At 37.5% G+C, this 72089-nt stretch overlaps 1 protein-coding gene across 1 annotated transcript; it reads left to right on the top strand.

Annotated features, from left to right (window-relative positions):
• The first annotated feature begins 8450 nt into the window (after nt 1-8450).
• On the top strand, nt 8451-50344 carry CAND1 (cullin associated and neddylation dissociated 1). The gene is made up of 15 exons (XM_049782731.1): nt 8451-8521; nt 24599-24742; nt 31298-31452; nt 33825-33948; nt 35822-36078; nt 36166-36271; nt 37699-37844; nt 40033-40325; nt 42453-42594; nt 42921-44414; nt 45072-45167; nt 47591-47760; nt 47865-48029; nt 48679-48786; nt 49507-50344. The coding sequence occupies exons 1-15, from the start codon at nt 8454-8456 to the stop codon at nt 49729-49731; spliced, it is 3693 nt and encodes a 1230-aa protein (XP_049638688.1). The 5' UTR covers nt 8451-8453; the 3' UTR covers nt 49732-50344.
• Nucleotides 50345-72089: the final 21745 nt, after the last annotated feature.

A 72089-nucleotide genomic window follows, 5' to 3' on the forward strand; every position in this document is an offset into this window, starting at 1 on the left:
TGAAGAACATTCATGTTGATAAAACGTCAAGTTATTTTTTTTGCGTTTGTTTTTGGATGGGGGCAGAGGCACACCCAGCAACACCCAGGGATTACTCCTGACAGGCTCTGAGGAATATATGAGTGCTAGGGTTTGAACCCGGGATTGCCATGTGCAAGGAAAATGTCTTACCCTCTGTGCTATTACTCAGCCCCCAAAACTTTTAAGTTTTATAATGAAACATTGTAAGGCACAACTGAGAAAATAAATTGCTGCAGATATTCAAATTAATTTTACATTTATGTAAATTTTACATTATGTATTTAAAATGGAGATTATATTTTGAAATCATTAAAATATGAAGAGGTAAGAAATATAGTATGGGGTGATCTTATAACTGATACTTGAACAGAGACCCAAGGATGTGAGAAGACACCAAAGATGGTGAGTAGCTTGATGGCCCTCTCAAGCTGGACTGAGTGTGCCATGCCCTTCACCGGAACATCGGTGCACATGGCCCTCTTTCTGAACAGCTTCATGTTGTTCTGGTCCATCTATCTGCATTTCTCACTCTGGACTGTATCTCCCAGGCTCTCTGGACTATATGTCCCAGGTTCTCTCTCTCACATGAACCAAGAGGGAAAGGGTGCATCCCAGTGGTGATGAGTTCTCAATCTAAAGGCCTTCCCAGGGCTGATAATTTATCACTCAGAGTCAGAAAACATCTCAACCAGAGAAGCTCCCACACTGAAAGCCCTGAGTCAGGTGGACAAGCCAGGGTGGCAACCCAAGTCCAGGGCACTGTCAAATGATTCAATGTCTGGAAAGATTATGGATTTATCAGCAGAAATGACAAAAAAAGAGGATTTCTTTATTCACTGGACAGCTACTAAGAGAAGTAATCCCAAAAATTTACTGAGTAGAGTTGGAGATGGGGAGACTGTTGCGTTTTATGTCAAGAGAAAGGAGTCCAAAAGCTACTAATATATCCAGAACTGGTGGAGCACCAGTGAAAAATAGCCAATATGCTCCCAATTAACATAGGTTCTGTCAATTCACTCTCCACACCAGCCTCGCTCAATAGCCCCACCACCCATGATGGCAGAGGCCCTCTCAAGCAGGACAAAAGGAGCAGTAGAGAAGAGAGCTGAAGACTCTGAGCAAAGTTCCAGATATTGATGCCCACTGCCTTTCTTCTACCAAAGGTACTTTGTGCTAGGAACTCATCCCTAAGTTTATGAAGGCTGTCTCTTTCAATGGGGACCAATAGAAGGAGATAAGAAGGTCTCCCCACCTAGATTCTGGCCCAGGTATCAAAGGCCTTTCTGTCCCAAGGCTGCTGTCGCAGAACCTACTTTCAGAATCTCCTGTACCTGGGTCACATGCAAAAAAAGTATGATCTTGGGGCCGGGTAGGTGGCGCTGGAGGTAAGGTGTCTGCCTTGCAAGCGCTAGCCAAGGAAGGACCGCGGTTCGATCCCCCGGCGTCCCATATGGTCCCCCCAAGCCAGGGGCGATTTCTGAGCACATAGCCAGGAGTAACCCCTGAGCGTCAAACGGGTGTGGCCCAAAAACAACAAAAAAAAAAGTATGATCTTAATAGCTATTCCTTTGTAGTCCCACTGCAAATAGATTAATTATGTATCCAACTGTAATGGTTTAATGTTAGTTTGCACAGTTCCAGGAAAATGCATAATGTTGTTAGATTTTTAATAGTTCTCAGTGATCCTAGTGAATGTTTCCCAATTACTGTGATTGCTTGATTGTGTTTAGCCACTTATTCTCAAATTATGTCTGCAAAAATGTACTAATGTCTTTGTCCACAGAAATCTATGGAAAAGGAACTTGGATACTATAGACTCTTATTACAGTGCTCATTATAAGAATGTTTTAGCAAACTTATTTTCAAGCTGTATACATATACATATGTATAATGAAATAATCTAATGGTTTTGTTTAGAGAAGTTTATGAAAAAAATTGGATGCTCTAGACTTGTATTACAGTGCTCAGTTTAAGTATGTTTAAGAACTTGTTTTCAAATTAAGTATATCTGCAGAAAGATTCTAATGTTTATGTTCAGAGAAGTCTATGAAAATATTTTGTGATATGTATAAGACAAAGATATTGAAAAAGATGATTGTTTTGAAAATGGTGCATGTAGAATCTAACCCATGATGCTTTTAACAGCCAAGTCTAACACCACTAGCTAGCAGTGGTTTCTAGGAAATTGGAAAATTTCCTCACCACCTTATTTACTGCTAAAGACATTTTTTCTTTATATTTTCTCAACTTTTACTGTGCCTATGCAAATTAACAGTCATTCTGGGGTTCCCATCTGTTGGGCAGAACAACAGAACAAAACTTATGTAGTCCTTCTCAAAATTATTTTTATTTATTTATTCATTAATTTTGTTTTTGGGGCCACACCCATTGATGTTCAGGGGTTACTCCTGGCTATGTACTCAGAAATCACTCCTGGCTTGGGGGAAAATATGGGACTCCAGGAGATAGAACCGTGATCCATCCTAGGTCAGCTGTGTGCAAGGCAAATGCTCTACTGCTGCACCACCACTCAGGCCCTTCAAAAAAAAACTTTTTTTTTTGGTCTTTGGTTTTTGGGTCACACCCTGCGGTGCTCAGGGGCTACTCCTGGCTGTCTGCTCAGAAATAGCTCCTGGCAGGCATGAAGGACCATATGGGACACCGGGATTCGAACCAACCACCTTTGGTCCTGGATCTCTGCTTGCAAGGCAAACGCCACTGTGCTATCTCTCCGGGCCCTTCAAAATTATTTTTTAACAAAAAGTGTGAATTATTAGATCACACCCTGCTTTTACCCAAAACAAAGGCATTTTCCACAACTTCCTCTTTCCTTTTCACCTATCCCTTTGATATGTAAATGTATACCTAGAGTAACTTGATATATGCACTTTTGTCCCTCATTCGACCCACCCCATCCTTGTTTGTAAATGAAGAGGTTTCAGTTTGGCTTGGCACACAGAAAGGGACCACTAGGTGAGAAGCCGACTCTATAATTCTCTAACTGGCTTTTTATTAATTCTTTATGGCTACCTGCTTCGGACTCATTCACCTGGGGTTGGAAATATGGTGCATGGGGTTATTTTACAGCAATAAAATATAAAACTGACTTTCTAAATAATGTGAAATTCTTAAAGCCAGAGAGATAGTATAGTGAGCAGGGCACTTACTTTGCATGCAACCAAAGTTTGACTCCCAGCACTCAATATGGTCCCTTGAGCCCACCAGGAGTGATCCTGGAGAGCAGAGGTGGGAGTAATTACAGTATGATTTACCAAGTTGTTCAAATATAGTATTTCTGGCATTAAATGTTTAAGCACAAATCCCACCACCAGTGTGGTCTTACCCTCACCAGTATTCTTATCTCCCACCCACCACCATAGCCTGCCTCCATGCAGGTACAAATTTACTTCATATTCTTGTTACAACACAGAGGTAAATGGAATTATTAAAACTTACATCAACACGAGTTAATTTAAAATGAGTTTTTTATATCTCCATGGTATTACTAAAGTCAGTATCTGCAGATTTACTGGACTGTGATTGGTGCTAGTTGTGTCTTCTGTGTTATTATTTGAGCTCACGGAGATTGGTAGATTGCTACGTAACTTTCCAATAACATTTTCTGTAACACTACAGGGCTGACATTACTATAAAATATTGAAGTGTAGAGAGGCCAGATATGACCAGGTAGGCCATATTTGTAAATCTAAACAAATTTGGAAGTTTGATAAAATTGAGAGCTGGATCGTTTCTTTTGGACTATGTAGCACTTAGCTATTGTAGTTAATGTAGAAAGGGAAATCTACATTCCCCCTGCTATTCCTTTCTGAGACTGCCACAAAGATATCAGCCAGGACCATACTACGTGTAAAGGATCTGAAACCACATTATTTTCTTTTAGAGCTTGGTGAAGGAGCCAGGTCATTTTTCTGCTGGGAAGATGGTAGCAAGACCTAACCATAACTCATTATAAAACTTTGATTACAGAACTCATTTAAGAACTTTGATTTCCAATCATCTAAATTGTGAAATAAGAATTTCTGTTGGTTTAATCACAGTTTGTGAATTTTATTATGGCAGCCTAACTAACTAAAAAAACTTTAAGTCCTCTGTAAAACATTTAAGCTAGAAATGATTAAAACCCTACCTACTAATATATCAAGAAGTGAGTCTATTATAAATATAATTTGGAAATCATTGTTTCATAAAAAAACTTTATTTTCCTAATTGTATGCTGAATGGGCAATAGTAATTAGGATGCATTTATTTGACATTCTTTGGGAGCAGGGGTATAGATTAACTTGTAGTGGAGTCTTTGCGTGACTAATGTTTCTTGAACTGTATTCATTTAGAAAAATTTGATAAAAGCTTTGGTATATTTGGATAGTGGGAGAAAAGTCAGGAAGAAAGGAATAGGAAAAGAACGTTTCTGAATGTCGAAATTCTTGAACTTTCCTTGGCAACAGAGAGAAACTGAATGTTTTAATAAGTGAGGAGAACACTATAAAAAGTGTTTTTGGAAAACTCTGCAGGCTATATAGAATGGAATGTAACACAGATAAGTAAAATTGCAGAACAATAGCAATAATAATTTTTATTAGATGCTTTCATGACTCATACTCAAGAAATGTCTTAAGTCTTATTAGGTTTCAGACAATGTGCTTGATACATAGAATTTCATGTACTTTTATAAGATTGCTGTTACGGATGAAATTGTCTCCCCAAAATTCATCAGTTAGAGCTGTATTTTCATATTCAATGCATCAATATCAGTAGATATTGCCATTAAAGAGGTAATCAAGTTAAATGGATGCAAGAGTCCTTCATTAAAAATATTTGTCCATCTTAACAATAAGGGAAAGTAATAGACAAAGAAATTTTGCCTGAGAGTTAAGGCAGCAAGAGAAACCAAGGCAGCCAAGGAACCAAAAAAAAATTTTTTTTCTAGCTGCCACCAGTGATTTTGAACTTGCAGTTTCTATAACTGTGAGAAAACAAATTCTGCCTTTAGGATACCCACCCAGACTATGATATATTGTTATGGCAACTCTGGAGAAAAAAATAATCAGACTCATTTTTTTTAAGAGAGAATCAGGGAGCCTAGACAAGATTCATTCTAGGTTGTCTGAAGATAAATATTATAGTTCAGTTGCAAACTGACATATAAAAGGATTTACACACAAAAAGGGAAAACAAACATATGAGCATCTTTATTGGATCAAGAAGACAGTGGGCCTGTCCAAGATTTTGTGTGTGTTGAGAAGTGGGGGGAGTCCACATCTTGCGATCCTCAGGAGTCACTCCTGACTTTACACTCAGGAATCACTTGTGCTCAGGAATGCTCAGGAATGCTTGGGAATGAACAAACATTGGCCGCATGAAGGAAAGTGCCCTTACCATTGTGCTCTCTCTGATACCTTTCCAATATATAAATATATATATATGTGTGTGTGTATGAATAAATATATATTATTTAATATATTAATATATTGTATATTTATATATAAACTTCTTTATATATAAATATATATAAATATATATTTATAAAATATATAAAAATATATATAAATATATCCATGTAGGATGCTGGAAATCAAACCAGGATGGCCACATGTAAGGTAAATGCCCTATTGCTCAGCCACATTTATAAGATTTTTAAGTCACTGGATGCACAGAAGAAAAATCACTAACTTTTTGGTGTGATGTGTATAAAGTACATTTTATGAAAAGATTGTGCGAAACATAGGGATTTAACTATGCTGAAGCATTCGGTGAACATAACTCACTGAGGTTAAACAAGGGAAGAAATCTGATACTACTGGAATGAAAGAGTATGAAATATATATAAATACACTTTGGGTAGATGATAAACACACAGGGTAGACAAAGAGAAGAGTTTAAGCAAGGATTGAGGCAAACTCATTATAATTTATTAAACTATTATTATTTTTAGCAGTTAATAGCTTTTAGACTATCTGCCATAAATGTTGAAGTTGACATGTGGAAGAAAGGGGCTATACAGTTTTTGTTTGCTTGTTTCCTCTTTTAAAGGAGGAAGCAACACTGAGATTGAATCTCCTTATCTTTTATGTGAATTGTGTGTGTGTGTTAAGTTTAGCTATTCTTTAATAAAATGGGCAGGCAAAAACATTTATCCTACCCTTGGCCCTGTAGTCTTAAGATCCATCATCTACAATACACAGAGTGGGAGTGCTCAGTCACTGAAGAGGAGGCAAGCAGCACAGAGTACCGAGAAAAGTAACTCCAAAGAACACAGGACTAATCCGCACTGAGCCTGCTCCTACAGCACTGGTCACACCCCGCAGACTTTCTCTGTATCAACAGATACAGCAAACGTATCTGTTGAGAAAATTTGAATTCATCACCTTAACAACAAGGGTGCTGTGATATTTTTATTTTTTAGAAGAAAAGAACTTTATGATAGTAGATTTCAACATTTTATTTTTATTTTATTTTATATTTTTTTGGTTTTTGGGCCACACTCAGTGCCGCTCAGGGGTTACTCCTGGCTATGCGCTCAGAAGTCGCTCCTGGCTTGGGGGACCATATGGGACACCAGGGGATTGAACCGCGGTCTGTCCTAGGCTAGCGCTGGCAAGGCAGACACCTTACCTCTAGCGCCACTGCCCGGCCCCAGATTTCAACATTTTAACATATAATCAAGTATTTCTATTTGGGGGGTGATTATTATCAAATAAAGTAAAAAAACAAACAAACAAACAAGATTAAGACTTCAAGAACATCGACTTATTTAAAATAAAAAAGATGAATAAATGCCTTTATAAACTCTAATGCAAAGCATGGTGATCAGTAGAGAAGAGGCACATAAAATTATCTGAGTAAAGAACTTTCTTGAAAACCATTTGGTCTGCCCTGCCTTAATTCAGAGAAGTATTATTCTGGGAAAAGAAAGATCCCAGGAGAGAGATTCACATTCTTAGCCATCCCTAGAAAAAAAGCTGCTATAATAACTTCTTGAACATTTGAGATTTCAGTATATTGGAGAAAGGTAATTGATTTCCTTTGCTATTTCAGAAACAAGGCGTGTACAGGTGCCTTTTCTATTTTTATATATATATATAAATTTTATATATGTAAACAACTCTTTATTAACATATATTTATATATAAATATTATATATTTATATCATATATAAACAAACTATTTATAATATAATATATTCATATCTTATATACTTATTGTATTATAAGCATATAATATATAATACAATCAATATATTAATATATATAATTATAACATATATTGATTATATATTGTTTATTATTATATCAATTTTATTTACATAAATAAATCTTTATTTAAGCAGCATGATCACAAACATATTTATAGTTGGGTTTCAGCCATAAACAGAATACCCCCCTTCCCCGATGCTGTGATTTTCATAAGCCACAGTGGCCTCCTCTTCGGACAGCAAATCCCAGCAGTCGGTCACTCATTTCCTAAGAGCCAACGAAGCAGCCGCTAGTTCCATCAGCCAATCAGCAGCCGAGCGAGTGGCGCCAGCGCGGAGCATTCTGGGGCTTGTAGTTTTTCTCAACGTAGCAACTTTCCCCTATGGCTCTTCCGGTCCCGTTAGGCCACGCGTCCGTCGATCGGAGAAGAAACACCCTTTAATAATAACGCTCCTGCAGACGTGCAAGCTAACCATCCCGTTGACTTTTCCACGAAGCTCCTTCAAGGATAGCCATCTTTCTTTTGTTTCTTTTATTTTTGTATTTTCAGTGCCTCGGAGAGAAAAAAACCGCCTGCCACTCTCCCGGCCGGCCTGTAAGAAAAACCGTCGCTTGGAAAAGTCTCGCGAGAATTCCTTTCTAGTCGCGCCTGGTCTCGGTCCGCCCGACCGGAAGAGGCGGGGCCCTGGAGGAGAAGATGGACATCCGAAGCAGCCAATAAAAGGGCGCGCGGTCACTAAGCGTCGCCGCGGCGTGCGCGCGTCGGGAGACGTCGGTGACCTCTGACCTCGCGTCGCGTCGCAGAGCGTCGCAGAGCGTCGCGCGTCCGCTCTAGCCGCGCCTGGGGCGAAGGAGGAGGCGGGTGTTGGCCCGTCGCCCTCCGTGCGGAGAGAGAGGGAGAGAGAGTGCGAGCAGGAGCTCCGGGCCGCCAGGAGCGCTTTCCCCGCGGCGCAGCGCAGCGCAGCGCCGTCGTGAGGGCGGCTCCGCGGTGCTCGCTGCTCAGGCCGCCGCCTCGTTGAGCCTCGCCGAGCGCGGGCCGGGCAGGCGGGCAGGCGGGCGGGCGGGCGGGCGGGGGAGGGGGACAGGCGGAGGCGGAGGAGGAGGCGGAGGAGGCCCAGCCCAGGCCGAGGACCAGGCCGAGGACCAGGCCCAGGCCCAGGCCCGGCGGCGGCGGCGGCGGCGGCGGAGGAGGAGCCGCTCCCACTTCGAGCGGCCAACATGGCGAGCGCCTCGTACCACATCTCCAACCTGCTGGAGAAGATGACGTCCAGCGACAAGGACTTCAGGTGAGGGCGGACGGACGGACGGACGGAGGGAGGGAGGGAGGCCCGGGCCCGCGCCCCGAGGCTGCAGAAAACACACACGCGCACACACACACACACACACACACACACACACACACACACACACCCCACTCCAAGCCCTGAGGACCCCTAAGAAAAACCATCCCTTTGCAAAAACTAAGTCACACACACACGGCCTTCCTGGACTCTACACACACACACACCCACACACACACCACTCCAAGCCCTGAGGACCCCCAAGAAAAACCATCCCTTTGCAAAAACTAAGACACACACACACACACACACACACGGCCTTCCTGGACTCTACACACACACACACACCACTCCAAGCCCTGAGGACCCCTAAGAAAAACCATCCTTTTGCAAAAACTAAGTCACACACACACACACACACACACACACACACACACACACACACACACACCCGCCCCCGCCTTCCACGGCCTCCCAGGACTCTCCCCACTCCGCGTCTCACAGTGCGGGAAGGGTTGGGCCACCCGGCTCCAGGAGAGGCTGGGCCTGCTCGCTCCTTCTCGCGGCCCTGTCTCTGTGTCTCTCCCCTCTCTCTCTGTCTCTGTCTCTCTCCCCTCTCTCTGTCTCTTATTTCTTTCTCTCTCTGTGTCTCTGTCTCACTCTCGCTCGCCTCCCCCCGCCCCCCATGCGGGACCCCAAGCAGGGTGGTGTGGCGGGAGGCCTCGGTGCTTCTTAGACCCGCGATCCCCTTTTTTTGGGGGTGGGGGAACCGCTTCGCCCATCCGAATGGAAAGTTTAGGGTGTGTGTGTGTTGCCGATGGGATTTCTTTCGCGGAAGGGGGTCCGAATTTGGACGGGGAGAAAGGAAGACGAGACACGCAGGCGGCTTGGCTTGGCTTGGCTTGGTCGATGCGGGGGGGGGGGGGGGTTTCCTTTCTTTTCCCGCCAGCAATCGCTCGGCTTTATTTATTTATTTATTTGTTTGTTTATTTATTTTCCACTGCCCTGGGAACCTCCCCCATCCCCCTTGCGGGTGCTGCTTGCAGGACTGGGTTTTTTTTTTTGGGGGGGGGATTATGTAGGGGGTGGCCCATGTCATGCTTGGTAGTTCCGAGCCCCCCCCCCTCTCTCCCACCCCACCCCCCGCCACGGACTCTTGTCCCACCCCACCCCCCAATCTCCCAAATCGCCCCCCCCCACCCTTCTTCCCTGCTCTTAGGGTGTTCCGAGCCAGTCTGTCTCTCTTCCCACACCAATCTCCCGAATCATCCCCCCCCCCAACCCTTCTCCCCTGCTCTTTTGGGGTGTTCCGAGCCAGTCTTTCTCTCCCCCCCCTCTCCCAAATCGTCCCCCCCTTCTTCCCTGCTCTTTTGGGGTGTCTCCTTTCCACCTTCCCGTCGCCAGGCTCGGTGCTAAGCGGACAAGCACACGCTCACCACCCACCCCCAATCCCCATTCCATTTGCGAAAGTGGCATCTTCGGAGATCTCTCGGTGATTGGGATTGTGCTGTGCAAGTTTTCAAGAAAAGAGCAAAAAAAAAAAAAAAAGGCTTTAACGACCAAAGTGACTTGACTACCTTAGAGCTTTTTGGCTCCTGGAGTGTGGATCATCACGCACTTCATCGTTCCCCAAAGCATGTCCGAACTCTCTCATGAAAAATGGATCAATCGTCCTGTTCCCAGTTAGAGCGAGGTGCTGGGCCCCCTGACCCCGATGTGGTTTTGCAAAAGTTAGGCCTGTGACTGACTGACTGCCTCGGAAACTTTTTAGAAGCCAGCTTGCTAATTGATCCAGATTTTCGTCTTGTACTGTTTTCTAATGCAGGGATTTTTTTTGGGGGGGGGGGTGTTGTTTTGGTCGTTTAGCTTAGTGTAGTTGAGGGCGGTAATCAAAGCTGGAGAAAGAAAAGTTTGAGAGTAAAATGATTTTAAGGAATTAGATTCATGGTTACTTGTTAATTCGCCTTGTCACTTGTCAGGTCAAGCCTTTGAAATTTAAGCAAACATTTGAATATGTTTGTATACACGCATCTATTAAACATTCAGCTCTGTAGAATGTCTGGAGTGACTTGTGTTTTTTTCGTTCTTTCTCCTTCCACCTCCTGTTTATGTTAATCTGGCTCATTCATGCTAAATTTTACATTGATTGTATGCTATTTAAATAAAGATAAGTTTACCTGTAGCGGTACACTCGCGTTCCACTAGTCAGACTTGGTACGGGTGTGGGATGTATGCAAAGAAAGTCGCGTGCTAATGATGCTGCTCTCTGATTACTGGCAAGCCGCTTTTCTTAAATTCCTTATATTTTCATGCTTGAGATTTTTTTAAAGAGAATAAAGAATGTTTTGGTTATATAGAAGAATACTAACTTGGCCTGGAATAAATCAAAGCATTGCTTTGAAGATGAATTATTCTGGAAGAGTAATGCTAATATAATTTTACGGTGTACATTGTAGAAGATGTTTAAGAGCAGCCCTGCCCTGTCTTCCAGTAATTTGACATTATTTCTGTATTATTTTTTAAGGTGTTGTGATGCGCTTTAGTCAGTTAACAAAGTTTTGGAACTAAAGCTGTGTGTGCCTATTCCATTATATTAGATTAATTGGAATAGCATTTGAAGTCAAGTATTTGAAGGTTTCTCTATGGTTTTTAGTATAAGAATTTGACTGCCGTATGTGTGTTTCGCTTTAAAGTGATACTCTGGGCAGTAAGGCATTTGCCTTGCATATGGCCAACCTGAGAGGGACCCAGGTTGGATCTGCGACGTCTCCTTTGGTTCCCTTCTCTTCCCACCCACCCACCCCTGGCTGCCATAAGAGATTTCTGAGTGCAGAGCGGTTACTTCAGAGTAACCTCTGAGCGCGGCTGGGTGTGACCCCAAAAACCAAAAATAAATAAATAAATAAATAAAAATGAAGAGATACTTTGATTTCTCAACATTTTTTAAACTATCAAAATTTGTGCTAAATTTTAAAAGAACTTGGTTCTAGAAGAATCTTTAAGATAAAGTGAATTAACGTTACAGAATATTAGCATGTAAGACATAAATTCTCATGGTAGAATCCAAAGAACTTTGTAAATCACAAGATGGGTATTTTAGACCCACTTGAGTGTGAAATGTGAGCTCCTGGACAGGCTACTTAATTTTAAGATGAGGAGGAAGAGGAGGGTGGAGAAGAGGAATTAGGAGGAAGGAAGGAGAAGGCTTTTGGGTCAGACCTTGAAGTGCTGATGAACCATAATAGGATACTGGAGAATGAACTTGGGTCTACTGCACGCAAGGCAAGCAAAGCATCTTACACATTGCACTTAATATTCTAAGTCCCAAAAATTAATACTCATTTTTAAGAGCTCTTTTTATGGGATGATTACCTTATAGGCCTGAGATTTCAAGTCTCTGGGTCACTATAGAGTCCATTGCTTGATGCAGAAATGGCAAGACATGTGTGTGTTCTTCAAAATTTCTGCTTTTTTTTTTTTTTTTTTTTAAAGAATCTTGTAAGACTTTTAAATCTTAACCATTTTATTGGGAAAGTACAAATTCTGGTTCAGTTTCCATGTTTTAATATTCGGTGTTCTTTGAAGGCTATTAGGATTTTAATACCAGTAGGCAGGCGATTCTGTAGATAAGAGAATGAGAGAAGTTCACTGTTCTTGAGTCCATGAATGTTCCATTACAAAAATGAATATTGAATATTTAATGGGTTGAGGTAAAGAAAGTTTGCTCTTACTGTCTGTTTTATCCACTAAATAAATATTGGTGCTTTGTAGATTTATTCTAATTAGACTTAAGACTAATAAAGCTAATTCTCACAGTCTGAGTTCAGTTGAAGAAAAAGACTTGTTAAGTACTTGCTTGAAGGCTCTGGTAGACAGTGGTAGTTCTAGGAATTTCATAAGCTGAGTTTTGAAGAGGGGGCAATTAAGTTCCAGTTTTCTCTAATTTAGGCTTATGGAATATTTTGTGCTAGAAGATACTTTTAAGTAATTTCCCGGGAAAGACAAGAAAATCTATTAAGATCCAGTGATTTACCCAGTAAATCTATATGTTCATTGTATGGATGGTTAGGATAATTTTGGGGTCCGGGGTTGGTAGTACAGCATTAGGCCATTTGTCTTGGGCTGGGCTGATCTGAGACAGACCCTGGTTCTATCCCTGTATCCCATATGGTCCCCCAAACCTGCCAAGAGTAATATAACTCTTGAGTGCTGCCCTGTGTGGGCCCAAAACAAAACAAAACAAGACAGTTTTTAAAAATTTGCTAAGAGGAGCTGTAGGGCATTGGTTAAGCTGATCCAGCACTGATGGTGGTTTGAATTCCGGTATCCCATATGGTCCCCTGTGCCAACCTGGAGCGAGTTCTGAGCTCAGAGCCAGGAGTAAAACCTGAGTGCCTCTGGGTGTGACACAAAAACAAAAACAGAAACAAAATTTGCTAAGAGCACTATGCATTTGTCAAGTCTTAATGTTAAGGCACAGCAGGACACTGACAAGAGCATGTTCACAGAGTGATGAGAAGAACTAGGTCTTGGAATCAAGATAGGGAAAAGAGATGCAAGTTTGAAAGCACACTATTAAAACTCCTTGGAGTAGGCAATCTTTGTTGCAACTAGGGGGTGACTTGAGAGTGGGGAATTTGCCTCACTGTACTGAATTCTTGTCTATCGCATTTTCCTGTTTTGTTCTTTTGCCCCAAGGGGCACCTGATGGTGGTCAGAGCTTACCACTTTTTGTGCTCAATTGGTGGTGCTTTTTAAAATAAGGATTTGAGGGAAGTTTTTTTTTTAATTATTTTTAACAAAGCCATTGTAAAATCTACCAATTAAAAATACATTTGTCTCTATATATCTTTAAATCTTTGTATTGGAGAATGTGCTAACTTAATGGTTTATGCTACCACTTAGATTTGTTTGGACACGGAAAGTATTTTACTCTTGTAAATTGTTTCAAGTACTAGTAAATAAAAATCAAAAATGTTAATGTAGTTGAAAGTGTTGTATGGATAATTACAGTAAAGAAACATGAAATGCCAGATAAAGTTACTCTTTGATTAAAGAGTGTTTAAAGAAAAGTAGACTTACATTAGAAGTAGATTATGGAGAAATAAAGTGGTTTCTGGGTAATTTTTGCAATGATTAGGCATTAAAAAGAATGACCTCATTGAAAATATCAGAAAAAAAGAAAAATGGCTAAAACTTTGTGAACAATATGAGTATACATTAAATATAGTTCTTTTTTCCTGATTCCATTTATATTATCATGTATATTGGTACACAGAACAAGGGTTCAAGAGAATTGTACTGAAAGGATGGTAGTCCTTTTCTCCACCGGCCTCTCAGGCATGAAATTACCTCATAACTTTTAAGGGAACAAGCGAGAAAAAAGATTGCAGTGGTGTATATGCACAGTTTTTGAAAGTTTTAAGGTTCACTGAGTGATGCTTTTGTACTATACGTTTTTCATACCTTGATTGATTCTGGGAAATAATACTCTTGTCAACAAGAGGACATTTTTTAAAAACCTTTTCAGTATAATTTTTTCAAAAGGTTCTAATTCAGTTTAGGCTTTCTAGCTAATTCTGTCTATGGTCAAATTTCTTCCTTTTTTTGGTCCTCGTTGCATCTGAAGCACGCATCTGAAACAGGTAGTTTTGCCTTCCTACCACTCAGTGAATCTATTATCCTAATAGTATTTTTTTTTTCAAATCTTAAATGTCCTTAGGATATTCCATATTCTAACTCTTTACGACATTTTAAAAAAATTTGGAATCTAAAGTTTTCTCTTAGAAGAGTTCACTGGTGAAGGATGGTCTACATCAGAGGTCTCAAACTCGCGGCCCGCACATTTTGTGGCCCGCGGCCGGCCTTCAAATATCGCAGTATTCGCGATTATTTGCTTACCGAATAAGCACAATAAAAATCGCATTAGTAAGAAAAAAATCGCATTAAACATTCGCATACCCCGAGCAGTTCCGTTTGGGGTATGCAAATGTTTAATACGTTTTTTTTTGAGATTTTTTTCTTACTAATGCGATTTTTTTTTATTGCGAATCCCTTATGCAGCCCTGCCTCACCCCGACTTTGCCTCCTGCGGCCCCCAGGTAAATTGAGTTTGAGGTGATTTTGTAACCAGGCTGCTTAAGTAAAGCAATTAATTTAAAAAAAAAATTTCCTCTTTGGTTTCCAATTTTCATCTTAAGATCAAGGATTTTCCCTCCACTCCCCTTCTTTGTCTTTTCTTCCCCTTATTTCTGACATGAAATCTCTTTCCTTTTCTGCTAAATTGGTTCTCATCAAGTTCATCAGCTTGATTTTGTATATATAGGTGAAATAATCCAATACTTGTCATTTTCCTTCCGACTTAGTTGAACTGCCTTGAGGTTCTTTAGTTTATGAGAAACTGAATTTATTTACCATACGAAAGTACACATCTTTTTTACTGAGCTAATCAGTAGGCACTTCAGTTGTTTCCACAATTTTACTGTGTAGATAATGATGTATTAAGCATTGCAGTGTAGAGAAAACTTTTTTTTTGGTTTTTGGGTCACACCCGGTGGTGCTCAGGGGTTACTCCTGGCTGTCTGCTCAGAAATAGCTCCTGGCAGGCACAGGGGACCATATGGGACACCGGGATTCGAACCAACCACCTTTGGTCCTGGATCGGCTGCTTGCAAGGCAAACACCACTGTGCTATCTCTCCGGGTCCAGTGTAGAAAACTCTTGATCAAGTAGATCCTTTCAAGTGGATTGCTGGATTATATTGTAATTCTTTAATGTCTAATGGAAACTCCTGTTGAGTTTTCCAAAATGTTTACAACAGTACTAACACTGAATGAGAGTTCCTCCATTGTTACTTGTTACTACTTGTTTTTTTTTAATTACCTTTTTAAAAATTCATAAACAATTGCAGTTCAACTAGATGTAGAGCGGGACAGGAGACTATGGAACTGAGAACAGTAGAGAGCTTATAGGGGCCAGAGGACATTCTGAGCATGTTGAGGGATGAGGCTCTCCTGATCTGCAGAAGGAGGAATGATCTGATGATTGTCCACAGTCAAAAATCACCTTGCCCACAGACTCACTGGATGGAACATCATTGTCTTTTTGATGGTCTTGCTGTTCCTGAACCCAAAAAGCTCCTTGGCCTCCAGCCATTCAGTCTTGGTGGTACAGAATGAAAACTGGGAAACTTTGGTATTGAGTCCAGCATTTGCCATGGACCAAAATGCCAACCTGTGTACCAAGATGAAGTTCTCATCATCAAACTTCATCCCATTGATGGGCTTGCCTTTTTTGGCGAGTGAAGTTCCCACCCAGGCTTATAAATCCTGGAATAATTCTGTGGAAAGAGGAAACCAAATTCTTTCTCACCAGTGCTCATGCATGAGTTTTTTTCTGCTGTTTTCCGTTGTCTGTGAACTGCTTAATTGAGATGTGGCCCAAGGGCACACCATTGACTACATTATCAGAAAACTTTGGGTTGAACATGGCTGCAGGACATGGGAAATCTGGTAGTGGTGGCAACTGCAAGGCTCTTATTAGTCTTTTTCATGCAACCCGCTCTTAACAGTTATCACCTTGTGGTCTTCATTTGCGTTTATCTCATGATTACTGATGACTGGTTTTTTTGTATGCCTACTGACCATCTGTCCTATTTGGAGAAATGTCTACTGGTTTTCTGTACATTTTGGGGGGGGTTGTTTTAAATTACTGAAGTTCTTTATATACTTTGACTTTTAATCTCTTATGCATTATATGCAGATTCTTTGTTGTCTTTATTATGTTATTTTGTCCCACACAAGCGTTTCAATTTAGTGTATTCCTGTTAGCTTATCTATTATTTATCTTGCTATTGAGATCATCTCCCAAAATATCTTAGTGTTGTGACATGAAATGTTTTATCTATTATTTTCTATATACTGTGGTTTAGGTCTTAAATGTTTTAATTGGTTCATTTAATTGGTTCTTACATTTAGTACAGTTAAAATTAAGTCTGGTATATATTGTTGGAAAGTAGTCCCAATTGCATTGTTTTGCTTGTGGCTCTCTAGTTTTCCCAGCATCACATATTATAGAAGAGACTATTTCTTTTACAATGTACAGTTCATACTCTTAGGTATATTTTTCTAATATTCTTAAAAATTGGTGCTTGAATTTTATTTCTGGACTTCCAATTCTGCTGATTATGTGTTTTGATTTTATCCCACTACCATATAGGATTAACAAGGACTTTGTAGTGTAGTAGTTTAATGTCTCAATTTTTCTTTTTCTTTTTTTTTTGACTTTTAATTATCTTTATTTAAACACCATGATTACAAATATGATTATAGTTGTATGATTACAGTCATGTAAAGAACACCCCCTTCACCAGTGCAACATTCCCACCACCAATTTCCCAGATCTCCCTCCTCCCCACACTTGTATTCGAAACAGGCTTTCTACTTCCCTCATTCATTCACATTGTTAGGATAGTTTTCAGTGTAGTCATCTCTCCAACTGCACTCATCACTCTATGTGATGAGCTTCATGTCATGAGCTGCACCTACCAGCTCTCATCTCTCTTGTCTCTGAGATACTATTATGTCTTTCATTTTTCTTAAAACCCATAGATGAGTGAAACAATTCTGTGTCTTTCTCTCTCCCTCTGACTTACTTCACTCAGCATAATAGATTCCATGTACATCCATGTATAGGAAAATTTCATGACTTCATCTCTCCTGACAGATGCATAGTATTCCATTGTGTATATGTACCACAGTTTCTTTAGCCACTCTTCTGTTGAAGGGCATCTTGGTTGTTTCCAGAGTCTGGCTATTGTAAATAGTGCTGCAGTGAATATAGGTGTAAGGAAGGGATTTTTGTATTGTATTTTTGTGTTCCTCGGGTATATTCCTAGGAGTGGTATAGCTGGATCGTATGGAAGCTCAATTTCCATTTTGTGAAGGAATCATTTGTGGATATTTTATGAGAATTTTTAGATAGACGTATCATGTTGCCTTCATGCTATCTGAAAATTTTTGCTGTTTGATAGCATAGCAGGGGTCTCAAACTCGTGGCCCATGGGCCGTTTGTGGCCCTCTGTACAACATTTTGTGGCCCTGCCCTAGAGGAATCTTTTTTTGTTTTGTTTTAGTTCAAGGCTTACTACTGACTTTATTTACTTTAATTTACTATTGTAAATAGCACTGCAATGAATATAGGTATAAGGAAGGGATTTTTGTATTGTATTTTTGTGTTCCTCGGGTATATTTCCAAGAGTGGTATAGGTGGATCATATGGAAGCTCATTCCAGTTTTTGGAGGAATCTCCATATCGCTTTCCAGAAAGGTTGGACTAGACAGCATTCCCACCAGCAGTGGATAAGAGTTACTTTCTCTCCACCTCCCTGCCACCACTACTTTTTCCATTTTTTTTTTTTTGTGTTTTGTTCGGATTACATCCTGTATTGCTCACTTCTGGAGGAGTTCTGAGAGAACCTTGTGTTAGGGATTGAACACATGCGAAGTACGAACAAAACTCTGGTCCTCCATTTTCCTTTTTTGCCATAGCTGTTAGAGGTTTCTTCTATAATGTCATCTCTTAATATCTTGTTTTGTGTCTTTAACAATGTCTTGGGTTTTTTTTTACACAAGTTTTCTATCTGCAGCTCTTACTTAGATTTTCTGTTGGAAATGTAGAATTGTTTCTAAAAACGGCTGTATTTATTTTACAGTACAGGCTGTTTCAGTCGTTATTTTGTATTTTCATTGCATATAATACTTCTATTCATGTTGAATTTTAAAGATCAGAGTGCTATATTCCTTCTAGTAAGGCAAACCAGGTTACTGCTACAGTCTATAACTGTCCTGTTTATAGCTATGTTTGTAGACTTTGGCATGGTTCCCAATAATGTTATCCCCAGAAAACCTATTGAATAAATGAATGAGATGATCCTGTAGGTTAAATCCACGTGGGACCCATAGGAGTCTAAAAATTGGCATCTTAATTTTCCCCTCTCCTACCATAACTCAGTCTTTTCATTCTTTCTTTGTCTTGTTGCATTACATTCTTCTCCAAATATCCTAACTAGAAAACCTTGAGATCACTTTTCCTTGTTTCTCATCTTGCAATTTGCTGGTGAATATTCTAAAATCGATCTCCTTGTCAGCTTTAAAAAAAATCCAGTCTAGTTTCTTCCACTAAAAACTTCTAAGTGCTAGAGTGTTATTTCAGTGGGTAGGGCACTTAACCTTGCAAGTGGCCAACCTGGATTTGGCTCCTGGCATCTCATGTGGTCGCGTGAGCACCTCTGGGTGTGACCCCCGAAATCATTAAAAAATTTTCATCCTAAATATAAAACTGATTTTTGCCTTTCTTGTTAATTCTATTGACAAAGACACTAAATTAGCTCCTTTCACCAAGGTAAGCTCATTAAAGTTATTCTTCCCCAATCCCTAATATTTTTATCTAATTTAATGGATATTTTATTTAGATTTGCTGTGAAAGTAAGGGTTTGCCTGTTGAAAACGACAAAATTCTGTCATTGAAAGGCGTAAATAATACAGGAGTCAGACTAAAGCAGAGAAAAGTAAAGAAGCAGCTGTCAATCAGTGGGAGGGGAGGGTCTTTGATACTTGGTGGCGTTGCTGAGTGGTTTACCTAAATTGGATGTTTTGTGAGGTTATAGTCCAAGTAAATACTATGCTTTAGCTATAAGCATCAGATAGTTTTGTAATCATAGTGAATGTTTAGGTTTGAGCCTCAGATCACTTTCTGAACTTAAAGAACTGCTTTGGGGTGGTAAGGGGTACAAAAACCTCAAAGGTTCTTGGGGTTTACTCCTAACTGCTCAGGGATTATACCTAGAGAGACTTGGGGAATCGTGCCAGGGATCAAGGTTTGGTTGGCCCCCTGAAAGGCAAGCATCTTACTTACCCTCTCCACTAACTCCTACTGAGTGTTTCTTGACTGTTTTTCCTTAACCAATTTTGTGCAAGGGCAGATGAAGTTGAGTGCAAATACAAGGCACTGGCTTCATTATTTCTGAGATTTTGTTGTTTAGGATAAGACCAGTGGCCTTTCCGTGTTGATGTCTGTAGTTGATCCAGGGTCATTAATCTGTTTTCTAAGAAGGGTGGCTGCATTATCCATCTGATGTGACAGTAGCTACTCTAAGACACAAGACAGTCCATTGCTTATGTTCTGTGGTGATCCTGCTACTTTACACACACACACACACTCTCTCTCTCTCTCTCTCTCTCTCTCTCTCTCTCTCTCTCCTCTCTCTCTCTCTCTCTCTCTCTCTCTCTCTCTCTCTCTCTCTCTCTCTCTCTCTCTCTCTCTCTCTCTCTCTCAACCCACCCCCCCCCCAGGACCCAAAGATATCTTTTCTACATTGTGCTTTAAAAAAAGTGAAGTCGAGCCAGAGAGATAGCATGGAAGTAAGGCCTTTGCCTTGCATGCAGAAGGACAGTGATTCAAATCCCGGCACCCCATGTGGTCCCCCGAGCCTGTCAGGAGCAATTTCTGAGCATAGAACTAGGAGTAACTAACCCCTGAGCGCTGCTGGGTGTGACCCAAAGACAAAACGAAACAAAAAAAAACAAACCCCCCCAAAAATGAAGTCCTTGCTCTTAATAAAAAGCATTTCTGAGGATTTCTGAGGCTCTAATAAAGTAACAGCAGTGCTTTTTATTTAACCTCTTATTTTTAGGATTATTGGGCCTGGGGGTTAAGTTCCAAGAGTCAGAGACCTATTTTAATCTTGTAAGTCTGAAATATCTATTTTCATTGTTGATATTGTTACATTATGGAGGAAATACAGTTAGACTCCCATGAAACTTTAAAAGAGCATCTTAGGACACTGGGAATGGGGCTCAAGTGATAGCATACATGTTGGATAGCTTTACTTCGGTTTTATAGCTTTGCTCTGGTTTTATACTTTTACCACATCCTTGTCGCTACTCAAAGCTGGGAGTGGCTCATGTTGCTACCCACCACCACATGTTTTTGTTCACAGATATTTACACAGTAACACTTTTATTTTCTGGAAGGCATAGCATATCCTTGCATGTAAGAAATACTAGATAGCACTTGCATATGCTTGAGTATAATTTTAATTAGTAGAGTTACCAAAAAGAAACACAAACCAGAACCAAAGCGAGTATAAAAGGCAAGGCACTTGCTTTTCGTCAACTGACCTGGGTTAGGTATCCGGCACCATATATGTTTTCCGGAGCCTTATCAGGAGTGATTATGGGCACAGATCATTGCTGGGCATGGTTCAGAAACAACAGAAAGAAGCATAAACACGTAAAAAAAATAAACCCGGCATAATTCTTTACAGTATGAGAGTTTTTGTGCTTTGTGTTTTTGTTTTGTTTTGCTCTGTAGCTAAAATGATAAAGTACTGAAGATTTTTTTGTCTTTTTCTCAAAAAAATCAGTGATATTTTTTTTTTAACAACCCACATTCAGTTTCTTTCTTTCTTTTATTTTTATTAGGAGAGGGTATTGAATGGCTTTGGAGGGGTGGGTGATGGTGGTTTGTGGCTGTTCCTTTGGTGTTCAGGATATTGTGTGCTAGGTGTCAGCCCAGGCAGCCTGCATACAAAGCATGAGCCCAGCCTTTGAGGCCATATCCCTGGTCCATTCTACTATTTCTATACTAATTCTAGCTTTTTTAATTTAGTCTCACTAAATGAAAATTCTATTTAAGTATTTCCACAGTGGGCCCGGAGAGATAGCACAGCGGCGTTTGCCTTGCAAGCAGCCGATCCAGGACCAAAGGTGGTTGTTTCGAATCCCGGTGTCCCATATGGTCCCCTGTGCCTGCCAGGAGCTATTTCTGAGCAGACAGCCAGGAGTAACCCCTGAGCACTGCTGGGTGTGGCCCAAAAACCAAAAAAAAAAAAATAAAATAAAAGTATTTCCACAGTGTGCCTGGAGAAATACTTTTGAAATGCATTTTTTGATCATAGTATTCATCTATCTACTAAATCTTTTAGTTGCCTTTTCATTGCTGTTAGAAACTAAAATTCTGTACAGACCTACAAGTCCCTTAATATTTTAGCTTTTGCCTCTGGGAGGGCTTAGTGGATCATATAGACCTTGGATAGGACACAGCCTCCTGTGTGCAAAATATATGCTTATTGGGTGTTGAGAAATGAGCAACCAAATGAGGAAGGAGGGTGTTAGAGAGTAACTTTGTAATCGTGTATTTTCTGTGATTTAATTTAAAAAATAGCTCAGTCTACTATGTTATATCTTTGGCTCTGCTCTTTAATTTCTTGATCCTTGTTTTTTATCCCATTTATCAACCCCTCCAATTGCTATCTGTGCTCCAGTTTTTACCTTGAAGCATAAGCCTTTTTGGTCTGGTCAGGTTACTTTGAACCAATGTGTTTTCTTTGTTCTACATTCTCTCACAGCATTATTCAGTTCGTAAAAAATTATTCACATATGTTTTTAAAAGTTAATATGCCTCTACTTAGCCTAGCAGGTTGTTTTAAGTTTCAAGGATGCTTTTGCTAGTTCTTATATTCCCAGTATCTACCACAAAGCATGTTACATAGTAACTGCTCACTAAATAGGGGGAAAGTACACAAATAAACCTTAAAATTGCAAACCAGCCTTTACCATGCAAATTATTGTTTGTTCTTGGTTAGGAATGGTTAGACCTACCATAACCCTGGCTGTTTGGTGTTCTGTTAAATGCCCTTTGTATTGTGGGGCTGGAGAGTTGGTGTATAGCAGATTTGGTGTTTGCCTGGCATGCAGTTGACCCCTGGAGTGATCCCTAAGCATTGCTGGATATGAACCCAAAAAGAAAGAAACAAAAAAAATGGTATGCATTTGTCCCTTTAACTGTTTTTTTTTCTTAGTCGGTTTAGATAAAAAGTTAGTAGAAAGGGACTCTCATTCCAGTACATAATTTAAAAAGTTAACAAAAAAAATTTTTTTTTGCCACACACCCTATGGTGCTTAGGGTTTACTCCTGGCTCTGTGCTCAGAAATTGCTCCTGGCAGGGTTGGGGGACTATATGGGATACCAGGAATTGAGTAAATAGCTTAACTACAAATGTGTGCATGTGTGTGGGAGAGAATGAGTGATAACGATCTTATGTAGTGATGGAAATGGACCAGTCACTTGCATGCTGGGTGCATACATGCATTACCTCCTGTATACTTTCTCCGGCAAGTAAATGTGAATTTCTTTTTTGTTGTTGTTGTTTTTGTTTGTTTGTTTTGTTGTTATTGTTGGTTTTAGGGGCCACACCAATATGCTCGGGCTACTCCTGGCCATGTGCTCAGAAATTGCTCCTGAGTTGGGGGACCATATGGAACCCTGGGGATCGAACCATCCTAGTTTAGTGAGGACAAGGCAAATGCCCTACCGCTTGCGTCACCACTCTGGCCCCTAAATGTGAATTTCTAAGTGCACATTTTTATATTAAATTGACAGAAGGAGGAAGTTATTCTTAGAACTTTTTTTTGTTGTTGTTCTTTGGGTCACACCCGGCAGCGATCAGGGGTTCCTCCTGGCTCTATGCTTAGAAATCGCTCCTGGCAGGCTCCAGGGACCACTGTCCTTCTGCATGCAAGACAAATGCCCTACCTCCATACTGTCTCTCTGGCCCCTTAGAACTTTTGTTTTAGGGTCACTACTGAAAACTATTATGCATTTTTATTGTTTTTCGGAATTAAAAAAAATGCTATCTTTTTTAATTTTGCTGATACTCTTTTCTCACAGCCCAAATTTCTTACTATTAGTCAGATCTTTGAAAGAAAATAGGCTTTCTTAAATTATAAACGCCAATAGTACAAGTAAAGGTTTATTTTCTTTCCTTTGCTCATAGTTTAACCTTTGTTGCATAATAGAAGGTAACTATAGATGATAAACAATGGGATGGCTTAATTTACCAGTAAAAATGTTTAGGAACATTAATTACATAACAAATTTTTATTTTGGAATTACCAGTTGTTTTACTTAAATTAGTCATTTTTACCTTTTTTCATTTGATGACTGGCACTTTAGGTCCTTGAAGGTCAATTGCGGTGGTTTATTTATTTTTTTATTTCAATGAATGGCTAAGATATCATAATGTTTTGTAAAAATGCCTCCTCCATTAGCTTACTTTTCAGTTGGGGGTCTCTTTGTGTATTTTACGTTTCAGAGCATGTATTTTACTAGTTATTGTAATCCTTAAAATTTTCTTAAAAGTGATGACTTCTAAATTAGCTTCTTTGCCAGTCCTCAGGTGCAGGTTATTTTCCTGTGCTGCAAGACTGCATAAGTTGCTACTTATTGCAGATCCAGTATGAAGATTAATTTGTACGTTTTATATAACAGAATTTTTACAGGTATGGTGAAGTATAGGCATATGAGGAGAAATTGAAGCCTGTATTTCCACATATTGTCCAGTCTTCATTTTTGCTGAGATTAAATAGTCAATCACTGTAGTTTTATTAGTGTTAAATCTTCCTTTGTGCTTGCTTTCAAGTAGAAGGCACTAGGTGAACCGACTTTTTTTAATCATCTGCTCATCTTGAAGATATACTTGATAGTGATGGATGTTGAAGGAGAGTTGAGAACTGGTTTTTGAGATTTTCCAGTTATCTTGTCATATATGATTCATTTCTGCACACAGTTTGACATAGGAAAGTATTCAGTATTCTTTTTGTTTGTTTGTTTGTTTGGGGGCCACACCCAGCAGCACTCAGGGGTGCTGTGCTCTGGCTCTGTGCTCAGAAATCACTCCAGGTAGGCCTGGGGACCAACTGGGTTGTCAAAGATCGAACCCAGGTTGGCTGCGTGCAAGGCAAATGTCCTACCCGCTGTGCTATTGCTCTGGCCCCATCAGTAAAGTAGTCTGAAAGTTAAAGCTTCTTAGATAAAACCCAAATCACATTCTGAGAAAAAAGAGTGGTCTGAGGGCTGTGATGAAATTAATTAGAATGAAAAAACACACAGTGTAGTCCTGTTAGTAAATTTGAAATTACAACTTCTCTGGGGAAGATAGGAGTTTATTAGGACACAGATGATATAACCCTGTAGATGAAAATCTTTTTACAATTTAAAAGTTAATTTTTAAATTTCTTACAGGTTTATGGCAACTAATGATTTGATGACAGAGTTGCAGAAAGATTCCATCAAATTGGATGATGACAGTGAAAGGAAGGTAGTGAAAATGATTTTGAAATTACTGGAAGATAAAAATGGAGAAGTACAAAATTTAGCTGTCAAATGGTAAGTTACTTTATATCTGCTCCAAATCGCATTCGTCTCATTACCGTTCTTCTTGTGTTACTACTTCTTCTGTTACTAGTGCCCTCTTGGTTAAAAGTCTTAGTGAATAATTGGTAATTATGTAGCTTTTTTACTGTCTAGTATTTTAAGAATTTGTAGATAAATGTTCTCTAATTTGGCTTGGTACATTGAGTACATTTTCTTATAGTTTGTATTTCGACCAAATGAAGTAATTCATGGTATTTTGATTTTTATAAAGTATATATGGGAAATTTGAGAATAGTGACTCACTTTTTTGACCATAGCACAGTTTTGGTGTTTTTTTTTTTTAAGTTATTCTAAAACCTAGATGGCGAACCTATGGCATGCGTGCCAGCGGTGGCACACGAAGGCTTTACAGCTGGCACGCGGAAAGGGGTCCACAATTTAGATATGCAGCGTGATGGGAGGCAAGTGTTCCGGTGTCTGCTTTGCAGCTCACCTGGCAACAGGGCCGGACAGGCCATTGGGAGGACCGGGCTTTATGCGGCAATTTGGGCACTCGGGCTCAAAGAGGTTAGCCATCACTGATCTAAAAGGTCCCCTTTGGGGGCTAGAGCAACAGTACAGTGGGTAGGACACTTGTCTTGCATGCAACTGACTAAGTTTGATCCCTGGCGTCCTATATGATTCCCTGACATTTGCTGGATATGGCCCTAAAACCAAAAACGACAAAAAAACAGAAAATCTTTTATCTGTCTTCTTTGTTCTAATTTGGTGATAAGTTTAAGAGTTAATGTAATACAACAAGAATACAGGGTAGCACATGTTAAAATGATATTTCATATACCAGTGGTAATCATAAAGAATCTTTGAACTTAAAATCCAGTTGTTTTGTCTGCTGTGTACTAGGAACGTCTTGTTACGCATTTGGTATTAACTGACTCTTTAAACTCTTTAATACTGGGTGCAGAATTTCAACCCTTGTATCTTCATCAAGTTTATTAACTATTGAATTTGTGTATACTAAATTGTAGAAATACTCAGTTTACATAGTAAGTTAGTATTGACTTTAGTTTCATAAAATTAAGTTAATGGAATTTTGTGTTGCTCAGCATCAAATATATTTGTTGTAAAGGCAAAAAAAAATAGATCCTAGACAAGCAGCGAAGTTTTATTTAATTGGGAAAACGTAAGTTGTATAAAATGAAACGGGTCTTCAAAATAAGTTATGAGAGATAGTGCAGGTGAATCTATTTTTATTTTAGCATTTTTCCTTTTAATAAACAAAATTAAGCTTTCTTAAAATCATACAGAACACTTACCAGCCTTTAGAAATGGTAATAAAGCAGTCTATTCAAATTGAGAGCAGAGAGTTACATAGATTTTAATAATTAGATATTTAATTACTTTTTTGGGGGGTGGGCATACCTTTTGGTGTTCAGGGCTTGCTCCCTGCTCTGCTCTTAAAGATCATTTTCAGGTTTTTCAGGGAGTCATGTGATGCTTCAGATCAAACTGGTTGGCTCTATGCAAGGCAACACCCCCTTTTTGTTGTACTATCTTTCTTTTTTCAGCTTGATAATCTTAAAGTTAATAGGTTGATCAAAAATTTCAGTAAAATAAGGAGTTCAGATATAAACAAAATATGTGTTCTAACTTGAAAGCTGTTTTTCCAGAGGGAAAATTCTAGTCTGGTAGGTTACTAAGAAGCTTTTATCAAGGGTTGAGTGCATGTTAGTGTGGTAGAAGGCCCAGGTAATCTTGAATACACATTGTCCCTTGAGCACCACTGGGAATGATCTCTGATTATCACCTTTAGTGTGACCTAATCCCAAATTGCGGACGAGAATTTACTATCCACAGGAAACTCAGGCCCCCAAATATTTCATGTTTTTGAAACCTCAAAGAAATAGATAATTTAAGTACAAATGGTTTCACTGTTCCAGAACATACAGTATCCATTCTTGCACTTAAAGCAAATACTAACAACAGTTCCTAAGGAAAAAAGACTTAATGAATTTTAAAGTTAGCTTCATTAAAGTGAATTCAAATACCTGTTACATATCGTGACTAGAGCAGTTCATTTTAAAAGTGAGAAAAACTGATTAGTGAAGTTCTACATTACCTATATACTCGAGTATAAGCCAAGTTTTTCCAGCACAAAATTTTGCCAAAGCCCCCAAACTCAGCTTCTACTCGGGTCATACAGTTTATTTGATTTGGTGCGCACACACACTAGTCGTCTTCTGCTGTCTGCAGAAGTGTTTCATCTCAGTCTGAGCTGAAGAGGTGGGAGGCTGAACTGAACTGTATGCCACAATATTCTGCGTTTTGTATGAGACCAATAGCAGTGGTAATGATATCAAAAATATGATTTGCTCATTTCTCATTTAAATTATGTAATGTTAAGCTATCCTTGAAAAAATGTGGTGGTTCCCCTTTTTTGGGGGGCCACACCCCATAACTCAGCTCAGAATTACTCCTATGTGGTCAGAAATTGCTCCTGGCTTGGGGAACCATATGGGAATCCGGAGATCAAACTCAGTCTGTCCTGGATTGGCCACGTGCAAGGCAAATACCCTACTGCTATGCTAATGCTCCGGCCCCAGTGGTTCCCAATTTTTAACTATATATTTCATTGACATGATTTTCTAATTTTTTGTGCTGCCCATAATTTAAGACATGCAGGCATTCACTTTACGTGCCTTGTTGATGTGGTTTTAAAGGTTCTCAATATTATAGGGATCGTCTTACTATTTATTATCTGCCTTATATCATGTAATTCTTTTCATGGTTCATGTCTCCTTTTATTCAACGTGCTTTCTTCTGCTCTAGTTTTTCCAACTTCTCATATGAAATGTTCTAGAAAAAAATATATCTTTTTAAAACTCAGCACCTAAAAATGTTTCATAGATGTAATCTATGAAATTTAACATTTAACCTGGGTCAACTATATGCAAGGCACACACTTTAGTTAGCATTTGTCCTATCTCTGGTCACTGAATTTGTTTGATCGTTTATTAAATATATTTGTTCTTTGTTTCTGTGAGTTCTTTACTTCACCAACTAAGATGGTAAGATTTTGGAGCAAGAGATATTTAAATGGTCTGTATGATTAAGCTGCTGTTTGTTATTCTGTATACATTTTGGGGGGGGGGGTTGGTTTTTGGGTCACACCCGGCAGCACTCGGGTTCCTCCTGGCTCTACGCTCAGAAATCGCTCCTGGCAGGCTCAGGGGACCATATGGGATGCCAGGATTCGAACCACTGTCCTTTCTGCATGCAAGGCAAACACCTTACCTCCATGCTATCTCTCTGATCTTATTCAGTATAATTTTTAATAAGGTGGCTCCTTAACAGATATTGGTCTACTAAATAATTCCTGTTTTCTGCTAAATTGTGAGAGAAGAGCACAAAGATAGAACCTTTTTTCCATTCTTAATCAGTGGACTGTATAACTCTCTTAAAACTGATATACTGATACAAAAGACAGATTGAAAATAATTTTGGGTGCATGGAATACTAATTTGCCTTTTTTCATTCAGTTACCTTTTTTTTTTTTTTTTTTGGCTTTTGGGCCACACCCAACGATGCTTAGGGGTTACTCCTGGATGTCTGCTCAGAAATAGCTCCTGGCAGGCACGGGGGACCATATGGGACACCGGGATTCGAACCAACCATCTTAGGTCCTGGATCGGCTGCTTGCAAGGCAAACACTGCTGTGCTATCTCTCCAGGCCCTCATTCAGTTACTTTTAAAGCTTCAAATTTTTAGTTAAGAAGAGTAGTAGGAGCAATAGCACACGGTAGGGCTTTTGCCTTGCATGAGGCTAGTCCAGGACCGGCCTTGGTTCAATTCCTGGATGTTCCATATGCTCCCCCAAGCCAGGAATGATTTCTGAGTGCAGAGCCAAGCCAGGAATAACCCCTGAGCGTTATAGGGTGTGGCCTAAAAAGCCAAAAAAAAAAAAAATAATAAGATTGTAGGAAAACTTCATAGCATTAGTGGTAGAGATGTTTTGGGACTTAACTTCATAACAGGGGAAATGAAAGTAGAGATAAAACAATTAGTGCTGCATTAAATTGAAAAAAATTTTGTTTTGTTTTTGGATCACACCCAGTGGTACTTACTGAAGGCTTCTTCTGTCTTTGCATTCAGGGTCACTTATGGCAAGGCTTATGGGGCTTGAGATTGAATATGTGTTGGGCCCATGCAGTACACCCTTCTTGCTGTACTAATTGCTCTAAACCAGTGGTCGGCAAGCCGTGACTCGCGAGCCACATGCGGCTCTTTCCACTTTTTAATGTGGCTCTTCTGTGTGCTGGGCGGCCCAGGAGTCAGGGCTCTGCTCCTAGCCTCTGTCAGTGCGCACCCTGTGTGCAGCCCCGGCAGCTGGCTCCACACAGCTCTGATCAGAACCAAGGCCAATGTTCACATTCGTGTTTGTTACTTTGTCAGTCATTGTCAGGATGTAATTTTCTCTGCATTGTAAGGCAAATTTTATGGAATTTAACGTTATCGATAAATAATATCTTTGTAAAGTTTTTGTTTTATTATTTGTGTTATTTGTATCCTCCCGACCTATGTGGATACTTGCATGCAGAATATTCTCAATAGAAACTTATTGAAACTAAAAACTGTACCATCCTACATATTTTTCGGTTTTAAAAATGTGGCTCTCAAAATAAATTTCAATCGTGGTTTTGGCGAGATTTGGCTCAGTTGAAAAAAGGGTTGCCCACCACTGCTCTAAACCTTCAGGTGAAACAAAAGGACAGTCTACTGAACTGAAGACAACATGTATTTCTACATCATATCTTATAAGAGGTTAATATATAAGGAAGTGGGCAGAAGATTTGAGTAGATATTAATCCAAAGAAGACATTCCACTGGTAGATTTAAGGGATAACAAAAGACAGAAACTTTACCATTTATCAGGACAATGCAAATTAAGCTAATGATGTGAAGTATCACCTCATACTTTTGATAATGGCTGAAATCAAAAGCAGCATAATGTATTGACAGCAGTGAATGAATAAAGAACCCTGCACTGTAGTGAATGTGAATTGTGTGGTCATTTTGGAAAATACATATGCTTCCTAAAGAAATTACAGTGGGTTTCTGTCTGAAGAATTAAAACATCAACATATGGGCTGGAGAAACAGTACAGGGATTAAGGAATTTGCCTATCATGCAATTTATCATGGATCAAACCCTAGCACTGTTCCTCTTAATATATACCACCCAGATTGGCACAAAAACTAGTATGAACACACACATTTTTCTTGATTCCAATATTTATGGCAGCACTTTTTACAGAATCAATAGAATTAGCCAATAATGGTTGGATAAAGGATGGAATTTTGATACTTGCTAAAATGGAAGATTCAGGGGAATTTATGGAGGAGAATATGAAGGAAAAGGACAAGTATTTTTCTATTTTACCTACACTTATGATAAAGGATAAAAATTAATAGACAAAATCACAAATCAGTGTGAGGTTATTGATGAAAAGATGGAGGAAGTAGCTTGGGAAGGGGAATCCAAAACCAAAAAAAACCTTGGAGCAATATATATTATTTATAGAAGAACACATGGTTCCTTCTTGCAAGAAGATTCTAAATTAGACTTTTTGGAGGAGTTGGGGAAAATGGGGTCATATCCAGTGATGCTCAGATCTTGCTCTTGGTAGTACATGGGAGACCATATATGATGCTGGGCTCTGAACTCAGGTCAGCTGTATGCAAGGCATATAAATACCTGCTGTGTTCTTTCCTTTTGGACCCCAAACAATACTGTTACGTGTATTTAAATCAGGGGTCTCAAACTCAATTTACCTGCGGGCCGAAGGAGGCAAAGTCGGGGTGATCCTTGAGTGCAAAGTCAGTAAACCTTGAACATTGGGGGTGTGTGACCCAAACAACTAAAACAAAACAAAACAATAAAAAATTCCTCTAGGGCAGGGCCACAAAATGTTGTACGGAGGGCCACAAACGGCCCGCGGGCCGCAAGTTTGAGACCCCTGATTTAAAGGGATTAAGTGCTGCTGCTAGAATGCTCTTTGTGTTTATTGATATTGTGATGGACATCAGTGGGGGAAAAAATAAAAATCAACTTCAAGGAACTTGGTAAAGATTTTTTGGACCAGAGAGATTATTTTAACAGGTAGGGCACGTGTCTTGTCTGGAGCTGACCTGGGGCCAATAACCAGTACCTGGTCAGAATAAAGCTGAGCACCACAGAGTGTGACCTAAATAACAACATTTCAGAAAAAATTTAATTTGGTATTCTGTACCTTGAAGACTTACCTACATCTTCTTGACTTTAGATGTGTGCTCTTAAGCTCTTTTTCTTTTGGAAAGAGCTTAGAGTATGTTTTTTAGAACATGTCCTTGCCTCTTTTTCTATTTCTCCTTGTATTTTTCTAATACATAAAACTACTTCACTAAAAAAAAATCTTATAAGCCTTCATTGATACTTTATGATACTGATACATAGTGTATTTGCTTTTTGTTGATAGTCATTAGGCAGAAAAATTAATGTACTAAATCTATTTTTTTCTCTATATTACAGCCTTGGCCCTTTAGTGAGTAAAGTGAAAGAATACCAAGTGGAGACAATTGTAGACACTCTCTGTACTAACATGCTTTCTGATAAAGAACAGCTTCGAGATATTTCAAGCATTGGTCTTAAAACAGTAATTGGAGAACTTCCTCCAGCTTCCAGTGGTAAGTGGAATTTTACCTATTTTTCCTTTTTCTCCTGCCAAGGAAAGTTCTGTTTATTCTTAAAATTCTTTGTAAACATACAAACAAATATAATTAAAATTTTTTGGGGGTGGGGGCATACCCATTTGACAATCAGGGGCTACTTCTGGCTATATGCTCAGAAGTAGCTCCTGGCTTGGGGGGACAATAGGGGACTCCGGGGGTATCGAACCGCAGTTTGTCCTAGGCTAGCGATTGCAAGGCAGACACCTTACCTCTAGCACCACTGCTCTGGCCCCATAATTCAATTTTTAATTTTACATTAGAGTTTTGTTCAGTTTTTAGGATGTAGTAGGAGCATGCAGGAGTCATTTTATGGCCCAAGATCATGTCTGGTACCAGCGTTTGAAATGTAGTCAGCTATGTGCAATACAAGCGCATTATCTCTGCTCTTTTTTTTTTTTTTTTTTGGTTTTTGGGTCACACCCGGCGGTGCTCAGGGGTTACTTCTGGCTGTCTGCTCAGAAATCGCTCCTGGCAGGCACGGGGGACCATATGGGACACCGGGATTCGAACCAACCATCTTTGGTCCAGGATCGGCTGCTTGCAAGGCAAACACCACTGTGCTATCTCTCCGGGCCCCACTCTTTCTTTTTTTTTGTTTTGTTTCGTTTTCTTTTGGGTCACACCCAGCAGCGCTCAGGTTACTTCTGGCTCTATGCTCAGAAATCGCTCCTGGCAGGCTTGGGGGACCATGTGGGGTGCCAGGATTCCAACCAGTGACCTGCATGCAAGGCAAACACCCTGCCTCCATGCTCTCTCCAGCCCCTGTTCTTTCTATCAAGAATATTATTTTTATTGACTCTTATCTTATAAATACCATTCTAAAGGTTTTCATGTAGGAATGAGTTTTTCTATTTTTATGTATTGTAACTGTAGAATAGAATTATGCAATGAGGAAAAACTAACCAGAATATGGATTACTTCCTATTCACTATTTTCAGTATTTTGCTTTGTATTAAGATTTATTATGCAAAATTTAATAGTTTAGACATCTTTAGAATAGTTAAATTCACTAGTATCTTTAATTAAGTCTGAGTTCCTTATAATTTGGGTAGTTTTAAAATGTTAAAGTTACAATTAATGAATATGTCAGTTAATTTTTTCCTTTGATAGAAATGCTTCGTCAGTGTAAGTTTTAGAATTGGTTTTGACTATCAAGCTATTGGCAAATTAGGTTAAAAGTTACTGTCTGATTAAATTAGTGTCTGATGTGCAAGGGGGAGTGAAATGATCTAATTTCGTTGAAAACTACAAGGCTACACATAACTTCTTTGCATATTTACTGCAGATTTTGTCAGATTATTTTATACAAAAATGAGATTATGGTCATTACACTATTGTCTTCACAAAATTGTGCTAGTGTTAAGTAGCTGCATACATACAGAGACATAAACACAGGGCTTAGCTTGTTATGACAGTGTTTGCTGAGGTCAAACGTTCCCGCCTTTATGGAACCTCATGCCCCCCCTGGAGGCCACACCCCACTATTTGGTCTAAGGCAAACGCCCTACTCCTGTGCTCTCTCTCCAGCCTCATCAGTTTCTTATCTCTCTTTTTCTTTGTCAATAACATGAGCTACATGGAAATAGTAGTAACTTTTGTTTGAATTTTCTGAGATATTTATTTTGTATGAAGAAATTAAGAAATTTGAATTAACTATCTTTTATAAAATGTTAACTAGTTAGAACTCAGAATGACTTTTTTTAATTTACTGAAAGGTAAAAGTCTAGACTACTAGTAAGTAGGGCTCAAGCATAGAAAATTTCCTTTTTGGGGTGGGATTTCACACCCAACAGTGCTCAGAAATTGCCCCTGGCAGGCTCAGGGGACCATATGGGATGCCTGGAATCAAACCACCATCAGATCTTGGCCACGTGCAACGCAAACACCCTACCGCTGTGCTATCTCTCTGGCCCCAAGCATAGAAAATTCTTACTGCTTCTTTTCATCTAGTTTTGTTGCATAAGCAACATGACTCCTAGCCTACTCTTTTTTTTGGTGTGCACGCCTGACTGCTCAGGGATTGCTCCTGATGGGATTTAGGGGATCATATATGTGTTGGGGTTTGAATCTAGATTAACCATGTGCAAGGCAAAAATGCCTACCCTATTGTATTATCTCTCCTAAATATTTTTATGTTACATAGCCCTTCTGTTATTTCTAATTTTTCTTATGTCTGGTAAATTATTTTACTGAAACAGTCATTTTGAAATACATGTTTTTCTAACATGAAGTTTGGAGTAGTTGAATACCTGTTAATAAACATGAACATAAAAGGTGAAACTCATCGTAATTACCATGAGATTATTACTGGTTTCTTATTCATGCAGGTTCTGCATTAGCTGCTAATGTATGTAAGAAGATTACTGGACGTCTTACCAGTGCAATAGCAAAGCAGGAAGATGTCTCTGTTCAGTTAGAAGCATTAGATATAATGGCTGATATGTTGAGCAGGTAAAAATACTTATTTTATTACATTCAGTGCAACTTTTTAATGTGTCTTTATTAGAAATTCTGCCAAGTACATTAAAAATTAGCTCCAAAACATTTTTAAATTATGGTTATTTTATAGCAGTATAAGATGAGGTGAGAAATGCAGAAATTGTAATTATCTCATAATACTGTTTGGCATCTTTAAGCAGTTTTGAAAAGTGTTAGATTTTTGAGTCAAGTATTTTATAGCATTTTACTCAGGAATACTCTTGTGATCTTCAGTATTTACCGTATTTTTCACTCTGTAAGACATACCTGATCATAAGACACACATAGTTTTTAGAAGTTCTCCTCTCCCGCACTCAGACTTGAGGTGCTCCAGGCAGCCTTCACTCCATAAGACACACTTTTGGCGGGGAAGTGTGTCTTACGGAATGAAAAACATAGTAGATATATGTTTAATATTAGCAAAGTTGCCAGTAAAATGATGCTTATAAAGTTCAGCTATACAGAAGAGAAAGTAGCTTGACTTTATACAATTTGATTTTTTCGTTTTCTTATATAAAAGTCAAACTTACAAAGATAGACCTAGGCAGTTTTTAAGAAAAATTGTCTTGTTTCCAATTGTCTTACTCTTCTTACTCAAATATATCACCATATGTATATATAGTTGTTATATATATTATGTTATATGTGTGTGTGTGTGTGTGTGTGTGTATATATATATATATATATATATATATGTTGTTGTTTTGGGACCACACCTAAAATACTAGTGACCTAGCTAAGTGCTTGGGGTTTCAATGACTTGCCAACGATCTAACTTAAGCCTTTTGGTTGCAGATCACATACTCTAGCCTACTCAAAACCATATCAGTGTTGGGATAAAACCAGGTTCCTGCATGCAATTATGTGCTTTAGCCTTTTGAGCTAATCTCAACTGTCATTTTATGCTATTATTATTTTACTTAAACTGTTAAATAACAAATTTGTCATGTAAAAGTGGTAAAAGTGAGGAGCTATTTTCCTAATACACAAAAAATTTACATTTTAGAAGGCACTACAAATGGTATAATTAGAAGGTCTTGTGGGGACAAAACATTAACTGGGAATATATTCTGCTTGTTTTTAGAGTAAAGATTTCATGAATGTTTGTTAAGGAAGGGATGGCGGCAGAATTTAGTTTTGAAGAATGTATGTATGTCAAGCATACAATATATATCAAAATAAGTAACCTTGATATTGGACAACATGTTTTAGTTTTCCAAAGCAAAGAGTGAATAAGAAAGTTGTAAGGATGCCATTCTTCTAGATTGGGATCATGTTGAAGAAATTAAAGCAATTATAATTTAATTTTATAAGTAGTGAAAATTTATTCGGATTTTTTGGTCACGTCTATAGCTCAATCGTAAGCACTGCAAATAGTTTGATTGACACAATTGAACTGCACAACTGAAATAACTTTGAAGATACAGTAGTTATTTCAGCAGGATGAATGAAATTTAATAGATGATTTGAAAAAAAGACACCATTGTAGGGAAGATAATATAAGATGTTGAGATTTCGAATGTTGTAATGTCCTAAGAGAAAAAATGTTAATAAAATATTTTAGGACTCTGGAAAGGAGAAAAACTGATGGGATCTTTCTTTCTAATATACTGGTAAGCCTATTGAGGGTACAAATTTCAGAATTGCATTCATTTAGCTCAGGTTTTCTTTTGCATTAATAAAAATGGTGGTAATTGGCTGTTTCCTTCTGTTTGAATTGTTGCTGATTAAATTTTGAAGTCAGGCTAGGAAGATAATACAGTGTGTTTTTGCATCTTGAATTCACTACTTGTTTCTCTCTTATTTTTTTTGCTTTGTTTTTGTGTTTTGTTTTGTGCATTTTAAGGCAAGGAGGACTTCTTGTTAATTTCCATCCTTCAATTCTGACCTGTCTACTCCCCCAATTGACCAGCCCTAGACTTGCAGTAAGGAAAAGAACCATTATTGCTCTTGGCCATCTGGTTATGAGCTGTGGAAATATAGTTTTTGTAGATCTTATTGAACATTTGTTGTCTGAGTTGTCTAAAAATGATTCTATGTCAACAACAAGAACCTACATACAATGCATTGCTGCTATTAGTAGACAAGCTGGCCATAGAATAGGTAAGAATTGTTTGAATGTTTTAATTTTTCTTTAATTAAAAAGTCAACCTGATAAACATGTTGTAAGAACCAATATGCTTTTCTTAGGTGAATACCTTGAGAAGATAATTCCTTTGGTGGTAAAATTTTGTAATGTAGATGACGATGAATTAAGAGAATACTGCATTCAGGCCTTTGAATCATTTGTTAGAAGGTAAGATTTTAGGAACTGTTTTACAAATTTAAATGTCCCTTAAGAATAGAATAATAATTAGCTTTAGATTATTAAGAGGAGAGGAGACATGGGTTACTTTACTGGTAACCAGATTAAGTTTTGGATTTTAGATGTGTAGTCATTCTTAGTAAGCAGTACCTGATAATGATACTTTGAAGTGTTTTAATGTTCCTTTTTTTGAATTTTCTTTAATAGACTTGGAGAAGGTATCTTGACAGGTCCACACTGTCAAGTACCTGGCCTATTCTATAGTGAATTTTATGTCTTCGGTGGTTGGGGGTCTATTGTTGTATTTGGGCAATGATTCTCAATTTGAAAAGCTTGATTCTTTTCGATTCTAACTACATTTTTGTATAAGAAGGTCTTACTGTGGCTGAGTAACTTTTTATTCATCTTTTGGTTCTAAGTGATAATAAAGTAGCAGTATTTTAAGATTTCAACAGGATTTGGGGCTGCAGTAATAAATAGTACAGTGAGTAGGAACTTGCCTTGTATATGGCCAACTCAGGTTTTAATAAGATTATAGTGCTTAATTTTGTCCCTTAATTGAGAAATAATTTTTACTGGGTATTTATAACTCCCTCGTAGTAATAGTGTTATTTCATTTTTATAAATATCGTGATGGTCGGGGGCTGGAGCAATAGCACAGTGGGGAGGGGTGTTTGACTTGCATGTGGCCAACCTGTTTTAATCCTGGCATCCCTGTGACCCTGAGCCAACCAGAAGTGATTTCTTAGAACAGAGCCAGGAGTAACCCAAGTGCCGCTGGGTGTACCTCCCCTAAAAGAAACCCCCCAAAAGAATTGTGACTTCTGATACATTAAAATTGATTGGAGGGGTTATTATTTGTTTAGTTTAAAGTTTTTGGACCATTTATAGCTCGGCTTTGGGGACCATGTGGGGTATCTGCTAACGTTTCTGGGTCAGCAAATTTATAAGACAAGCATCCTACTTGCTATACTGTCTCTTCAGCCTCCCAAAAGAATTCGTTTTTTAAGTCTTTAGCAATAGCAGATTGATTAAGTGTAATTTGAAAGATAAGTATTTAAAGTATGAAGTCAGTTGAAACAATTTTCGGGGCCAGAGAGATAGCACAGTGGTAAGGCATTTGCCTTGCACATGGCCAACACAAGACGGACTCGGGTTCAAATCCCGGCGTCCCATATGGTTCCCCGAGCCTACCAGGAGTGACTTCTGAGCACAGAGCCATGAGTAACCCCTGAGCCAGCGCTGCCAGATGTGACCCAAAAAACAAATATATATAAAAAGAGAAAGAAAAAAATTGTTAGTGAAAAAGTTGGGGAATCACTTTCTGATATTCATGTGAAAATCTGTTACACAAAATGTTGTAGATATTGACAAGGATACAAGTAACTGTTGAGTGCAATTGATGTTTTTGTCTTCAGATGTCCTAAGGAAGTGTATCCTCATGTTTCTACCATTATAAATATTTGTCTTAAATATCTTACCTATGATCCAAATTATAATTATGATGATGAAGATGAAGATGAAAATGCTATGGATGCAGATGGTGGAGATGATGATGACCAAGGTACTTCTTACTAAATAGAATTTAGTATGTTGAAGTATTTATTAAAACTTAATGTGAGTGAAAAGAATATAATAAAATGTCTCAGTTTAATTTTTTAATACAATGGGGGAGTGATTTATTTTGTTTTGTTGGTTTTTCTTTTACTTTTTTTTTTTTTTCTGGTACATAGACTATGCTCATGATTTACTCCTGGCAGGCTCCAAGTACAATATAAGGTGCTAGGGAGTGAGCCCGGATTAGGCTGCATTCCAGGCAGTGCTAGCCTTCTGTACTATTCCTCTAGCTTACTCTACCCATTGGTTTTTGTGTTTTGCTGTTTGGGCCATATCCAGTGATGTTCAGGAAATTCTCCTGGCACTTTACTCACGTATATTCCTGGCATGGCAAGGGAGGTGATATGAAATGGCCTGATATTACTGATATTGCTGAAACTTCTGTCTTTGCTGATACTTAGGAATGTGTTTTTTGCAGTGGGTGAAAGAGAGGAGGAGGGAGAGGAGAGAAACAAAGACAGGGCAACATTAAGTCTTAGGCTTGCAAGGAAGTTACTATTGTCACTGAACCCTCTCTGGGTCCTATTCTTGGATTCTTGTTGATCCCATTAGTGCCTTCACTTCAATATCAGTGTGCTGAAAACCTAAATTTTATCTTAAATTTTGTTCAGGAGGGACTGGAGTGATAGTGCAGTGGTACGGTATTTGCCTTGCACGTGGCTGACCCAAGACAGACCTGGGTTCGATTCCCGGCTTCCTACATGGTCCCCTAAGCCAGGAGTGATTTCTGAGCACGTAGCCAGAAGTAACCTCTGAGCATCACTGGGTGTGGCCAAAAAACAAAAAATAATTTTTGTTGTTGTTTAGGCATTGAGTTTGGTCATTAAGCAGACCAAGTACGGTTTCTTGCCTTCTATGGTCCTTGTTCCTCAGATTTTTATGTTTGACCATTTGATTTGCTGCTTAAGTATTTTAAAATACCTTCTTGAATGTCTTAAGATCTCTATATTTCCTGTATAATCCATTTCTTATAACCTCTTTCAGTCTCAAAAATAGCTTCATTATTTGTAATATTTTTTTGCACAAAATCTTTGAGTTACGCTTAATTGCTCTCATACCTCATTTAATCTTTCATCTCAAGACTTTTCTCTAATGCTCTTACTTTCCAGCATTTTAGATTTCATCGCTACACTTAATTCTTTCTGGCATGTAATTTCCCACCATGTATAATTAGAATGTAAGCTTCATGAAGGCAGAAATTTAATTATTTTCTTTGAGCACTTAATTTTGGTGCTGATTTTTTTGGATACAATAGTAACATATAATAATGAATCTTATATAGGTATATCTTTTTTAAAAAAAAAAGTGGTAGTATTTTCAAGAGTTCAATATTGATTTTTAGTATGCCAGTTCTTTATGTTGAATAACAAGCCAATCTATACAGCTAATGCCTGTTTCTACCATAGTTGTTATATAATTATACTTAGATCATTTTAGGCTGTCCTTAGAACTGCACAGATTTTTTTTGGCCATTCTCTTAACTTCATGTTACATAACTGATTGGTTTTGAAGGAAATAATATTTTTTAAATAATTTACAATCACAAAGGACAAGGGGCCAAAGATAAAGCCCAAAAGGGGGTGAGCAAATCCTAGAACCCATATTCAATTGCTGGCCATAAATACCAACCTGACCTCCAGTTAAAGCATGGCAGTGCTTGATCTTAAAGTTTTAATAATTACAGACAATAATTGAGAAAAAATGAACGGAGTGGTAATATACCTTGTATGCGGCCAACCCAGATTTGATTCAAAAAAGGGAAATAATTAAGAAAATGTTTGTTTGTGGTTTTTTTGGGGGGTGGGGGCTCACACCTGGCAGGCTCGGGACCATATGGGATGCTGGGATTCGAACCACCATCCTTCTGCATGCAAGGCTTTACCTCCATGCTATTTCTCCGGTCCCATGAGAAAATGTTTAACAAAAATATAATAACGGCAACTTTTCTTTTGAGGTTAATTTTTACACTTCCATAAGTAAATGCTGCATCTGTTTTAGTTCTTTTTAACTTCTCCATTACTGCATAATGTTAGTGAAAAGTTAATTTGTGGGTATTGACTCATTTTTACCAATGAACAAGCTTACATAAGAACAAGCTTATGGTTAACTGCATTCATATTAAAATTTCCCTTTAGGGAGTGATGATGAATACAGTGATGATGATGACATGAGTTGGAAAGTGAGACGTGCCGCCGCAAAATGTTTGGATGCAGTAGTTAGCACAAGGCATGAAATGCTTCCAGAATTTTACAAGACTGTCTCTCCTGCACTGATATCCAGATTTAAAGAGCGAGAAGAGAATGTGAAGGCAGATGTTTTTCATGCATACCTTTCTCTTTTGAAGCAAACTCGTCCTGTACAAAGTTGGCTCTGTGACCCTGATGCAATGGAACAGGGAGAAACACCTTTAACAATGCTTCAGAGTCAGGTCAGTTTAAACTAATGGTTTTGTTTATTTAACATTTAATATTGGAGGGACCAGAGCTGTAGCACAGTGGTGGGTGTTTGCCTTGCACATGGCCAACCCGGGATGGACCCAGGTTCCATTCCCAGGCATCCCACATGGTCCCCTGAGCCTGCCAGGAGTGATTTCTGAGCACAGAACTATGGCCCAAAAACCTAAATAAATAAATGGTTTTTTTAAATATATTTAAAAATTGGAGTGACATCGGTAGTATAGCAGATAGGTCTCTCATCGCTAGTATAGCAGGTAGGTCTCTTACCTTTCATGTAGCTGACTCAGATTCAATCCTTAGCATCCTGTATGGTTTTCCAAGCCCTTCAAGAGTGATTCTTGAGCACAGAGCCAGTAGTAAGCCTGATGAGCACTGCTGGGTGTGGCCCCCAAAATAATAGTAATTAAAAAGTAGTTTTGTAAATCACAAGCGTGTGTATGTTTGTGTGAGTTGTTTTAACTGGGATTTAAAGAATCTAATAGACAAAATTCTGTGGTGTTTGCATGGTAATTTCTTGTATTTTGATATTACTTGCAAATTATCCTGGTTTGAATTTTTTTAGTTTACTGAATAAACAAAGGAATTTTAAAACTCAATAATGTATGAAAACATTTAATGAAGTGCCTGCTTATTGTATAAATGCCAACTCTTGCTATTAACGAAGTACATAATGGTTCGCTATAGGACATCTTTTCTAAAATTCTAAATATTAGAGCTAGATAACTCCCATTTATTGAATATTTAGTACAAGCAAAGCATTTTCTTATGTTACAGATTTTCATATTAATCCATCTTGTAAGAGTATGTATTTCTCCTTTTTAAAAATAGATTACAATAGAAAATAAGTGGGTCAAAAAGAAAATGAAAGTGTCTAAGCCATTAACTTAGGAAATGTTACACACCTAAATGGTTCCCTTTGAAGGGTGCAAGCTTGTGCTGCTTGTGTCCTATGGGAATACTCAGCCTACTCCAGTTCTAGTGATGGATCTTATTTTTAAAATAATACATGTTTTAAAATTTAGTGGCCAGTTAATAAAAATGAATATTGAAGATTGCAGAAGGAAATGAAATAAAGCAGGCTGAAAATATAAGCAATTTAATATTAGAGTATATAGAGGTCAGGTAAAAATTACAGGTACTTCTGATGATAGTGTAGGGCAGTAGGAGGGTTTTGTTTAATTTTTTGTCATTTTTGTTGGTTAAGTATATGTGTTATTCTTACATCCAGAAGATTGACTGTTTTGTTAGTTGGATAAAAAAAGTCTAAGTAGGGAATTTAGGTTTTATTTGACCAATAAAACAATAAAACACTCTAATCAGACTCTAATCAGGTCTTTAAATTTTATTTTGTTACCTGTATCTGTTAATTCTGTAGCCACTCCTAGTGGTGCTGGGTTGTGTTTTGACAAGGAAGGGGGGTTTTGAATCAAATACAAGCCTTCTTAGGTAAATCATGCATTTAACCCAGGGTTCTCAAACTCAATTTACCTGCGGGCCTCAGGAGGTAAAGTTGGGGTGATCCTTGAGTGCAAAGTCAGTAGTAAGCCTTGAACATTGGGGGGTGTGACCCAAACAACTAACAAAACAAAACAAAACAAAAGATTCCTCTAGGATAGGGCCACAAAATGTAAGGAGGGCCGCGAGTTTGAGAGCCCTGATTAACCTATAGAACTATCTTTCTGTAGCAATGTACTTGAAATGAGGTTAATTTAATAGTAACAGCAAACTGCAAATGTTGTCAGCTTTAATAGTTGCTTTTTTGTGTGCCCTTTTTTTCTTATATGCTTATATGGGCTATTTTTGTTCAAATACTATTTTAAGTTTGCGCTTAAATTTTTGAGAATTTCTGTTTAGTAAATCTAGTAGATTTATGAAACAATCACAGAAAACTGTTTTTACTTATGAGTATCAAAAAGCATTTGTAAGAGAACATATGTATTAGATCCACAAATTTTGTATATGATATTCTTATTAGTAGGATTAGGAACTAAACCAAAAGTAATGATGTGTTCTTATTTTCTCATCCCCTGTAATTTTGCTAAGTGTACTTAAGGGAATACCAATAACTCAAACACTTAATGCATGTGTGATAATTATAGGTTCCCAACATTGTTAAAGCGCTGCACAAACAGATGAAAGAAAAAAGTGTGAAGACCCGTCAGTGTTGTTTTAACATGTTAACTGAACTAGTAAATGTGTTACCTGGGGCCCTGACGCAGCACATTCCTGTACTTGTACCAGGTATGAAAACAATACATTGATTTTGGGACTTGAAAGATTTTTTATTAGGATTTTGACAAACTTAAATGATTATTTACTTCAGAAGAAAAATGTGACAATTAGTACAAAGAACTGTTTTTATAGAATCATTTTGAAAAAGTTCAAGAAATTTGAAAATAAAGATTTTACTTTGGCTCTTATTATTTATCATAGATTGTGGAAATTTCTACTCTTTAGAAATGATAAGGAAAAAGGTGGAAACTTCAGCTGTAGGGATTAATTCATCTTTTATTTCATAAAAACATGCATATGATTGGGGTTATTTAATTTTTTTCTTGTTTTTTTAGGAATCATTTTCTCACTAAATGATAAATCCAGTTCATCGAATTTGAAGATTGATGCTTTATCGTGTTTGTATGTAATCCTCTGCAACCACTCTCCTCAAGTCTTCCATCCTCATGTTCAGGCTTTGGTCCCTCCAGTGGTGGCTTGTGTTGGAGACCCATTTTACAAGATCACATCTGAAGCACTTCTCGTTACTCAACAGCTTGTAAAAGTAATTCGTCCCTTAGATCAATCGTCCTCATTTGATGCTACTCCTTACATCAAAGATCTATTTACCTGTACCATTAAGAGACTAAAAGCAGCTGACATTGATCAGGAAGTCAAGGAAAGGGCTATTTCGTGTATGGGACAAATTATTTGCAACCTTGGAGACAATCTGGGTTCTGATTTACCTAATACTCTTCAGATTTTCTTGGAAAGGCTAAAGAATGAAATTACCCGCCTCACTACAGTAAAGGCATTGACACTGATTGCTGGGTCGCCTTTGAAGATAGATTTAAGGCCTGTCCTGGGAGAAGGAGTGCCTATCTTGGCTTCATTTCTCAGGAAAAACCAGAGAGCTTTGAAACTGGGTACACTTTCTGCCCTAGATATTTTAATTAAAAACTATAGTGACAGCTTGACAGCTGCCATGATTGATGCAGTTCTAGATGAGCTCCCTCCCCTTATCAGCGAAAGTGATATGCATGTTTCACAGATGGCCATCAGTTTTCTTACCACACTGGCAAAGGTTTATCCCTCTTCCCTTTCAAAGATAAGTGGATCTATTCTCAATGAACTTATTGGACTAGTGAGATCACCCTTATTGCAGGGTGGAGCTCTTAGTGCCATGCTAGACTTTTTCCAGGCTCTGGTTGTCACTGGAACAAATAATCTAGGATACATGGATTTATTGCGTATGCTGACAGGTCCTGTATATTCTCAAAGTACAGCTCTGACTCACAAGCAGTCTTACTATTCCATTGCCAAATGTGTAGCTGCCCTAACTCGAGCTTGCCCAAAAGAAGGACCAGCGGTAGTAGGTCAGTTTATCCAAGATGTCAAGAACTCAAGATCTACAGATTCCATTCGTCTCTTAGCTCTACTTTCTCTTGGAGAAGTAGGGCATCATATTGACTTAAGTGGGCAGCTGGAACTAAAATCTGTAATACTAGAAGCCTTCTCATCTCCTAGTGAGGAAGTCAAATCAGCTGCATCCTATGCATTAGGTAGCATTAGTGTGGGCAACCTACCTGAATATTTGCCATTTGTCTTGCAAGAAATAACCAGTCAACCGAAAAGGCAGTATCTTCTGCTTCATTCTTTGAAGGAAATTATTAGCTCTGCATCAGTGGTAGGCCTTAAACCATACGTTGAAAACATCTGGGCCTTGTTACTGAAGCACTGTGAGTGTGCAGAAGAAGGAACTAGAAATGTTGTTGCTGAATGTCTAGGCAAACTCACTCTAATTGATCCAGAAACTCTTCTTCCACGGCTTAAGGGGTATTTGATATCAGGTGGGTACTCTTTTTTTTTTTTATTTAGATAGATAATTTTGTTAGTTGATTACCTGAAAAGGTGTGGTTTAAAGTAGTTAAAACAGTATATCATGTTAATGCTATAGATTGAAACTATTGCTATGTTATATCTTCAGGAGTGACATTCGAAAAACATTTTGTTTAAAATGAAGAGTTTTAGTAAGATGAAGAGTTAAGTAAATATGTTCTAATATCTGGTGTTCATTTTAATAGCTTCTTTAGTGACATGTCTCATAAATCAATAAAACCTCAGCTTGCTGCTAAGATATTCATCTGTAATAAAATTAATGAGCTTAGGTTAAATTGAAGATAGTATAAGAGTTTTCACATTTAACAGAGCTAACCCCTTTGGTAATAACAAATTCATTCTTAGGGATTACTTTATTTTATAATAAAATTTGAAGATCTTACACACTATGAATTCGATCAAATTGTGAAGCCTGGATTTTCTAATTTTCTCACATGTCTCTGGGATTGTTTCATGTGGTAAATCATTTTTCATTCTGAGATCAATCAGAAATTTCTCTTGTGACTAAAGGAATTTTTAGGAATTTAAAACACTTATTACTTGAAATGGTTTGACAATGATAAAGCTGTCTGAATATTTCAACAGACTTACAATATATTTCTAATTAGGTTCATCATATGCCCGGAGCTCAGTGGTTACAGCTGTGAAGTTCACTATATCTGATCATCCACAACCTATTGATCCACTACTAAAAAATTGCATAGGTAAGTGGAAACAAAGATAGACTTACTGATAGATACTTCTGTGTAAAGTCACCTCATTTCAGTAACTTAATCACCACAAGAATTGAAATTATTCTAATCTAGTAGTTTCATTTGAAAAGTAGCTTAATAATGACTTAACTAAATTTTGTAAATGCTTTACCATGTCTTTGTAGTTAACCACATATTTCATAATCATCGTTGGGGTTATTTAAAATTACTAATGAATAATTTTTTAAAAGCCGTGTAATCCTGATTAGTTTGGGTTTATGCTTTCTTTGGCCAGCTGATTTACTGATCAGTTGGTTTCTTCTAGATATAAATAAATCTTAGTTGTTAATGTTAGGGACCTGTAATTGTAATCTGTGGGTATTTGTGGAGACAATGTGAAAAAATGTTACAAATGGGTAGAATTAATTCTTTTGGGGAGAGGGTGTTTTTGCAGAGAGCTTCCCAAGCAGTGTTCAGAGGGTGTGGGGGTGATTCTTGGTCAAGTGGGTCAGTGATTGAGTGTGGGTGGAGGGTGGAGGCTGTAGTATCAGCACCAAGGCCACACCCAGAGGTGATGCTTGAGGGATCATAAAGTGGCTGAGGAATGTATGTGGTCAAAAAATCCCTATACTTTCTCCATCCCTAGGTAGATCTAATTCTAAGAACTAAAATGCCTAATAAAGATACAAATTTGCTTTTAAGATTATTTTACAGTGCCCCCAAACTCGTTGTTGCATAATTTCCCTGTATTTGAGTACTAGAATTGATAACTAGGAGTCCCCATATTTTCTTGAGGGTTGAGTGATATGGCAAAGGAGATAGCTGAGTCTCAGTTCTGTACCACTTTGTAGTGGCTAGAATAAGAAAGCACTTTTTATTTAAAGGAGCTACTGAAAGTGATAACTAAAATCAATAAAAGGGAATCAAGTAACTGGGTGCTATTTTTAGTACTAAGAGAAAGTATCAGGATATTATTGTCCTCTCAACTTATAATTATATCCTTGTTATAATTATATTTTTAAGAGACAGTAGTCAACTAATATTCATCATTTATTTAGCCAGTGATTATTGTAATTGTATGTGATCTTGTTTGATATTGTGATTTGGTGAACATGAGAACTATTAGGAAGCTTTATAAAAATAGAGATTCCCAGAGGCCAAGGAGTACCTTAAATAGAGCATCAAGTGGTATTTGAAATCCTGGAACTTAATTGCTTTTCTTCTCTCTTTCCCTCAGCTTAGTTTGACATCCTCCCAATTCCATCCATATTATTAGCAGAGTACAGGTTTCTCCTTATAGCTACAGTCGTAGTATTCTTTCATGCGTGTGTGTGTGTGTGTGTGTGTGTACAAATTTCACATTTTTATTTATGTTCTTTTTTGTTGTTGTTTATTGTTTTGGGTCATACCCAGTATTGCTCAGGGTCTACTGGCTTTGCACTCAGAAATCACTCTTGGTGGGCTGCTTAAAAGGCAAGCCTCTATCATTGTACTATCTAGCCCCTCATCTTCTTAATGTGGACCACCACAGGCAGAATGGTCAGGACCTCCTCTGCACTCTATGGATTAACTAGCTAGAGTTAGCTTTGCCCATTGTGCTGTGTCTTTTTGACTTTCTATACCACAGCATCTTTTCATCTTTTACTGGGTACTTTTTTTTCCTACATATTAAATTTTGTGAACAGTGCTATAGCGAACATAGGTGTATGTGTGAAGCTTTTAAAATCAATATTTTGTGTCTGTTCTTTGGGTAGATGCCTAGGAGTGAAATTGCTGGGATATGTGATAGATCTTTCTTTTTTTCTTTTTTTTGATTATTTTTAGAAATCTCCATACTTCTTTTCATAGGGATTGAATGAGTTTTCATTCCCACCAACAGTTGATGCAGATCTATTTTCTTCAGAGTTTCATCAGCATTGTTGTTTCTATTTTTTTGGTATAAACCATTGTTATTAATGTGGGGTGATATCTCTTTGTTCTTTGAATTCCATTTGCCTGAGAGTGATAAAGGGTAACTCTTCATGTTCTTATTGTCTATTGCTCACTGTGTCTTGGTGTGATGTGTCTGTTTAGCTTCCCCTCCTTTTTTTAATGATTTTTTTTCTCCTTATTTTTGATAGACGCCCTTTGTCGGGTATGCGGTGTAAATAGCTCCACGCAGTTAGGTTGTCTCTGTTTGGTCCTCTTTGACAATGCAGAAAGCTTTTTAGTGGGGTGTGATTCCATTTATTTTTTGGTTTTGATTACCATGGAAATAAAATCACCCAAGACTACACTATGAAATCAAAAGTGGTATGAAGTAGTTAGCCTGGTTTCGTTTTTATTTTTTTCTCTGTATTTGATGAATTTGGGACTGACATCTAAATTTTGAATTCACTCCAAATTTCTAGTTTAGAAAAAAATGAGTTGAAGCTTATTTTGTTTATCGTTTTTAGGTGATTTCCTAAAAACATTGGAAGACCCAGATTTGAATGTACGAAGAGTAGCATTGGTCACATTCAACTCGGCAGCACATAATAAACCATCATTAATAAGGGATCTTCTAGATACTGTTCTTCCACATCTTTACAATGAAACAAAAGTTAGAAAGGAGCTCATAAGAGAGGTAAGTTATTGTATCAGTGGTTTTCAACACTGATCTCTGCTTGCTGGTCCACAGATGTTATTTATGTAAGTTTATCTTATGTAAATTCTTTTTGTTTACAACAGGTAGAAATGGGTCCGTTTAAGCATACAGTTGATGATGGCCTGGATATTAGAAAGGCAGCTTTTGAGTGCATGTACACACTTCTAGACAGTTGTCTTGATAGACTAGATATCTTTGAATTTTTAAATCATGTTGAAGATGGCTTAAAGGATCATTATGATATTAAGGTAAGATCTGTGCCTGTTTACAAAATGAAAGTGCTGTCCTACTTTGCTTTGACTTCCACTCTTGTAATTTGCTCTTATGTAATAAGTGAGAAATGCTGATTTTTTATTTTGGTTTGGTTTGGTTTTTGGGCCACACTCGGTGGCGCTCCGAAATCGCACCTGGCAGGAACGTTCACATGGCAAATGCCGTACCATTGTGCTCTCTCTCCAGTCCAGAAATGCTGATTTTTAACATTAACCACACTGACAATGCTTAGGATGACCTTCTCTGCTTTCATTAGATTTGGTCCAACTGAGATATAGCAGTAAAATGCAGCATGCAAAAAATAGTGATGAAACAATGTAATGTTGACTGTGCAAGGAAAATCTAGAAATCTTTTTGTTGAAGGGCAACCATTTTTCTAGTTCTATATTCTAAGACCATATTGTAGATTAACTCTATTTACTACTTGCAACAAAAAGTTCTTCAGTTAAGTATGGTTTGAAAGAAGTAAATCGTAGGTAACATTAAAGTGAAACTTGCTAAGTATGGTAGTCCGTTTCCTTTAAAAGCTTTATCTGAATTTTGTACTTAGAAAATATTGAAAACATTTACAATTTTTTTCATTCCTGAGATGCTAATGGATGTCTTTTTTTAAATTCCTAATAGATGCTAACGTTTTTAATGTTGGTACGACTATCTACCCTTTGTCCCAGTGCAGTACTGCAGAGGTTGGACCGGCTTGTTGAGCCATTACGTGCCACATGTACAACTAAGGTAATAGTTTGTAGAAGCAAGTGGAGCCAGACTGGATATATTCAGGGTTCCTAGTCAAGTGTATTTGGTTTTATTTGTAATTTTATGAAATTAGCACCATATATGACAGTTTTAAAAATTAACAGTTAAAGTTGGAAAAAAAAATAACAAACATTAGATATTTTAGAAAACTCAACACTATTAAGAATTATTCCAAAAATTTTTAGTTTGAAGTACTTATATGGGATTGAGTATGAGAGGTTTATAAAAAAACTTATAATGGAACAGGAACTGTTTCCTATGGAGGAGGTGGGTGGAAGTCATAGTTTCATATAAATATGATTTCAACAGAATATTAAGCAATTTATAAATTCTAAAAGAGCCCAAAATCATACTTGTTAAGGAGCTATGGCTTTGGGTCATATTTGTTTTGTAGAGTACAAATGTAAAAACTAATCCCCCAAAATAAAAACTGCTTCAAAAGTTTTATAAAAACTATTCTGAAAATATAGTGAGTTTTATTTGCCTGTAAAAATATTTCTTTGCTTTATTTACTATCAATTTTTATGTATTTTAATGTTCTTTTCCCTTTTTTTAATCAGAAGCAGGTTTTTTAAAATTTTTTATCCCCTTGCTGACACCTTAATTTTGAATTTTCAAAATTAATTTTTTGTATTTTAATATTCTTTATATACATGCTACTCTTTCCAGCCTATAATACTAATCTATTTGATGTTGCAGGTAAAGGCAAACTCGGTAAAACAGGAATTTGAAAAGCAAGATGAACTAAAGCGATCTGCCATGAGAGCAGTAGCAGCACTGCTAACCATTCCAGAAGCAGAGAAGAGTCCACTGATGAGTGAATTCCAGTCACAGATCAGTTCTAACCCTGAACTAGCAGCCATCTTTGAGAGTATCCAAAAAGATTCATCATCCGCTAACTTGGAATCAATGGACACTAGTTAGATGTTTATTCAACTTGGGGACCATTACTTTGACCATACAATGCACTGAATTGACAGGTTAATCATAAGACATGGAAAGAGAAGTGTTTAAAAGCTTCAAAATGTTCCAATTTTTTTTCCTTCATGGAGACGGTTTGGCTTCATCCATTGTTTTTGTAGCATTTATTTCAGAAACATGTATTTCCATAATCCAGAGGTTGTAAAACCACTAATCTTTTAGTGGTTAGGGCAACATTGAAACAGAAACTAAAAATTAGGCTTTATGGAGAATGGAAATAGGGTCCAGTATCTATTTGCCCTGTAATGTTTAGGATTAAAATGTTAAAATTTTGTGACCATGAATTTTTTTCTTTTATAAATTTTCTCTTATTTGAAAATCAAAAATTCTGCAAGACAAAACCATGTTTCCTTTTCTTGTATAACTTGTTTCAGCAACATAAATTGATTTTTAGCTGGGAGACTATCTGTGTAAGATTTGTTACATTTCAGAGGGTTTGGCAGTTAAAAAAATATATAATAAGGTATCATCTTTAAGTATGGGGATTGATGATATCCTTGTTGCACACACTAATTTTGCATGAACAAGTTTACAAATATATATTGTCTGTAAAGCAGCATGTGCAGATTATTCATAATGCAAAAGTTAAAATAAGTATTATTGTATTAGTGCAATTTTCAGATATTTATTTTTGCACAGAAAACATATCTGGGGAGAAAGAGAGAGAAAGAGAGGATTAAATTTTGGAAACTTTGGTTTACTTAATAATACCAGTGTGAATTTGCAGGTGTTTTCAGCAAATCAAGTCATGATAACCATTTGCCACTTTTTTCTATTATAAATTTTATTATACAGTTAATATTTGAATATTTAAATATTCAGTTTTTCCTAGTTACCCATTGTGTGTGTGTGTATGTATGTGTGTATGTATGTATGTATTTCCATCTAGAAATTCTTAGTGCAGCTTTTTCTTTTATTGCCTTTGGGTTTCTTCTACATTCCTTATCAAAACAAATACTGTGTATGCTTTTGAGTTATATTTTTAGGAAAATTCTGAAGCCAGCTATTACAGATTTGTTAGCATATAATAGTATTTTCTTTTAGTTGAGTTAGATTTCCCCCATCCCCCTCTCCTGCAGCGCTGATTTACTTAGTGTATTTGATGATAAGCGTTGACTTCCCTTATTAAGGGATCTATGCTGGGAGGGGAGCTTTGTAATACCTATATAGTAGTTAGCATTCCTTCAGTGAGCTCATTTTACATGGTAGCCTCTTCAAATTTGTGGTGCTCCTGTAATAGTAAGAACTAATTTCTAAAATAAAAGACATCTCCCAGTGCTGTGCAAACATAGTTTACATGTATTGAAGGAGGCAGTTGTTAAAATAAATTACCAATTTAAAACAATTAGATATTTGAAAACTGCACCCTTTATTTTTAAAACTGTGAATTAGAAGTACTTTTAAAAATGCTGTATTCCCTGCTTTATCATCCAAGTATGCAGTGATTTTTAATTGAAAATATACTGTGGTTTTAGATTACCAAATTGACTTCAAATGTTCAGATGGTAATGCTAAGAAAGACATCCTTACCAGTAAAGATTTTTGACTACATTGATATGAAATAGTACATGAAGTTGGTGCCATTTCAGAATGTGGCAGGTGATAATCTTATTCCATAACTTGCATAAAATTGTAAAAATTTATTTTGAGATGTTAGTATATTATGTGTACTCTGCATTATGTGGTATAGATGTTGTGGATATATTTAAGTATTTGGTTACATGGTTTCACAATAAATTACAAATCTGCAGGCTCTAGGACCAAATAGGAGACTTACCTGCATATATGTGTGAATGTCTTAGTTAAACGTTTAAAGTTAAATTAGAATACTTTTTATATATTGGGTTTCTCAATTTTTTAATTTCTAAACTTTGTTTTCTTTTTCTTGTGCCTTGCAAGATTGGCTAATTCTTTAAATATAGCTGCAATTCTTTCAGTACAAAAAAAGGTGGTTTGGTTATAGTTATGAATATGATATTGTTCATATATGCAGTTGACCCTTGAACAACCCATGTTTGAACTGTGTAGGTCTACTTACCTGCAGATTTTCTTGTAAACAAAATAACACGGTATTTTTTACCATTTTCTTTTCTCTAGGTTATTTTATATGTAATACTTAGAACCAAAAATGTGTTGTTTATATCAGTAAGGTATTTTTGTTTGTATTTGTTTTCTTTGTCAATGGCAGTTTATTAGTTAGTTTGGGGAGTCATCAGTTATACATGAATTTTTGACCACATGGTGGTTGGTACCCTAACCTTATTATTCAAGGATTAGTTGTTCATATGAATAAACATACATACAAAGTCAGTAGCAAAAGAATATTCAGAATTTACATGTTTTATGCTGATTAACTGCTTCTGGTGGTGTTGTCCTGATTATAGATGGGAATGGCAAGCTATGAGCTCTGTCATGGTTTGCCACTCCTGTTGCATACTTGTAACTGAGATAGTTCAGTTTAACAATTTGGGGGTTCTATAGTTGATGTATAAGAAGAAAACAGTTTTGGTGTTTTATTTTTTTTTTTTAGGGTATTTAAATTTGTTTAGAACTACCTGGTTTTGGCTTTTGATTTTCCTTAAAAAGGTTAATATGAGGTTAGGAAATATTATGAAGGTAAAGTATAAGAAAATTTGGTATGACGGCATGATTTTAAAGATTGTTTTCAAAGCCAACAGTACTTTATAATGATTTTGTAAGTGATAGCAAAAATTACTTAAGCATTGGGAAGTAAAATTTATAAAAGGTTGGAGTCTGATTTCATCAAATGTTTGCATATTGACACAATTTTTAAGAAACCATAAAATAGCCTCTTTAAAGATACATACTTAGGTAAATGATGTAAGGAAGTAATACAGGTGCTTATCCAGTGCTAAAGGAGATTTTCATCTTTATATCAAGCTCAATTTCTGGTATCATAGAAATGTGAGATTCAAAATAATAAGTAAACTCTTCAAGTCATCAAAAAAATTTATTTGACCCAGGATGTTGGTAGATTTAACACCAGTGATAGAATGTTTTCCCTGGCATGGTAATACAAAAATAAGATGTGCCATAAATTGAATTGATTGATTCAACTGAATATACCTATATATTATTATTTAGTGAATATAATTTTCTACTCATGTTAAATTTTACCTTAATTACTGCAAATCGTAATATTAGTGTTTTCATATATTAAAAATCCTAAATTTCAGTAAATAAGATTTGTGGTTATAGCTCTTGAATCATCTTCAAAGCACTGCCGGTCTCACATCTCATAATCAATTTTTTATCTTAATTTTCTTTTGTGGAGTGAAAATGGACAGGCTAGTAACTGTTCATTTATCTGTTTAGAAAAGGATACCCTGATTTTAACTGACTTTTCCAGTTAACTAAATTCTTTTGATACCTTTGACTACAGAAATGGAACACAACAGATTAGGTGGCAAGGTGCCATAAACTCAGCCAGATTTGGCCGTATTCTCTTAGGTCCTGTAACATTAGTGTTACAGTTCTTTCCAGATTGGGGATTATTGGAATTCATATATTCAACGAAAAGTAATTGATGGTGGTTGTTGTTACACACTAATTTGGTCCTAGAACACTGAGAAAAAATTAGATAAAATATTGTACAGAACTGTATGATATCATAGTGCCGTTATACTGCAGTAGTCTGTAATAATCCTGTTCTGATAAGCTATTTTACTTCTCCATTATCTTATTTTTAGTATTTCCACTGTTCTTTGGCAAGGGCAGCTAAGTGTATATGACAACAGCTAACTATAATCCTAGTATATTTTATTTTAAAGACACAAAGTGTCTATTTTGCTTGAAAACATCTATGATCTAACTTAGGCTTTCGGGAAAGTCTGGAAATAAAACTCCTGATTCCTTACTTCTAGAAATAAAAGCCTTGCTTTCCTCCAGAATTTATGTATCAAAATTGCACATTCTTTTTAAATCAGGATTTTGCATCTGGCACAATTGGCATTTTGAACTGGATAATTCTTTGCCTTGGGGAGGATAGCTATACTGTGGATATTAAAACCTAATTTGACGACAACTACTCACTTAGACACTGGTAATACTGCTGCTGTCTACCCAGTTGTGACAACTAAATTCCCTCCTGCTATCACGAGTTGAGGGCTTGGCACAGAATTGCCCCAGTTGAGAAGCCAGTTTCCCGCTATTTATTGGGAAAGTTTTACTATTCCTAACATCTTTCTGTAACCAACTAAAATTATGTAGAGTTAGCTTTTCTTGTCAGTTTTTCATATTCCTGATCACTGCTTCAAATCTGTGTTCCTCCAATTATAACTATTGTGGTTTAGTGAAAATCAGTTTTTAGACTATGCTACAAGTACCCTTTTTTTTTGAAGCTTTATTTTGAGAAAAGCTGAGGAAAGCTATTGTAAGTAATAGGTTTTCGAAGTTAATTCTCTTCAAGAGAATAACTCATTAGTTTATTTTTGACTAATAATTTGTTTCTCTGTTGGGGTAATTTCCAGCTTAGCAGTTGTATAGACATTCCAAATAGTGTAATTTTGTGAAATTCCAAAACAGCATATTGTTTGAACTTTGCAAATAGCTATTAAACTATAGCAAATGTCTATTTTTCAAAGATCACTTGATATTTAGGAGAATATAGTACTTTACAAATGAATATTGATAACCCATATGGGTTTTAAAGCAAATAGTGATAGGCAAATATCAAGAAAATGGTTATAAATTATTTAATTAGACGCTGGAAAGATTACAGCAGATAAAGTGCTTTGCCTTACAAGTGGCTAACTTGGTTTCAATTCTTTGCACCTCAAGTTCCCTGAGCAGCATCAGGAATAAACCCTGAGCACAATCAGTTTTGGCAAAAAATATCATAAGACCTAGCTAGCTTCTGAACTGTTCTAGTCCCAGTGGGGAAGCAGAACAGGCATATAATGAAATATTAATGTGGCACTTTTTTTTTCAGTTCTAGTTTGAGTTTTCAGTATAAATATGGGTGTTTGTATTCCTTGATAATTATTCAGTCTTTGGACTGTTCAAAAGATTTATTAAAGTATAAGAACGTTTTATGACCCTTGGCTGTCCAGATGAGAGTCCCCCTACTGACCTGTATCTTAGCCTAGCCCACTTTATATGCCCTATATGTTGTAATTTAAATGTAATGATTTCTGTAAATGGAGCATCAAAGGTAAAGCTGATTACTGTTTCCCTTTCCTTAGTACTTTGTATTTAGTTCTGCTTACTTGATATATTGGGGCCATAGTTGGGGGGGACACTACATAGTTCTTAGTATTATCGGGAAGTTAGGAATTCTCTGATTGTACAGGGGGTCCCGATAAGGGAATTAGAATGAACCCAAGTAAAAAAGGGAAAGCACAGTTTATCCATTGGGGTGAGAATTGACAAATTGAATAGAGACAAGAGGTTCTGACATGTTTAGAATCTAGTTATGGCCATACATTGGAAAAGAAGAGTAGTGAGGCAGATTGTTGGAAGACTTATCAGCTGTGTTGCTTTAATTTTAGGAATGATGGCAAGCCATAAAGGCTTAATAGCCGAGTCATGATATAATTTGAATTCTTGAAATTAGATTAGAAGCAAATAAAATATAACTGATATGGCACAGGTGAGGGTAATGTTATGTTTGAACTAGTGTAGTTTTAGAGTGGCTTGGCTATTGGAATGAAGTATAGGCAGTTATGCCAATTTAGTTCCCTAAATAGGTGATTTAGAATGGCTTGTTCATGTGTGAGTGGGTAGCATGAGAGTTCTTTCTTGCTTTCTTACCAGGATTCATGATGAACAAGCTCCCCTTGATAACTTTGTTAGTTGACTGACATAGGGAAAACTGAGCCATCAGTTACATCTCTTGGTTGCCAGTAATGACATTAACTAATGTTAATCAGGTTTGTTGGGGGTGATGAATAACTGGAGGCTCATTCACAAGGCATGAATGAAATACTAAATTCAGCTAGCTTGAGTATTTACTGAAAACAAGAGTAGGAGTTAAATCATTCCCACACATGTTCTCTAAACAACAGAAGTAAATACTCATTACTAAGTTCATCTATCCTTCCACTACATTTCTCTCCAACTCTTGAGTGCTTACAAACTAAGTTTGATTTGTTTCTTCCCTATTTTCTACTTTCTCCCTTATCCACTGTACAAATTGGTCATTTGAATGATGTATCATTTACGGCAAAGTATTTCTCCTCCCTCCCCTTTCAAAAACTGAAGGTTCTCCACCCAACTAAGTTTCCTTAGGAATGTGATCATTTTTTATTTATTTAATCTTAGTTTTACTACTTCAAACAACTGTAATGAATACTACAATTTAGATGTTTTTATTCTAAGTCGTTTGAACTTAAACTCCAGTGTTATTTGCTACCAGGTTTTCTCCTTCTAAATAGACTTTTTGGCCTCATGAAGTCAGTATTGCCCATCATTGCCTCTTAGCCTCAGCAACTCTATCTTTACCCAGTCAGAATGTCCTAATAGATTATTTGTGATATTAGTTGCTTTTATGCATTTAGAAATGTCCCTGTTCTAGTGTCCTGTTTCTTTGTGTTATATTCAATCCTCCTCTCTATACTGAGGAGTTTCATTAATCTCATCAATAAAAGAATGACTTATCTGGTCCTAAAAAGGTTCATTCCAATTGTATTCTCACTTAGGTAGAGTGTTTGCCCTTCAAGACTAACTGCTCTTGGACCCCAGCTTTCTCCAGACTTTCCCAGGTTACGGTTAAATTGGTCCTTCTTTTGTCATGCCACTACTAACTGATTCTGTCAGTCAGACTCAAAAATATTCTAAAGACTGGAAAACTGGGGAGTTGACAGGGTCTACTTGTTGCTGTGCATTTGGATATAGATGTTCTGGGCATGACCTCTAGAACAACCTTTGGGTCCTGCATCAGCAACTGCATGCATCAGCAAGCTGACTTCTCATTATTGTATTTGCTGCTATCTTGACTTGAAAATACCCAGGCTATAGACAATGCTGTTATGCAGTTTAGAATGGGTTGAATGAGTCACTATCTGTTAAAACTAGTCTGTTTTAACCGGTCCCCAAATATCACTTTACTACTAATATATGGTACTGGATTAATACAGGATTGGACACATAAGAGATGCTCCATAGCAATACAAAATTCAGTAACTAAGCTTCTTAAAAAATTTCTGCAGGGATAAGTGTGTAGAGTGCTTAAGAGAAAGCAAGACATTGCTAGAGGCAGCAAGGTGCTTTTCTTTGATATAACCAACCTGGGTTTGATCCTTGGTACCACATACTGTCTCCTGAGCCAAGTCCTAGAAGTGATCTAAGCACACGTAATCCCTGAACACTGTTGTGTGGCTCCCAAAACTATAGTAATAAAACAACATTGCTATGGCCCATATCACAAAGAAAAGTTAGGTTCAGTGATTTTTCTGTTTGATTTTTGGTCACAGTGGTGCTCAGGGTTTACTTTTAGCTTTGTGTTCAGGGATTACTCCTGGGAGGCTCAGTAATTCCTGACAACTATCTCTTAGAAGAAAGAAATTAGAGGTTTGAAAAAAAAAATCCAATGTTCATTACGATTACTTGCAGAAAATGACATTCTGTTTCAATGTTTTGAACTGAGGAGGGGAGACAATGAAATCACATTCAAGTCTTATTTGCAGTTAGATTTCTCAATTTTTTTGCTTTCCTTTTACTTCTCAACCTATTCTAGTCTGCTTTTATCCTCTAATGTAATTGAACAACTTTGATGAAGTCTTGAAAATGGTTTTTCGGTCCTTTTATTACGTACATTCTTTGGAATCACTACTCTGATCACTCCTTCTCTGAAACTACCTGTTCCTTAAATGCTAGGTAGGACACTCAGACACTTGTGTATGTATCTCTTGTTTCCTTGAAACCGTTAATTACATCTTGATTTTCCTTAAGCATTTCCCTTAAATCTTATTCATTAGGCTAGTTCACATGCCTAATTCTTTCTGGGCCATTTACTCGTGGTATACATACATACTGTTTATTTCTGTCTAAGGTAGTCTGTGCCCTCTGTTTTTCATTCTGTTAAATCAGTTGCTGGACACCTAGTAAGGTGTCTCAAACAGCATATTTAAATGCTGGCTTCAGCATCTTTTGATTATTTCCATCTTTGTCTTTCCTGATTATCTCATTACCCAACCACTCCCAACTAGATATTTTGGCACAAAAGTAGACACAACAGCAAGAATGCATTTTATTTTTACAAGTAAAAATGGATTTATTCTAAGGCACTGAGCAAGGAGAGGGAGAAGATAAGGGACTAATGAAGCACGGGCTTCTCCAAAGGCAGAGAAAGCCCTAGAACACAACCCAGCATTAAAGTAAGAAAGGCCACATAGGGGGGCTGTGGGTGACGTATGTATGCAGGCACCATATTCATGGGCCCAGAGAGCACACTTGTGCTTCTGCTGTCACAATTTAAATCTTGACTCAATTATACAACTTCAGTTTCCTCATCTGTAACATGGGGATAAATCTTCATAGGATTGTTTTGAGGATAAATTGGAATATCTTAAAGTTGGTCCATAGTAATAAGTGCTTTGGTTTTGGTTTTGTTTGGAGTCACACCTGGCAGTGCTCAGGGCTTGTTCCTGTCTTCACACTCAGGGATCACTCCTGGCAGTTTTGGAGGACCATATGGAGGGGTGTGCTGGGGATTGTCTTTCACACAGCACCCAGGTTCAATCCCCAATCCCCATTTGGTCCCTGTGCACCTTCGGTAGTGAATCATAAGTACAGACAGCCAAGAGTAACCTCTGAGCATCCTTAAGGTGTGGGCCCAAAACAATAATAAAAAGGCAGGTGATAGTGTGATAAGAAACATTCTGGTTTACTATGGCAAAACAAACTGGACAGAACTCTACTGGATCAGGAAGCGTCTATAGAGGATAGTGATGTCGATTAATAGAGGATTTGATTCATGTACTAAGTGGAACAGAAAAGTTCTTAAGATAGAAATGTCTTGCTATTTGGTGGGGGCATCCATTTCTGGTATGTGTAGCACAATCTCCTGGAAGGTTTGTCCAAATCAAATCTACCCTACAGTTGTTTCAGTTCATAGCATTAGAGGAGCCCACTGACAATACAGTTCACACAAGTTTTCATGTCCTGATCTCTGGCCACATATTGGGATCTAGCACATCACTGCATCTAGATAACGATTCATTCCCCATCCTCCCTCCACACAAATGCCAAATTGTTTTTGTTTCACATTCACATCATTTTAAGGATCATTTGTACTTACAGAACAAAAGCATGCTCCAAATCTGGCTGCTGTTTGCCTCTCCAACACCACATTTTGTCACACCTAGGACTGACATCCTTTGGCAAGAATGAAAATATTTTCCTCAATTATTGTGCTAATCTTTAAAGTAACTTAAAGTTAAAGATAAATCTTTTGCCCAGGATATCTTGCCTTCTCTTTCCTTGGCTTACTGTCATTTTTTAGGCTGAGTCATGAAGTCCAGGATATCTTTACTGCTACCAATGACATCTTTAAGATTTAATCCAGGGTCCATCTCCTGTGCTTGGAACCTGGGCCCGCTTCCACATAAGTAATAACAGTCTGTCTTTGAAAGAAAGTCATGCTCAATTAAAGAGCTTGTTTATTTTAAAAAAAAAAAGAAAGTGCTTGTAATTTTATGTTAACACTTGTTTAAATACTGCTTGCAATTTCTCACCAATGGTAGCTATGTGGAAGGGTGCAGTAAGTCAATTGGCAATAACCCTGATGCTGTGCCTAAGATCATATGACATGATGTCTTTAGGGACTGGACTGAAAGGATCCTTGTATTTCCTGGTGTATGAATGAGTCCCTCTACTTGATAAAGTCTACTGTTTGCCTTTTGTATATTAGACTATTTGGCAGAATTTCTGACTACTTGGGTTTTTCTGTATTGCTTTAAATATATTACTTTTTAGTTGATATTTCAGTAGAATGTTGAGGGGTATTTTTGTTTGATTTCGGGGTTTTTTGTTTTATGGGTCACAGCCAGCAGCGCTCAGGGGTTACTCCTGGCTCTGCGCTCAGAAATCATTCCTGGCAGGCTCAGGGGACCATATGGGATGCCGGGAATCGAACTCAGGTCTTCCTGCTCAGCGCATGCCAGGCAAATTCCCTACCACTGTGCTGTTAACCCCTAGAATGTTGAGTTTTATTAATAGCAGAGGAACAGGCTAGCAGTGTTACTCCAGTATTAGAGCACATGCCTAGCATTTGAGAGGCTATGAGTTCACTATCAGTACATAAAGACCAGTAAGCATTTCTGGGAATAGTATGGTGGCCCCAGAGTACCACTGAGTGAGGTGTACAATTTAAAAAGAAAAAATTTTTTGTTTAAAAGGTTTGTCTGCGTTCTTGAAGAAAAAAAACTGACAAAAAAACAAAAACAATAAATCACTAAGAGGAAGAAAAAAAAGGAAGGGGGCTGGTTTTTATGTTTTGTTTTATCCTTGCATAGGCACAGTAAGTGTTGGGGAAATTAGAAAGGGAATTCCCGGGCCGGAGAAATAGCATGAAGGTAAGGCGTTTGCCTTTCATGCAGAAGGTCATTGGTTCGAATCCCGACATCCCCTATGGTCCTCCGACCCTGCCAGAAGTGATTTCTGAGCGTGAAGCCAGGAGTAACCCCTGAGCGCTGCCAGGTGTGACCCAAAACCAACAAAAGAAAAAAAAAAGGAATTCCCGTGGCTTAGGAGATTTGGGGTTTCTCCACCCTTGACGCATATTGCCATGGGAACAACTAAAGGCTCCGGACATGGTTATTTCGAACCCCAAGGTCTTTTTTACGTTGCCAGGAAAATGTTCTGCTCAGTGTGGCTGTCAAAATCAGTCCTATGTAATTAGAGGTATTTGCACAGGTCATAGGACAAAGGCTAGGATAGTCTGTCTATAGTTCCAGAAGTTCTGCTCAGTTGCAGTTGTTAGTCTTCTGTAGTTAGTGATCTTGGTTTTAGGACAGATCTAAGGACAGAATGAATGTCTTCTGTTTTCATCTTACCAGTTAGGTGATGAGGTAGGGCAACCTGCTCTTACATCAAGTTGTTGCTGTTTCCTTGTTGTCAGGCTGTCATATCAACTTGGCACAAGTTGGTGTCAGAGTGTTATTAGGCACAAAGAACCCCAGTGGTTCTTTGATTCCTGGTGCTGTTGCAGGGAACTGTGTTGGTTCTGCAATTGGGATCTGGGGTTCAGGTTTGGATGGGCTTTCACATGGAGTCTAAGTCAAGTCCCCATGACAGCTATTCAGGGAGGTAAAATTTGCTTTGAATTGGTGCATAAAAGCCTGTATAATTTGTATTTTGACTGCAGTGCACATAGAGCCATCAAACCACAGCATCTTACTAAGCACATAGCATACTTCTATAAACCAAAGAAATATTTTGAACAACTTAAATTATCACTTGAAATTATGTCAGTCATCTCATTGAATCATGATGGTATAAAACTAGATATTAACTATAGAGTAAAAGAAAAACAAAATTGTGAAGAATATGGTGAGCAAGATGCTACTGAACAACTGTAGTGTCATTGAGGAATCAAAAGTGATATATAAATCTGAGGAGACAAGAATGAATTAGCAACTTCTTAGAAAACCTATAGACACAGTGAAACACTACTACAAGTGAAGTTTAGAAAAAAGATAAGCCCACTCCTAGAGATATACCCTAGGAACACAAAAATACAATGCAAAAATCCCTTCCTCACACATAAATTCATTGCAGCTATTTACAATAGCCAGACTCTGGAAACAACCAAAATGTCCAACAGATGAATGGCTAAAGAAAATGTGGTACATAAACACGATGGAATATTATGCAGCCGTCAGGAGAGATTAGTCATGAAATTTTCCTATACATGGATGTACATGGAATCTATTCTGCTGAGTGAAATAAGTCAGAGGGAGAGAGATAGACACAGAATAGTCAAACTCATCTATGGGTTGTAAGAAAAATAGAAGGCATTCATTCTTGCAATGATTTTCAGAGACGAGAGGAGGGCTAGAAGTTCCAGCCCACTACATTAAGCTCAACATAAAAAGTGGTGAGTGCAGTTAGAGAAATAACTACGTAGAGAACTATAACAATGTGAGTGAGTGAGTGAGGGAAGAAGAAAGTCTGTCTAGAGTGCAGGTTGGGGGAGGGAAGGAGGGAGATTTGGGACATTGGTGATGGGAATGTTGCACTGGTGAAGGGGGATGTTCTTTACATGACTGAAACACAACTACAAACATGTTTGTAATCAAGGTGTTTAAATAAAGATATAATAAAAAAATATAAAAAGAAAAAGGTAAGCCTACCTACATTAGGAACTTTAAGCTTATACCTAAAGAAATTTTAAAAACTAAAAAGAAAGGAAAGATATATAAATATTACATCTGAAATAAGTTGTATAGAAATAAAATTTGGGTGGGGGGACCAGAGATTGTACAGCGGCAGGGCATTTGTCTTGCATGCGGTCAACTCAGGATAGACGGTGGTTCAATCCCCTGGCATCCAATATGGTTCCCTGAGCCTGACGGGAGCAATTTCTGAGCCCAGAGCCAGGAGTAACCCCTGAGCGTCACCAGGCTCAAAATAAAAATGAAAAAAAAAAAAAAAAGAACTAAAAGATGACTGAAAATTGTAAAATATGTTGAAGGAAGTAACCCTGAGATTAAAGACATCATGTGTTCATGGATTGGAAGATGGAGTAATGTTAAAATATATGGGGTCAATGCAATTCTTCTCAAATTATTAATGTCATTCTTAACAGAAAACATTCTAATCAAATTTTAAATCAAATAAAACATTCTAAAATCATTACGGAATCACAAAGAAATCTCAAATAGCTAAAACAATGCTGAGAGAAAAAATGGAAACAGGCATGAATCTCCATGACTTTAAACTATACAACAAAAGTGTGATGATTAAAGTAGTATGGAACTGGACTAGAAAAGAGGTACAGAGATAAGTGGGACAAAATAAAAGCCCAGAAATCACATATGAACAACTCGTTAATGAAAGACAAGATGAGATAATGTAACAAGGAAATTACTTAAAATATGGTACTGAGAAACTGAGCAACCACCTAAAAAATAAACTAGATCTTAATTTTGATCATTTGTTAAAAGTAATTCAAAATGAATTAAAGATTTTTATCTAAGGTCTGAGATCATAAAGCATTTAAAAACCATCAACAGCCCATAGATTATAAGCTATTTGTCATTGAATTTTGAGATGTCTGGCTTCTTCTGCAATAGCTAGGGAAACAAGATAATATGAACCAATCAGACAATATTAACTAAAATGTTTCTGCTTAGGGAAAAAAATCATTTTTAAAGTAAAAGACAACTTACTGAATGGGAGACTATTTGCCAACCACAAATCAGACAAGGGTTTAAAATCCAAAATTTACTAGCAACTAAAACAACAGGACTACAACATGACTCAGGGACCAAAAAGAAAAGCTGGGCCAAGAATTCATTTCTGGTACATCCCACATGTACCTAGTGCAATCTAGTAGTTTTTCTGTTTGTGCCTTCAACTACACTTTTTGAAATCCCTGCCTCTTCAAGGGATTTCCAGTGTAATGTGAACACTGAAATAAGTAGTAAAACTCTTGTCAACATGGCAACTAAAAGTAAGACTAATATGAGGGCACCCGGAGAGATAGCACAGCGGCATTTGCCTTGCAAGCAGCCGATCCAGGACCTAAGGTGGTTGGTTCGAATTCCGGTGTCCCGTATGGTCCCCCGTGACTGCCAGGAGCTATTTCTGAGCAGACAGCCAGGAGTAACCCCTAAGCATCAAACGGGTGTGGTCCAAAAAAAAAAAAACCAAAACAAAACCGGGTTTATATAGAGAGATTTCAACAAGCCCTGTGTCAACAGGCACATGAAAGATGTTTTTATTGCTTATTATTAAAAAATGAGAATCAAAACCACAATGATTTATTTCAGTTAGAATAACTTACGACATATTATATAAGATGGCTGGAGAGATGTCGAAAGATGTAGGAGACCTGGGATTCTTATGGACGCCTGAAGAACTGCAGGAAGAGACTACTGAACCAGTAGTAGCCCCTGAGCACAACTGTTTACGGACCCAAAACCAGAAAAAAAAAGGTGGGGGGAGCAAAATGCAGAAAATAATTATTGGCACATGTGAAGGGGAAGGAACACTGCACAATGCTAGGAATACAAACTGGTATGATCACAATACAAATCAGTTCTTCATAAAACCAGAAATAGGACTACCATATGATCCATCAAGCATATTATTTAGCTGAAGAATATTAAAATACTAATTTAAAAAAGATTTGTACATCCTTCTACCCATTAACAAATATATGCAAACAATGTACTTAAGTGCCCATCAGTGCATAAAGATGTGTTATGTTCACACAACTGAATTCTTGACTAGAAAGGAATCTTTTCATTTGTGTCATAAATTAAACTTGAAGAGATTATGCTAAATGAAATGAATCAGGAGTAAAACAAATACCATATGATTTTACTTATACACAGAGAAAAGCAGATGAACGAAACAATGCTAAAATGGATTAGTCACAACTAAGTGGCTGAATGGGAGAATGAAAGGAGACCATGATTGGAGGTGGGTGATTGAGAAACAGAAGAATCAAATGATTGTTGGTTGATAATTAGATAGTTGATGGTTGGTATCATGTGACATACCATTGTCAACATTTTGAGTCTGCACACCTAAAACTGATGCAGGGTTACTAACTAATATTAATCAAGTAAAAAAAAAGACTATAAAAAATTGAAAAGCAATATTCTGTCAAAAAAAGAAGTTGATGCTATCCAAGGCCTAGTAGAAGGAAGCATGTGATATCAGAGTGAAAATAAATATAAATATAAAAGGCTTAAAATGACAGTAAAAATTAATGAAACAGTTTAATTTAGAAAAGTTAGGTAAGAGTTACCAAATTTTAGTTAAACCATAGATCCCCAAATTTAGTTGATCTTCAGATCCCATTGGGGAGGGGGGGGGTTGTCACATCCGGCAGTTAGACTAACCATAACAAAGGAGATAACTCAAATAAATATAATCTGGAACAAAAGAAGAGAGCTCACAGCAGATATCCCAGAAATATAAAGTATCAGAAGACTGAAGTATACTAACAAACTTGGTGATTTCTAGGAGACAGTTTGACAACTCTAGAAGTAATATCTTAGAAACCTACTATCTCTCAACTCTGAAATAGGAAATCTGAACGGATCAACAGTTTGGAGATTGAACTAGTCATGAAAACACATCAAGCAATAATATAGTACCTGATAGTTTTAGTGTTCAAAACAAATTAATTCCAATTCAAAGTAAATCATTCACACTCTTCCAAAGATATGTGAGAAGCACTTCCAGAAAGACAACAGACCAATAGAACTTTTGGTTCTATAAACTCTTCTTTCCTGCCTTATGAACGAATTAATCAACAAGTAAAATATAAACCCCCAAGAAACCATGAGATAGCTGGAAGAGGAATACTTGCACAAGGAGAAGCAGTGGAGGCTTTGGAAAGAGTACAAGTGACACTTCAAAACTCCAACTTCCTGAGAATGAAGTAGATTGTGATTCAGATTAGCTACATACAAAATGGAGAGCCTCTTCCCCAAAGTAGGGTGACAGAGCTGAGTGCTGGAGGAACTGATGGTTCTGGCACTTGCAGGAGCCAGTTAGCTAGCTGGTAAGTAGCTAGGGGCCAGGACTGCAAGTGATGCCGCCTGAGGTCATGTTTTGTTTCTGTGGCTCCCTGCATGCACCGGGCCATGGTGGTAGTAGTGGGGTAATTGGAACTGACAACCTTGTTTGTGTGACTGGCAGCCCTTTGGAGACTTGAATTTATATCACCATCATGGATAATCTCTTTGCTCTCTGCTTTTTTATTCTTCATGTACCCTGTGTTTGTACTAGACTTCCAATCTTTTAATACTAAATAGGTGCAAGAATATTGGTAGGTATTTACACATACACATGTGCGTACATAATAAACGACTATACCTTCATTTGGAAAGGGAACTAAACCAAATGAGAGGTTCAAAGAACCCCAAACAAAATAAAGACAAATAATATTCTGAAAACAGTGTTAAAAACTAAAGAAAACAATATGTTAAGTTTGTGGGGGGAAACAAATATCATTTAAGGATATCTCGATTATCTGTGGACTTTTTCACAAAAACTAAACAAGATATGTCACAAGACGTTTAAAATTTTGCAGAAAAAGCATTTCAACTGAGAATCCCCTGATAGAATATCTTTTAGTATTGAAGGGAGGATAAAAAGATTTACATATAAGAAGTAAAGCCATTTATCACAACCAAACTGCTTTGCAAAAATCATTCAAGGGTCTCTTACAAAATAAATGGTTGTTTAACTTTTAGAAGTCCTTTTAAAACACAGGATACAAGGTGGGCCTGGTAGATCAGAATAAAACGATGGTTCATTAAAATTAATATAAAATCAATCTGCCTAGTAGACCACAAGTTCAAACTTTATTCTCGATATACATATAGCTCAGGTAAATATAATAAATAATACCCTTGAATTAGGAAATTATTTATGGAACATTTTCCTTCATATAATAAAATTCACATTTCCCCCCTAAGTATTCACAGATCTTTAAAATAACAAATCCCATGCTGGAACACACTGTCTCAATAAAATGGTGACTGAAATTGTAGCAGGTAATTTTTCTGAATTCAGTGTTATAAAATTAGAATTTAGACACAAAAGAACATTGAAAAAGACCTTCAACCTGAAAAGGCTCAATAAGATGTTTCTTAGTAACCACTGAATCACTGTTAAAACAGAAATTAAATATAAAACTCTGGAGACGAGAAAATAAAAAACATTTTATCTATGGGATCCAGCAAGAGTGATATTAAAAGGAAAGTCATTAGTGATATTGGCCTTCAGAAACAAATGAACAACAAAATTTAAAATTACAGCTAAGGAATTGGAAGGAAAAAAAAAAAAACACCAAGAGATAAAACTAATAATAAGAAGCACACAATAAAACAAGAACATAATTTGCAAAAATTGTGATAGAAATAAAATAGTAAGAACAAAATAATGAAATTCAGAGCTGTTTTCATTTTATTTTATTTTTAAATTTTGGCAGTGGAGGGGGTTGGTCCATTCTGGGCAATAATCCTAGCTCTGCATTTAGAAAACTAGACCTGGAGAGACTTAGGGTACCATATGGATGCCAGTAAATGAATCCAGTCAAACATGCTCAAGATTGGGGCCGGAGAGATAGCATGGAGGTAAGGTGTTTACCTTTCATGCAGGAGGTCATCGGTTCGAATCCCGGCGCCCCATATGGTCCCCCGTGCCTGCCAGGAGCAATTTCTGAGCCTGGAGCCAGGAGTAACCCCTGAGCACTGCAGGGACCCAAAAACCACAAAAAAAAAAAAAAAAACATGCTCAAGACAAGATAGCTGCCCTCTATATTATCGCAAGCCCACAGAGTTGGTTTTAATAGTAAAAACGTATGACTTAAGCTAGGCTTGTAAAGAAAAAGGAGAGAACTAATAACTAGAACCAGAATAAAAGTGGAAAATAAAAGATAAAAAATTATGATACAACTCTGTAAAACATCTAGCTAGTTTGATACTCTAGTAGAAATGGATACATTTAAAAATAAACATCCTATCAACAGTCAAAAAAGAAAGAAAACCCATAACTGATCAGTCACAAATTTGGAAATTGAAGCAGTAAATTAAAAAAATAAAACAACCTCTCAAAACCCTCCAAAACAAAAATTTCCCAAACTGCATGAGTTTGGATTTTATCAGACAAGAATTTAAGACTCTGTTATCTTCTAAAAGTAGCCAAGTTTTGTGTTCTGAATCTATTTTCTTATCCAGATATTTAAGGTTTATGCTTCATGGCTGAAAACTGACACAAATATATGAACCTGTAAAAATAAATAACTTGTTGTTTGGAAGGAGCATGCTGGGCAAATGAAAGAAGAGAATTGAGATAGAGATGTATGTAAGGATAAAACCAAAAAAGCAGCAGGGAGTAGAATAATTGGATTTCCATGAAAGTGGAAAATGGAAGTGGGACGGACATGTATCCACAGGAGTTCCTACATAGTGCCCAAGATTTAGATCGTCAACATATTAGTGAAGTCTACTCTTTGGCTCCATGCTGATAAATCTTAGAAGAAGATTCCTTTGGCCTTATGATTACATGGGTTGAACAATAAGAATATAAAGATAAAAGGACCTTTACCCATATCCTTGGTTCACATAAGATTCTTGGAATTTGTGCCATCCCACCTTCTTTATGAACTTGAACATTGAATTTTATGTCTCTCAGCAGCGTTCTGTAAGAGACTTTTATTTAAAACCATTTTTGAAAGATGTTGATTCCCTGACCATGCACATGTCATGTGTTGGTAAAATGGAAAAGAAGAAAACTACAGCTGTTACAATTTCTTGAGGAGCTGATTTTTTTTTTGATTTCATGGAGATAAGACAACAAAGTGAGGAGAATGGAAAGGGAACTAAACTTACTAAAGAGCGTAAGTCATATGTTCAGTGAATTACCAAAATCTAATTCACCCTTGTAACCATCACCTGATCAAAAAGAATACAAGCAGGGTTAGAGTGATATAGCACAGTGGGTAGGGTCATTTTCTTACATATGGCCAACCTGTGTTTGATCTCCAGCATCCCATATGGTCCCCCAAGCCTGCCAGAAGTAACTTCTGAGTGCAAAGCCAATAGTAATGCCTGAGGGTCTCTGGGTATGGTTCAAAACAAAAAGAAAAAAGAACACAGGCACTTTTCTTTTTGGTATTACTGCTGAGGTTCCTTTACTTGACTTATATTGGAGTGAAGAGCTATCACTCTGATTCTGGGGTGAAAATATAGCACGGTGTTTGCTTTACACCCACTGCACCTAGCATCCCATTGCAGAGCCAAAAGTAACCCCTCAGCATTTGTTGTCATCTGTAAAATTATAGACACCTATAAAATCACCTATAAAATTTTTCTCCTTTCATTTTTTCTGAGTTAACTAGCACAAATACCCTTAATGACATCAATCCTGCCCCTCAGGTAATTCATGTTAAACTTCGGCTAATAAAAAGTGACAGAGTGGGCAACAAACCCACAATCTCTGGCTTAGAATGGCCATTCAGTGAGGATTGCTGGGTTGGGGGGGGGGCAGGAATGCTACTTGCAGCCTGCAGTTTGTGGTATTCACCTTGTTTTTGTTTGAGCCAACTCTAGAATGGACGGGTTGGCAGCAAGGACATAGCACAAGAAACCAGATGGAATCACAGAAGAGAGTGCATTTCGGCTGGGGTGGGGGGGGGGGGTGGGGTAGGGTTTGAGCAGCCTCTTGGATCTTACTGAATCAGCCAAAGTTTAACATAAATCACCTGAGGGGTAGGATTGATGTAATTAAAGATACTCATGCTAGTTAACTCAAAAAATTTGGAAGGAAAAAGAAAAAGTGATTTTGCAGGTTTCTATAATTTTACAGATGATGTCAAGCATTGGCAAATGTGGCCTAAAAACAAAACAAACAAAACAAAAAGAAAACTCCTGCCCCATCATCAACCCCTACCACTCTGTTTCTCTCTATATGTACATTCAATCTTTAGTTTCTTCATCAGCTCCAGTGCATTGTATTTCTTCAATTTTTCTTTGCTCCCTTGTGTGTGTGTGTGTGTGTGTGTGTGTGTGTGTGTGTGTGTATATATATATATATATATATATATATATATATATATATATATATATATATCTTAATTTATGCACTGTGCTATTCAATACTATTAACTGCAGTGTTTCGGGCATACACTGTTCTAATACTACAGCCACCACCAGAGTAATAGTGTCCTTTGATCAGTGTTCCCCAGGTCCTCTCTCCCATTCATCCCATCCTATTGGTTCTGCAGTCCTGCTATCCAGGGCTATTGCCATTGATCATTTTTAATTCTTTTACTATCTTCCTTTATATTCCACCCATGGAAGAGATCATTCTGAATTTTCTTCTCTACCTCTGACTAACTTCACTCAGCATGACACTTTAATTTTATTCAAATAGCAGAAAATGGAAGGAAGCTTTTCTTTTAACTTAGTACTATTTCATTGTGTGTGCTATCCCATATAACTTTCCTGAACTGAATGTTTCTAGCATGCTGTCATTTCAGATAATGCCTCAGTTGAAGTATCTTTGTACTATTTACATGATGATATATTGATGTGGCTAAAATATTCCAGAAAAAAAGAAAACATGTTTAGTTTCTAGATTTTTAATTGAGTAATGTATAAAAATAAAAGATTTCTTGCCTTTGTCTTTGTTCTGATACTTCACATAAAAGTATCACCACACTATATTACCTATTCTCCCTAAAGCATGAATTCGCATCAATAAGGACCAATTGGTCTCTGCAGCATCCCAGTTACTATACTCCTTGTGACACTATTCCATTTGCCTCTCAGTGCCCAGATATCTATTCTGCCTCAGCAGGGACCCATAGTGCAGGTAAATGCATGACCAGTAGCTCTCTACACTAGATCCATTATTCTAGGCAGAGTGTCAGTTTTGCTCTTGAATGGTTTCTAAAGAAACTATATATATTTTTAAAAAAGATATTCATACACACATATATATTTAAAGTTAAGAAGTTTCTCTTCCGTGAAATATTCTATTTTGCTTTTGAAGTTTCTGAGGATAGACTGCAGATCCTAAGAATCTATTGCTGGCTTTTCTACACCTTGCTCTGAGAAGTTGGAGGCTGGATATTTCTTTTCTTTTCTTTTCTTTTTTTATTTAAACACCTTAATTACATACATGATTGTGTTTGGGTTTCAGTCATAAAAGGAACACCACCCATCACCAGTGCAACATTCCCATCACCCATGTCCCAAATCTCCCTCCTCCCCACCCGACCCCTGCCTGTACTCTAAACAGGCTCTGCATTTTCCTCATACATTCTCAATATTAGGACAGTTCAAAATGTAGTTATTTCTCTAACTAAACTCATCACTCTTTGTGGTGAGCTTCCTGAGATGAGCTGGAACTTCCAGCTCTTTTCTCTTTTGTGTCTGAAATTTATTATTGCAAGAATGTCTTTCATTTTTCTTAAAACCCATAGATGAGTGAGACCATTCTGCGTTTTTCTCTCTCTCTCTCTGACTTATTTCACTCAGCATAATAGATTCTGTGTACATCCATGTATAGGAAAATTTCATGACTTCATCTCTCCTGACAGCTGCAAAATATTCCATTGTGTATATGTACCACAGTTTCTTTAGCCATTCGTCTGTTGAAGGGCATCTTGGTTGTTTCTAGAGTCTTGCTATGGTAAATAGTGCTGCAATGAATATAGGTGTAAGGAAGGGATTTTTGTATTGTATTTTTGTGTTCTTAGGGTATATTCCTAGGAGTGGTATAGCTGGATCGTATGGGAGCTCGATTTCCAGTTTTTGGAGGAATCTCCATATTGCTTTCCATAAAGGTTGAACTAGACGGCATTCCCACCAGCAGTGGATAAGGGTTCCTTTCTCTCCAAATCCCCGCCAGCACTGTTTGTTCTCATTCTTTGTGATGTGTGCCATTCTCTGTGGTGTGAGGTGGTATCTCATTGTTGTTTTGATTTGCATCTGCCTGATGATTAGTGATGTGGAGCATTTCTTCATGTGTCTTTTGGCCAATTGTATTTCTTCTTTGTAAAATTTTCTGTTCATTTCTTCTCCCCATTTTTTGATGGGATTAAATGTTTTTTTCTTGTAAATTTCTGTCAGTGCCTTGTATATTTTAGAGATTAGCCCCTTATCTGATGGGTATTGGGTGAATAGTGTCTCCCACTCAGTGGGTGGCTCTTGTATTCTGGGCACTATTTCCTTTGAGGTGCAGAAGCTTCTCAACTTAATATATTCCCATCTGTTAATCTCTGCTTTCACTTGCTTGGAGAGTGCAGTTTCCTCCTTGAAGATGCCTGTAGTCTCAATGTCCTGGAGAGTTTTGCCTATGTGTTGTTCTATATATCTTATGGTTTGGGGTCTGATATCGAGGTCTTTAATCAATTTGGATTTTACCTTCGTACATGATGTTAGCTGGGGGTCTAAATTTAATTTTTTGCAAGTGGCTAGCCAGTTGTGCCAACACCACTTGTTGAAGAGGCTTTCTTTGCTCCATTTAGGATTTCCTGCTCCTTTATCAAAAATTAGGTGATTGTATGTCTGGGGAACATTTTCTGAGTATTCAAGCCTATTCCACTGATCTGAGGGTCTGTCCTTATTCCAATAACATGCTGTTTT

The sequence above is a fragment of the Suncus etruscus genome, chromosome 11 (assembly GCF_024139225.1).
Source record: "Suncus etruscus isolate mSunEtr1 chromosome 11, mSunEtr1.pri.cur, whole genome shotgun sequence".
NCBI lineage: Eukaryota > Metazoa > Chordata > Mammalia > Eulipotyphla > Soricidae > Suncus > Suncus etruscus.

Bases quoted from the DNA above. Each gene is read 5' to 3' on its own strand.
- CAND1 (XM_049782731.1), top strand. From the start codon at position 8,454: ATGGCGAGCGCCTCGTACCACATCTCCAACCTGCTGGAGAAGATGACG. The intron at 37,845-40,032 runs GTACTTCTTACT...ATTTCCCTTTAG, and splicing joins TGGAGATGATGATGACCAAG to GGAGTGATGATGAATACAGT. The intron at 47,761-47,864 runs GTAAGTTATTGT...TGTTTACAACAG, and splicing joins GAAAGGAGCTCATAAGAGAG to GTAGAAATGGGTCCGTTTAA.